Source organism: Perna viridis, chromosome 11, assembly GCF_037379345.1.
Source record: "Perna viridis isolate PV_CMFRI_1.1 ecotype Kerala chromosome 11, ASM3737934v1, whole genome shotgun sequence".
NCBI lineage: Eukaryota > Metazoa > Mollusca > Bivalvia > Mytilida > Mytilidae > Perna > Perna viridis.
In genome coordinates, this window is record NC_142455.1 from 36360004 (window position 1) to 36411361 (window position 51358).

Below are 51358 nucleotides of genomic sequence, written 5' to 3' on the forward strand. Positions count from 1 at the left end.
CGTGGTGCATGTACTGTACCAAAACAACATTCCACCAAAATGTTCTGCAACTGATGGATTGATAGGTATTTTTGACATCTCAAAATTTTGCAAAATACTTAACAACGCACTTGTATAGCAATTCAATGCAAACAGACAGTTTAACAGCCAAAGTAGAAAAAAAAGAAGGATATGATGAAACGTAACAAATGTACCAGCCTTAATACAAAATTGGGTAAGTTATTTCAGAGCTTGATCACCAAAAGTTTTTCAACAAGTGCCATGAAAGGCCCCGACATCTAAAGTGATAAAATTCACCATGTTTATAACAGAACGATGGCAATTCTTCAAAATAAAACTAAAAGGTAATACTGACTGTCTTGACTGTGGACAGGCGCATGTAATCAACGGTTGGGTTGAACTAGTTTTATAAGACATTAACCACACCTCTTTGATGTAAGATCAAAAATGAACTGAAACAACAAATATACCACAGGCACTTGTTCCTATCAACGGCCGGCTACTATCAAATATGAATGTAGTGAAACATGAAGATTATGTTCAATACTCATATTTGATATAACCGGCCATTGATTGAAACAAGTGCATGTGAAACGGTACCATAATTTTGCTTAATACATTCAATACCTCAACATACACCATATAGACAAAATGAGATATCCACTTAAAGGTTAAAAAAAGCACTATTTCTGAAAGGAAGAAACGGAGACGAGCTATAAAAATCAAAACCAAAACATTTGTTCAATAAACTTTCTGTACAATACTAGAAATAGTAAAAAAAGGTAGGAGACAAAAGAAAGGGGTAGGAGAAACGAGAAATGGGGCGGAAAAAAGAAGAAAAGTCCGCCCCTCATAAAAGCTATTGGGTATCTCGGACAACAAATATACTAGAAATAAAAAACATACATGTATGATACAATGTTAAAGCATAGTATCAGTAAATGTATATTATATAGTCCCCGGTTGAGTGTATTTAGAATCGTAGTAATTTCTTTTCACCGTGTTGTTTTACACGTTTTTTTTTTCTTCTTGTGAAGTCTTATTAGCCAGACGATCGTAGAATTCATGTGACATTGAACACCAAACAATATGTATCCTTTTACAATTTAAGTCTTATTAAAAACTAAGGATCCGTATCAGATTCTTTTGATTAAGAAAAGTACAGAAAATACTACTGCTTTGTATAGTAATGACATTTGCTGAACTCAAGTTTGAACAAAATCAGGACAAGCTGTAATTAAATATAATTACCGTGATTCATCACCAGAAAGTTACCAATGTGGAGATTTATAGTAATATGTCAAACATTGTGTAATAGATATAGTTGACATATAAAACATGTAAATTATGCTGTTAAAACGTAACTTACAGAAAATACATATACTACTATCGAGCTAGTTTCAGGTCTTCTATTAATGTGCAATGGTTGAGCACAAGTTTAACAGAAAGGTTTGCTTTTGCATTGAAATGAACAAAATATCATGCAAAAATTTGGGTAGCTATTGTTGCGTTTTAAGGAGGACTGTGATATGACCTGTTATGCATTGAAGTTGTACAAATTGGCGAATACAATGGAAAATTCAGAGTTGAACTTGAGAACGAAGTCTAACTTGTTTTGGAGAGTAGATTTTGTTCCTCTGAAAGCAGGTTTTTATTGCACGGGCTGTCACTGGTATGATATTTTACAGACTTCCAGTTTATTGTGAGCTTATTGCGTTGTACATTTGTACTGCTATATGTACTTACAATATCCCATCTTTATTCTCCAAAATTCCAACAGAGTACCCGAAATAGCTTCCACTGGTGCCTTCATACAACACAGCACTTTTAGGGTCCAGATTAAAGGCACCAGAAAACCCTAAAATTAATAGCATGCACAAGTTAGCTCCCATCACTGAGTTCACTAAGTTTCCTGACATTTTGAATATGTACGCACGTTTCGTTGTAAAATCATTGTAACACGGAGTTCTCCTGTCATTTTGACGGGTAATTATCCATATAAGGGCTATATTGATCACTTTCTAGGTCACAGGCTTGGTTTTACCACAATTTCATATTACTCTCTACATTTGTGGGTTTTTTTTCTAAACGTCGATTTCAAGCATCAAAATGACAAATTGGTCAAATCGTCGCAAATTTGACGTTTGAACTGAATTAATATCCCCTTTATCCATTACATATCATGATGAATAATACTGTATAGTTTTGTTTTAAGGATATCAACAGCTATCAAAGCTGTGGTTAACGATAAGAAAACACGCTGTGTATTTGGTGAACTCTTGAAATTTCTTTTAAATGCGACCTATCATTATATGTTATTTAATCAGAAACTTTTAGGACATTTAAATCTATTTGACAATAACTTTAGGTAGACGGTGTGAGACAATTACAGCCTATGCATACTATGTATGCGTAATCCGTTATCTTTGATTTTCCCATTCATGATTGTGTGTATTTTTCTTTCCCCTTTTCATTTGCTGTTACAGTGTTGCGACATAAAAAAAACTACTAGATTTTATCTTGCAAGGCACGCACACAAGGGAATTTAAATCCAAGATCCAAGCATACGGGTTGAAAAGAAGCATTCATATTCATACCTTAAAAAGAAGAAAATAGGCTTTAGAAATTGTACTCAACGATGAGCATGAAGATCTAAGGGATCTAAAGTTGAAAGTATTTTATAATGCCAATGATTGGCCAAAAGGGCACTAATAGCAATATATATACTTTAATACACACATACAAACATACAATGATATATTCTTATATTCGTACATCTCTAGTTCTGTGGTAGGGGATAAGCTGAAGAGTAATCAAGGGAACCAAGATTCTAGCGGAAATCGAAAGGATGTAATCCAGGGACAAAGACAGACATGGAAAACAGACATACACAACAAACAACATAAAGTAACCAAACTGATACATACAAAGAAACAAAAGTAAATGAATAACTCATACTTTATTAAAAACTGGGAGCATGGACCAGGTGCATCGGTAGGGTAAATATCCTCTGCTTTTCTATGTATAGAAACACCCACAGAATTGATCATAAAAAGTCAAGTTCAGGGTAGACAAAAGAGGAAGGGAAAACTATGACACTTTGCAACAAATCAGTTTTCATGGTGCAGATGGATACGCCGCAACGATCCACGATTTCAGGATGATGAAGATAAAACTTCTGTAGTAATTACACGTACTTCATTCTTGTAGCAACATAACCCTATTTCAGAAGCCTAATTGTAAAAAAAGTCTAGCGCGGTACAAAAAGTCTGCGTAGTTACGGCAAGCTCTGGCATAACGTATGATTTGTGAAATGAAAACTCTATACGCAGGTGCTGAAGAGGGATGTTGCTACAGATGAAAGGAAAGTTGACAACACAGTCGAAAGTTTCAGTCATACATTGCTGCCTCTTTGTCATATTCACCATTTCCATTCTCGTTATATTTTAAAACTATTATCAAGACGCACAGCTTCGATACAAACATAGTATTATATAGTGTATCATAGGAAAATGACATCATTTTCATTGCACCCACCTAACATACACCTGTTATCATATATCAATCGAAATCAAACTTTCGAAAATGTCCATCGTAAGAAAGAAATTTGTAGGATTAATATGGGCTTTTCTTTTAAAATTTCAATGATATTTTTGTCTGTCGTTACATATACAAAATAATCAGCTGCTTGTTCGGTAGAATTTTAGCTTCGCTCGTATTGAACATTTTCGCAGCTCATATTAGCAACTTATATGATACATAGTATTTGCTGGATGTCAAAATATTTGCACCGCACAACACAAAATTATATAAACATATCAAACGGAAATAATTGGTTCAAAGTAATATTAGTCCATCCGAAGGCCGTTAAGAGTATTACATAACATTTCATGTTACACACAAATAAAGAAAGAGAGAACATCAAAATAGTCTTGACAGATTTAATGAAACTTATTCAAGCACATTCATCTGAGACATTAATAGTAAAAAAAAACATCTGGAATATCGGAGAAGCGGAAAACAAGGGAGAGCAACGAGGAGATTGTACACCAGCGCCGAGAGTCATTGCAGTTACTATTAGATATAGTGTATTTATGATAAATTATTATCTATTTACCTAAATCAGATAAAATAAAGACTTGTGAATTGCTGATTTTCATAAAGTAAACATTTTACTACGTCAGGTTTGAGTTAAATCTAAGAAGAAGAAACATTTGGCATAACAGGCATATCATCAGACATTCATTCGATGGTATATCACTGGTGTGGTATGAGGGTTATTATAACATAAAAGTGTGACAATAATTACACATGTAATTGAATTAAGTTCATAAAACAGAAAATAATACAACTAATATTCTTAACGTTTTTAACACAATTTCTTTTTTTTTTTAATATAAACATTTAACTGGAATAATTCAGCGCCCTCTATCCACTATTTTTCTCGAGGTTAATGGAGTAATTGTAATATAACAACTTTATTATTCGGGTTCATAAACATTGCGCAGGGACAGTGGCTGATCCAGAGAGGTGCAGGGGTTGGCACCCTCATTTTTTCTTGGAAAATTTCTCATTTTCATGTGTAAAATTTGTAAAAAATAGAAAATAATGCTCTAGCACCGACTTTTTTTTAGGAATACCGACTTACACCCCTCCTTTTCAAACTACATGTATCTGGAACCACCCCTGTATTATATATAGTATAAAGCCTCTGCATTGCGGTAATAAACTCAAAAACCTAGATAACATTTCATTAGGCAGCAGGTATTTGATTTCCTACCCCGATGCACCTGATTCACGCTCCCAATTTTGGTGGAGTCCGAGTTGCTCATTTACTTCAGTTTCATTGTACGTTATTTTTGTTATTTTATGTGTTATGTGTGTCTGTTTTCCCTGTGTAGTTTCCGCTTGAATCTTTACCCCCTTCATTACTCTTATCTGGAGCAGACTATGATATATATTTAAAAAAAAAATGTTTCCAAATATATTTTCAGAAAAAAACTATTTGTTCCACTTGGGCAAATAAAATTGTCCAATCCACACTTTTGGAGCCTCATTGTATTACCTCCCTTAGATACGGTTTTCTGCAAAGAAGTAAATTACCAACAATTACGATTTTATACGACTTCCTGTGTAAACAATTTGTCTTTCCACGATGTTATCATTTTTGTTTTGATTCTTTTTTACCTCAGTAAAACTGTATCATTTGGTAGCATGAAATTGGAAGCGTAACATATAAGGACAAGGGTGTGAAGTATCGTTGGCCATCATCTTGTCATAAGAAGTATACAAACTAACAAAGGAGAAAGATGGATCTGAAGAACTTGAATGAGTTACAGCAACTAGAATATCTTTCTTTGGTATCTAAAGTATGCACAGAATTAGATAACCATCTTGGTCTTAATGATAAGGATTTAGGTAAGAATCCCTAGGTTTTTTAAGGTCAAAAAACGAGTTAAGTGTAAATAATTGGGATTTTTTTAGTCATTACATATTGTTTATTTGCAACATGAGTCATGATGTTTATTCTTTATTTTGCACAATTTTATGTACCACACTTCAAGTGCTAAAATTTCCGCCCTTTGCAGTTCCATTTAGGGTTTTCTATGGTTCAGACATTTAAATATGGCAGTGGTTCCTTGTCCACACATTCGTGGACATGAAGCCTCTTCAGGCTAATTGTCTACATATCCAGTTTGCATTAATAACATACGTAATTGTGACGGAAATGCCTGATTTGTTACAGAAATATTGTCGAACTTATCCGCAAAATGTACGACTATTAATGGATTCGCGAACTGTGATCACATTTAATAACTGGCTAAATTCGAAGACTGAATATATTTGACATTGCAACTCTTTTCTTGTTTGATTTGTTGGAGGCAGAACAATGTGCCATTCAAAAAAGATTAAGTTTTTTCATACCAAATCTACTTCAGTGTTTTCACTAGGTTTTTGAATAGCTGGAAATTAAAAATGAATTGGAGGAAACCAAATTTACGGCGAGGGGTCTGGGTCCAGGGCAGCGCAAACGACACAATGATTGACATTCAAACTCATCGGTTATTACCCTCCACACCAGACAAAATGGCCAAGATGCACGACTGATTAAATACCGATCCGTATCTGGATTCAAATTCCGTTTTTATTAACATTGACCAAAAAATTTTTTGATCGAAAATTTCATAGCTGGAAAAAACTCAGCGATAGGCGGTTGATTTTACCCGCTGCCGGCTACTATTGAAAACACTGTACTTGGTTATAATTCCAGATTCAATTGCCTGTATTTCTTCTTTGCCTTTTTTAAATAGATAAAAAAAAATCGTTTTTATATTAAGTTTAAAGACACATATTTTGATTTGGAAATGACATACATATACGATTTTGTTTTATTTGTCATAAGTTGTATATAGATATTAAGTTACATCTGTATTCAGGGATGATTTTGACAATTTTCAAATGGGTCCCCCATCATGACAGTTGGGAATTTTTTAAATGAGTTGGAAATTTTCAAAACTGTAGGAATCAATACTAACTAATTCTGTTTTGATGTGATAAATCATTGCAATGACCACTTCCCCAAGACATACTAAATTACACACCAAAATAATTTATCCACAAGAAAATATATTTCTTAAATCTGCCGCAATGAACTTTTCACATAACTTCTTAGGGAAAATACCATGAGATTAAAAGTTGGAATTCCCACGCAAGTAGGCTCGACTCCATTTCTGCCTCAGTCAAAATTGTGATGAGAAGTTCAATCAAAAACATGGGCTATGCACATTTGACATAAAACTATACTTAGAATAAGAAAAATAACACAGTCATATTTGTTTGCAAATGATTTTCTCTATCTGTCTATCTATCTCTCTGTCTCATTGATTCATTTCAACTTTCACTTTCAAAATACAATGTGCTTGATGATCGATGTAAACTCCCGGTTTCAGTATAATGCGGATGGGATCAGGGTAGGAATTGTTGTTACAAGTTACCAAAGGAATCATTTTGAAATTTTTTCAGCTGAATTTGTCATCTCCCTTGCTGTAAAGAATGACACCTTTGAAAACTTCAAAAAAGTATTGATGGAAAATGGTGCTGAATTTTCTGTAAGTATTATTTTTTTCTTTCAGTCATGAGTCATCATTTAGTCTTGGCCAAAGATGATGTTATATATTTTCCTGGCCAAGGTTACATTTTGCTTTATATAGCTTATATGTGTACATTTCTCAAATGAATTCTTTTATCTTTATACTGTTACATTAATTCTAATCATTTCAATATCTCTTTGTCACACATTGTGTCAGATATTTTCAAATCCAATGCTTAGCAGTAAAAAAATATAATCAACTGCACACAGTTAGATTCTATTTCTCCAATTAAATGTACAAACATTTGAGTAATACATTTTTTAAGATTTTTTATTTTCATGTGTATTCTTGCAGGTCATGCATTGTGTACATTATGTAAGGTACATATATTTTCTATGCCACAATGATCTTCCACCAATCAAAATCCAAGAAATTATAAAGGTATTTTCTCCAATGTATAGGAAATACATTAACTTCTTGTAAATTAATTTTTTTCTGTTTAACATGATATAGAAAAAGAAAAACTAAATTAATAATCTATGTTTTATATAGGACTCCCTGATAGCCAACTTACTCAGGTTGATCAACAGAATGAAACCCAAAACACAGGAAACAGGTCTGAAAAATGATGAAACAAAAGAAAATATTCCACAGTCTGACAAAGAATTACAAAAGAAATTGTTCCCAGGACTAGCAATTCCGAATGATCCAAATGTCAGGGTAAGTTGTTTTCAGAAATGTCAGGATTAGTGGCTCCCTGGACTGGAAAAAAAACTAACAGTACTAATGTCAGGTTAAGTTGTACCTAGACCTAGTAATGATAAATGATGTAAATTTCAAGTCAAATTGTTCTCAGGACTAACAATACCAAGTGATCCACTGGATGAGTTGTTCCTAGGGTAAACAATGCCATATGTTTTTGTATGATACATGTATATAAAACTAAAGTAATCTGCTCCTGAAGAAAAATGAATATGTATAACATTGAAGGATGTAGAAAGAATTCAATCTGATTTAATCCCTGTAAAAGTCATGTTTCATGCTTAAAGAAAAAGTATAAGAAATATACAAACATGAACAGTGTGTTAATTATACATATTTAATGCTTGATTTATACATATTTATTATAAGTACTGATCTTTGTAAGAATCATGCAAATTCTGTAATATGTGATACACCCCAAAAAAGGCTACATATTTTTATTTTTGTTATTAAGTTGCTTTATAAGTCTATATGATGAAATGTATAATTATTCATTCCAATCTGTCTGCTCTTAGGAGGTAATCCACATTGAAAATCCAACTGTTTCTATTTTTTTAGTGTCATTTACAGATTTATCTCCCTTAATTTTCAATTATATAGTATAATCTATATAATTTTTATTTCCTAAGAACATGGGTTATATGGAAAGCCACATGTTAATTCATGTTTACTATGACATTTTGAACAAAATATCAAAAATAAAAATATGTAGTCTTTTCAAACATAAATCACATTTTGTATGAATCTTACCTGTAGTGCTATTTAATCATATGAAAACCACAAGATGATTTATAAATGTAAAACATATGATTTACCGAATAATTCTCATATGTAAATATAGAATGATTCCCATATGTAAATATTGACTTGCTCATATATGATAATTATATGATTGAAAAACATGGTTATATGTAAATCATGTGAGAAGTATACATAAACTTAAACACATGACAATCATATGATGCTCAATTCATGTGGAAATCATATGTATCATTACCACTCTAGCACTGCATAAATATGATTCTCATGTGTGGTTCTTTAGGCTGCTGTATGTTTTTAGGTTTCTAGTCCTTCTGTTGCACATAAGACATTTCTTATGTCATTGCTTTAACTTTTAGGGTATGTTAAAAGATGAAGACCAGCCAGAAACGAAGTCTGAGGTCAAAACACAAATAACAGATGATAAAATGGTAGCGGATTCCATGTTGGGAGAACTTGAAGCTCTTATGACAAAACCACCACCTGATAGAAGGTATGATAGAAAGGTTAAATAATATATCTTAAGTATTAAGAGACTAGGTGAAGACTTTTACAGTTTTGTTGTAAATCATTTAAAGATAGAAGTAGGAGATACAATTTTTTAAAATTATTTTTTTTGTAGTCTACTAAGGCAAAGTATGATAATTTCTTGGTTGTCTTCCACATTTCTTTTAGCCAGACTCTCAGCTGAACCAAAAAAAATCTACAAAAAAGTACAGTAATTTCATTAAGAATACAGTGGTACATGTATGGACAAGAGTAGATGTTTGAAGAACACCCATTTGATAACTACCTATTCAGTTTTTCAATCATATATGTACACGTATAATGAAATGGAAATAGAGCTTAACTAAATTGCCGTTGTAAAAATGTGACTTGCCAATTTAAAAATCTTTCTAAAATGCCTGAAGGAATGGTTACTAACTAATGAAACAGCTGCCTTTGATGCCTTTGGCATACAATCAGTAAATTGATAATGTAAATGGTGGACTAAAGTTTTCATTAGGAGCACTCCTTGGGCATCTTGTGTTATTCGAGACAATTTACAGGTTATAATACAATTTCAATGTATAAACAAATGACTTAGACTCTTAGTGAGAGTGAAATCTTTATTGCTCAGTTATTAGAAGATGTATCTTTTTTACCTGTTTTAGAGTTGAAAAAGACAGAGAGAAAAGAAGAGACAGAAGTCGAAGTCAAGAAAGAGACAGGAAAAAGTAAGTTTATACCGTATTCTTCTGTGTATTAAGCGCCTTTGTGTATACAGCGCACCCCATTCTTGGCAAAGGAGATTGACGAGAAAAGTTAGTTTCTGTGTAAAACGGGCACTGGCATGCAAGGAAAAATCACCAGCAGAAGACAATATTGAGTTAAAAGGATTCCAGTAAATGCCTGAAATGTATATCCTTTCATCAATAATCTTTTCAATAAAAGTATTTTTTTATGTTTCCCAAGCCATTTATTGATTAAAATACAGTGATTTATTGGATCCATTCAACAAGTCAGCTAAAATATTTACATTTCCTGTTCGTATGCAAATCAGGTATTTCACTAAGACAATGGCATCATGTCCGACCGTATATAAAAAAGATGTTTTAATTTACCAAGCTTGAGTATTGACATTTGACATCTGGAAACTGTTCATCAAGGATTAAAGGATTAGTGACAATTGTTTCACCTTTGAAATTGATGTTTTGTCATTTGATAATTAAATGACAATGGGACTGAGGACAGGTTGGCACTCCCGTTATTGTGTATAATAAATGGATAAAACAACTATTAAATAGCAGTAAAACTTTATTTGTTTATTTCTAAAAGAAGCTGTTCTCAGAAATACAAAATGGCTCAATGTCTTGCGTTGACAACTTCGGTTCTGGCTCTCAAAAAATATGTTTCAAGAAAAAAAATATAGATACTCATTGTTTTGGTGTATACTGTACACCTATCTCCTGGAACAAAGAAAAAGTTGAAGAATACGTTACTCTCTAGCATTGTCATAAAATAAAGGAGTCAATTTATATTCTGGATTCAGTTGTCTGTTGAATTTTGATAGGCAGTCAAGATTCTGGATTTTAATTGAAATTGGCTGAAATCTGCAGGACTTATAGGCAATCAAATTTTAATGGTCATAAAGAAGTTATAGTGCTTTTTACAACCCAATCCTCTTATAAAGCTTAACATTTGAACTAAGAGTTTGAATTTGTTTGATTTTGAAATTTAATTCCCCCTAAATCTAATTGATAAAGTTATGAAATACTGACTGAACTCCATATTGAATCGATGCATCTATTATGAAAATGACCTGTTTAAGTTGAAAAGCAAAACATTTTTTATCAAAAGTAACAATTTTTTCAGGAAAAAGAAAAAATCAAGAAGCAGATCAAGAGAGAGACTTCGTAACAGAAGTAGGTCAAGGGACAGATTCAGAAGTAGAAGTAGGTCACGTGATAAAAAAAGAAGAAGAAGTAGATCTGACAGCCGTGACCGGAAATATAGAAGGTCACGTAGCAGAGACAGATATAAAGACAAGAAGAGAGACAGAAACAATAAATATGAAGAACTACCTCTAGAACCTGTGGTTGGAATGGTAAACAAGTCATATATATCATTATTATTTTTTTTAATCAATCAAAATTCATTGTAATTTAGTTATAGCTACTACACAGTATTTATTTTGTTTCCTTGTTTATCTCCAGAACCAAATCTGGGTGTCTTTCCTGATACAAACAATATTGTCATTAAGATTGTGTGGGTTTTACTATGACTTGTATTTCTGTTGTAGATATTTAATGGAAGAGTAACAACTCTAATGCAGTTTGGATGTTTTGTACAGTTAGAAGGACTAAGGAAGAGAGTGGAGGGTCTTGTACATATCTCACAGGTAACATCATAATTAGAAAAGGGGAAATACTGGAGTGCCAATGTAAAAGGGGGGCGGTAAAGAGTAGTAATGTAGTTCATTGATTATTATTATAAAGACAGATACAACTCTCATCTTGAATTGATTATTTTCTGGTGAAATAATGTCGGATACTCTGAATTTATTTTCTCATACTTTTTCCATCAATGAAGTGCAATAGAGTATTCCAAACATGAAATGTACATATCCTATTACATGTTTATGATCTGTATTATTGATTCTGATATCACCATGCTTAACAAAATTTCACATGGAAATGTACACATGCAAAAAACAAGCATTAAAAATTTCTTACAGGAATAAAATTGAAACCTAATCCATGAATGAAAATTATTTGTTCCTTGCATATCAATGAAGAAAATTTCATTTATCATTTTTTTAAAAGGCTGTTTTTTTTTATTTTACACAATTAGAATGTACACATAAGTTGTTCTTTTCACCAGTTAAGAAGAGAAGGGAGAGTGTCTCAAGTTAGTGATGTTGTCAGCAAAGGTCAAAGGGTAAAGGTCAAAGTCTTGTCATATACAGGAAACAAAACCAGTCTTTCTATGAAGGTAACTACCCTTTGTATTGTTGTCAAGTTTAAATTGCATGAAGTTTATATTTTTGTTTAAGTATTGTTTCTATTTAATCTGTTTATGTCAACAGAATTTGAATTGAAAAAAAGGAGATTTAATTAACTATTCGTTGACTCTAATGAATTGCTCTGATTGTGAGTGTGTAAGCATAACTTTTCTTTTTACAATAGGATGTTAATCAAGAAACAGGAGATGACCTCAACCCTAGTCAAACAAGATCACTCAAAGGTGAAGAGGTCAAAGATGAAACAGAGGCTCGTAACCCTGACAGACCCTCAGTGCAGGCACTGCTGGACATGCCGGAACTTGATGAGGTCAAGGATGTTAAGAAGGGTCGAAGAATGACATCACCTGAAAGATGGGAGATAAATCGTATGATTGCTGCAAATGTAATAGATAAATCAGAATATCCCGACTTCGATGAGGAAACTGGACTCCTTCCTAAAGAAGATGATTCAGGTGAGCAAAATAAAACCTGGTGAATCTCCTACTTACAAAATGTGTGATATATCATTTAAGCAGGTTTTTTTTTGTGGTAGGAAAATTTGCAAGTAATTGTAAGTCTGATCTAATAGGTTATATTAAGAAGTTACTTGCTGATGTTAACATCATCAGTATCATTTAAAACCATTGATTTATGGTCAGTTTTCAAGATCACATGGTAATATTTTCCATGGATAAGGGATACTAAAATTTTGTTCACCTTGTGTTCAGGTGAAAAGAAAAGTAAAAATAAATTTTATAGAAATGTATATTTTTTATGAAAAATATGAATTAGATACATGTACATGTGTGTATTGTAGATGAGGATGTGGAGATAGAACTAGTTGAGGAGGATGCACCATTCTTACAGGGAGTAGGGGGCAGAGGAGGTGTGGATCTGAGTCCTGTTAAAATTGTCAAGGTATTGTCAATATACAAGTAGTATTTACTATGATAATGTAATACAGGGATAGAAATATTCAGTAGTGACTTTTTACCATTTGTTTTGTTTGGCTATTTTGCCATTGAAATGCTTAAGTCATTTTGAATTTTTGTTATGAGGATGCACATCTTACAATAGTTAAAGTATGGAGATTGATTCTTCAACTATATAAATCCTCACCTCTCTCTGTAGATTAGTCATAATTAGAGACCCTTACATGCATTAAAATGGTTCAGTAAATTCCAAGATGATTGCATGCATTTATTATTGTCATTTTGTTATTTGATATACAGTTAAATGGAGGTGACTGGGACCCTGTAGAAAAGCTTCTTCTAAAAGTAAACTGATACTTTGCAGGCTGTATCTGCATTTATTGATAGGTAACTTCACAATAGAAAAAGTAATAATTCCACTTTGTTGCACTTCTTAAATAGTATCATTCTGTTTGTTGATTACAGAATCCTGATGGTTCTCTTTCCCAAGCTGCTATGATGCAGAATGCCTTGCAGAAAGAGAGACGAGAGGTGAAGCAAGCTCAGAGAGCTGCCGAGATGGAGGTACCAGCAGGTGTACAGAACAGCTGGACTGATCCAATGCCTGATAGTATGTGTTCTGTCACACCATGCATTCAATTTATCTTTAAGTTGTATCACACAGCACATTCAGGCTGAAAGAAATTTACACCAAAGTTATCAAGATTAGGTTGTTTCTAATTTTTAAATTAGATTCAATTCTTTAGATTCAAAGCAAGTATAGAATTTGATTCTCAGTACAATCCTTTTACAATCTTTTGTTGTACTAGTATGAGATTTCAAACTCAATGAATTAAGATAAAATTTACTGTATCTCATGCATCTAAGATGAAATACTACTAACCACTCTTGTAAATAAATGAAATAAGCATTTAATTTTGTACTGATCAGTTGTCTGAAGTAGTGGAAAGTAAATATATATGACCAATTGTATGGGATAAAAGTATCTCCACTGTCTGAAAAAGTTCTGTAACATATGTACTTAATGTTCCATTTTGTAGAGGAGTCAGTTTATTTACTGTATTTTAGGTTTATAAGTGTTCACATGTAGTTTCTGGAAGGTCTCTCTTGTATTCAGATTGCTTTGTATCTTGACTTTTAAGTTATATGATATGGCTTTAAAAAGTGATCAAGGAAACCAAGATTCTAGGGGAAATTAAAAGAATGCAATCCAAAGACAAAGACCAGACATGGAAAACAGACAAACACAACAAAGAACATAAAGTAACCAAAATAATACATACAAAGTAACAAAAGCAAATGAACAATTTTAAATTTAACTTTTGGTTTTTGTTTTCTTTTATTTCAATTTCAAATACAATTAATGAAACAATTGTTTTGACTGAATTTATCTTTCTCCGTACCTATAGGTACCCGCCAGCTAGCAGCCAATGCTAGGGGAGTAGGAATGACCCCACAGGATCTTCCTGAATGGAAGAGACATATAGCTGGTGGTAAGAAAGCCTCTTATGGAAAGAAGGAAAAGAAATCATTGTTAGAACAGCGACAGAGTTTACCAATATTTAAACTGAAAGATGAACTTCTTAAGGTATGGGGAAAAGTTAAATTATATGTTGTTTTAAAAAAAATAACTTGTATTTTATTAATTTTCCTAATTGGGGGAATGTTATTGGGATAATAGTTTATTGGATTGGACTGTTTTATTGGAAAGATTTGGTTTAATATATAATTTAATGATTTAAAGGAGTCTCAAAAACGTGATAATTGGAGAATATTTTCACATTGAAAGTAACTTTTAACTTTTTCGTTTATTAAAAATGTCATTTAACATTATTAGATTGAAACCAAAGATTTCTGTAGAATATTTGTAATTCTAATGATTGCATATTGAGGTTAATTCCTGCTTTCATGGCCAGTATGGGAAATCGTGATAATAGAAATCACAACTTTTTTATATTTTACTAAAGCAATAAGTTGATGAAAGTTAATAAAAGTATACATTATTTTCAGTTGTTTAACATTTTCAGAAACAATTCTTGTTAAAATCCAAGGAAAAAGTTTTAAGAATATTTTGAAATTAATACACATTCATTTTGCCTTAAAGATGGTATGTATCACTTAGTTCAACCCAGCATTTCAATATTATCAACCCAACATTTTTAGGCAGTGAATGACAACCAAGTTCTGATCGTCATTGGAGAGACTGGTTCCGGGAAAACTACCCAGATAACACAGTATTTGGCTGAAGCAGGTTATACTACTAAAGGAAAGATAGGCTGTACACAGCCAAGGAGAGTAGCTGCTATGTCTGTTGCTAAGAGAGTGTCAGAGGAGTTTGGGTGTAGGCTCGGTCAAGAGGTAAGTTTATTTTGCCCATAGGAGGTCGGGTGTAGGCTCAGTCAAGAGGTGAGTTTATTTTGCCCAGAGGAGTTTGGGTATAGGCTTGGTCAAGAGGTAAGTTTATTTTGCCCAGAGGAGTTCGGGTGTAGGCTTGGTCAAGAGGTAAGTTTATTTTGAACGTTGCAGACAAACAAGTTCATACACAAGTGGAGAGCTTTAGTTCACAGCATTACTGTCATATGCCATGAAATAAATGTTGATTGCTGGTCAGTTTTGGTTCATCTTTTAAGGCCCTGTCATACAAGAATTTGTCCATACATACACTGATTTACCTATTCTATTGTAATCCTGACACTTTGAGCCATACAGTAAGTTGGACTTTAACTAATGTTTGTATTGCATTTAAAATTCAGGAGTTATTGCTTTTACTCAGAAAATTTGGAATGCTGTTATATATGCGATCATCATATTTAACTTTCTCTTGTATGTATGACTTTCAGTGTGTACACACTGGCTGATCTACATGGTTTCAGGGTTGGAACCCCTCTTTTGTTTTTAATGTTAAGCAAAATATAGCTTGGATTACCTCCCTTTTATAAATTTCTGGACTTGTAGTATTAATTATAAATCATTATTGCAGGTTGGATACACAATCCGTTTTGAGGACTGTACAAGCCCTGAGACCAAGATAAAATACATGACAGATGGTATGATGTTACGAGAATGTCTTATTGACCCAGATCTCAGCCAGTATGCTATTATAATGTTGGACGAGGCTCATGAGCGAACCATTCATACTGATGTATTGTTTGGGCTGTTGAAGGAGGCGGTCAAGAAACGACCAGGGATGAAGTTGATTGTGACATCAGCTACTCTTGATGCTGTTAAATTCTCATCTTATTTCTTTGAAGCTGTAAGTTTGGTTAATATTAAAGTTTTTATCTCATTCATACCAATTTCAGCTTTGAAAGATGATAAATACCAATTTCAGCTTTGAAAGATGATAAATACCAATTTCAGCTTTCAAAGATGATAAGTACTAATTTCAGTAAATTGATTTTACAGCCAGAAAATTTGCAACTAAGTTATTACATTATATCATTTGAAAAAAAAAATTAAGGAAAACATTTGTACTTGATTAGAAATATAACACCATACATGAACATTTCTTCATGGCATAGACTATAGAGTAACAAATAGTATCCTGCTTTTTATGATTGGTACCCATATCACACCATGAAGACAAGATTCATGAATTTTCAACATAAAAAGGTTGGCACTCATTTTTGTGTTGTGTAATTTAAATTTTAATGACCAGTTAAAAATTTTCAGCCTATTTTCACCATCCCTGGGAGAACATATCCAGTAGAAGTCCTGTACACCAAGGAAGCAGAGACTGATTATCTTGATGCCTCCATGATCACTGTCATGCAGATTCACCTAATGGAACCTCCTGGGGATATTCTCTTGTTTTTGACTGGTCAGGAGGAGATTGACACTGCCTGTGAGATACTGTATGAGAGGATGAAAGCCTTGGGCCCTGAAGTACCTGAATTAATTATTCTACCTGTATATAGTGCCCTGCCTAGTGAAATGCAGACCAGGATTTTTGAGCCTGCTCCACCTGGTTCAAGAAAGGTTTGTTTCTATAAATATATTTTACTTGTGTGTTTTTTGATTAATTTTCAAATATTGTACTTACAAAGGTTGAAGTACATGTACAGGTGAAATTTGCCACTTTATTTTTGTGAAAAAAATTTATGTGTGATTTACAGCAATCTTGTTACTGAACTCAAGTGTTTAACTAAATAAAGTTTTTTGTCTAAACAGGTATTTTCTTAAATAGAGATTAAATTGTCCATTCCATGTAAATTACAAGTGTCTGCACCAATATAGTCCCATTTAATATCTTGATATTCTGAAGCATTTTTGTCTATTTATCATAAATCCTGAATATATGGTGGGTCTACATTGTTGCAGGTATCACAGATATGACAAAATGATTAATTTTGTACCAAAATGTAGCTTTTTTTTTGCTAATTCATTCGCCTTGTCATTACTCAACCAGAACTATCTAAAAAATTCTAAAGTGGTATTGTTGTTGTACTTCATTAAGTCTTTACAAAAATGCAGATTTGTAATAGTCTATTGCCATGTTTAGAAATTAAACCAAGTAAGGGGTCAAAAACACCCATAGGTGTACCTTGTCCTTTGATATAATAGTAAAAAAGTCATATTAGAAATGAACAAAGATTTTCTATAATGAGATATTGGTTAAAACCTATTGTACCCCTTGTTAACAAACAGCCCTCTAACCTTAATATAGAGTATTTATTATTAATGTGATTTTAGGCTTTATAAATGAAGGATGGAGCTACATGTATTAGTACTCAATTATCATTTGACTTTGGTTGATAATACACCATTATTTTGTTATATTTCTGATGTCTTAACAAACAGGAAGACTTCCTATAACACATGGAAAGTTCAAAGAAAAAACTTCCTAACTGCTGATGTCATGTCCTTAATTTATCATTTCCAACAGAATGAATTTGAGCCATTCATATTTCAGAACATCTACATATAGGACATTGCTTAGCTTTGTCCCTATTAAAAAAAGATTACTTTATCAATGTACTGGTATGTTAATTATCTCATTTGTATTGATCTCTTGTATTAAGAATTTGATTGGGTTTGTATACTGTTAGTAATATCATTATTATAAATTTTCAGGTAGTCATAGCCACCAACATTGCTGAAACCTCTCTGACTATTGATGGTATATTGTATGTAGTAGATCCAGGATTTGTAAAACAGAAAGTATACAATTCGAAAACTGGCATGGATCAGCTGATTGTTACACCTATTTCTCAGGTAAGTCTTCTTAGGGCTTTCAATAGGTACAGTTATTCTTTCTGAAGGTCTGTAGTATGTCTTATTTTCAGAATTCTTATTTTATTCATTTCTGTACCAACTACAAAGTTTAAGGGCATATAGTTATCAACTTGTCTGCCCTTATATCTTGTAAGCACAACTCCTGCTAAAATGCTTACAATGACTATTTTTTATGCCTGCAAAGGAAGTTACTCCAGGTTATGAGTTTTAAATTTTAAATTGTAAGTGCAACTTCTAAACTGCTTAGTAGATTTAATGTGATCTATTGGACAGTTAGACATTGGAGGCAGTTTTGCGATGGGATAATAACAGTGTAATTAATTGAAAGAGTAATCAAGGGAACCAAGGTTATAGCGGTAATCAAAAGAATGTAATCAAGGGACAAAGACCAGACATGGAAAACAGACATATACAACAAAGAACATAAAGTAACTAAAATCATACATACAAAGTAACAAAAGCAAATGAGCAACTCGGACCCCACTAAAAACTGGGAGCATGGACCAGGTGCACCGGTAGAGTAAGCGTCCTCTGCTTTTCTAGAAACACCCACTGAGTTGCTCATAAAAAATGAAGTCCGGGGTAGACAAACGAGGAAAGGAAAACTATGACCTGTAGAATAAATCAGTTTTCATGGTGCAGATGGATACACCATAACGATCCACAAGTTCATGATGACGACCATAAAAGAAAGAGTGAATAACCAAAATATCATGATTGCTGATAAACACCTAGATTTAAGGAGTGTGTGCAACTTGTTCCATGCACGAGTTAAATCTTACTGAGTTCTTGGCATGAATGATCATATTTTGGATATTCATGATAACTAATTGATTATTTTATTTATTATATAAATTTCCTCCATTATACATTGGTTTTTTAAATATAAATTTTAAATTTTGTGAATAGTGGATTGATATTCATGTTATGATGTTTTGGGAGGAGAAATTTAAAGTGTGATAGAGAAACTACCAAAATTATTTCAGTTTGAATTATGGAAATTTTTTTAACTGGGAGCATTTAATAAAACACTGCTATCTATGCAATAATCACTGTTTAATTATTGCAAATGGAGATTTCCCTACTTAAGGTTTTAACATGACTGAAGTCTGTTTGTATTTTTGACACATACATCTTATTTCTTCACACTTTTTATAGCTTTTGTTCTTATCTCAAAAAAATAATTACTTCAATTCAGATTTTTGAATTATTTGCCTTTTTACTTTAGGCCCAGGCAAAACAAAGATCAGGTCGAGCAGGAAGAACAGGCCCAGGCAAGTGTTACAGACTGTACACCGAGAGGGCCTATAGGGATGAAATGTTGCCGACCAATGTACCAGAAATACAGAGAACAAATCTGGCCAGTACTGTCTTATCTCTGAAGGCTATGGGCATTAATGATCTGCTGTCTTTTGATTTTATGGATGCCCCACCTATGCAGACCCTCATTTCAGCAATGGAACAGTTACATGCTCTCAGTGCTTTAGATGACGAAGGATTACTTACCAGGCTTGGAAGAAGGGTAAGTTTAAAGGACATAATACTTATGTAAAGGGACTGTTAATGACATTAATGAAATTCTACAATACATACATATGTAACACACACAAATTCCTTTCTTTGTCTTTGTAGCTCTGTTTTGTGTAAAAAAGTAAAGAAATCTTGTACAGTTATATACATGTAGTTACAAATAAAAGATGTTAATTTTAAAATTTTTAAAATTTTTAATTCTTTCTGAGCTCCAGTCACCTTAACCTGATAATGATTTAAGTGTTGATCATGGTAAGAACCTTTGGGCAATAATACCTACAATGATTACGATATAAGATATTAGGCATTATTTTTTTCATGATTTCATGTAAGAATAACCACAATATGTACAATTATTGGTTACCTTAAGTATTTTAAATCATATCAATATATCAGGATAATGGATGTATCACACTATAGCTGCAAAATTAAAAATTTGGACATTTTTTATCCAGGTGGGGTTGTTGTCCTGTGACATATTCACCATATCCATTCTCATTATAAGATTAAAAGGATTTGCTGAAATTATCATTAGACACTCCACTTATTGTTTGCTTATAATATAGATCCATTTAACCATAACCCATTTTGAAATTGCAATGTGTAATGTCAACATAAGCCTAATTATGTTTCAATTAAGTGTCAGTGGTCCTTTTCACAAAAAATCTGAAGTGTAAAATTAGTGTTAAGTTATGTCGTCATAGTAGATCACAGTATTGTTACATCTTAACATTCAACTAATTTTGCTCTTACGATTTTTGTGAAAAAGGACCACTGATTCTATTCTAATTTAAAAACATTTTTGTTTCTGTGTATTACAGATGGCAGAATTCCCTCTAGAGCCCATGTTGTCTAAGATGCTGATTATGTCAGTACATCTTGGTTGCAGTGATGAGATTCTAACCATCGTATCAATGTTGTCTGTACAGAATGTATTCTATAGACCAAAGGTATGAAATCAGTACACTACTGACAACATGGATATCAATTTTACACTTTATAGAGTGGAACAAATGGTGGCTCTGCTGTGATTCAATCATGTCTTCACAAAAGGATATTTGGTTAAAATTTGAAATTTGAAGTTATGCCCCACTCGTAGGTGTTAAGTCTCTTGCTTTATATTAACCAGAAGCCTCGCAATATTTCATGAGAAATTCAACTATCTCTTGCTAACATGCTGTGTTGAAGTGGGATATTTCACAGCAATTGGAAATTTCTCCCACCTTATTTTAATTTTCTCTTAAAAAATTACTCAGCTCTTGTTAAAACAAACTGATCTCAAACTTGTGATAAAGACAATTTACCATCATTGCAATATAGGCAAAAATCAAATGTCATATTTCAGGAGAGAGGATGTCACAAGAAATAGGGTATGTAAGTCTCGTCATGTGACCCCGTGATTTCATGAGAATGGGTCCTAGTCTACCATTCAAAAGCATGAAGATTTGTTATTTAGAGAGTGTTGAGTTCAGTGTTAAGGGCAAAACATCTTTTTGTATAAAATACCGGTAAAAAATGACAAATGTCTATTTCTACATGATAAAGGTATTAAGAAAAAACATAAACTAGAAGATTTTACATTATAATACAGTGTTTCGAGTACCCGGAAGTAAACAATAAAATGCAGATCGGTCTTCGGTTTTCAATACGTTCTACGTCGGAAATTCCGGTAAAGAAAATGAAACTAGAACGAGACTTGCATACCCTATTGTCATAGTAAAATTGAAAATAAGTTGAAATATTGTCTGTTGCTTTACACAAAACATGTCCCGAAAACAAAACTTTGGCAGATATCACACCTACACCCCCACATATCAAATGGTTGGTAATTGGAGTCACCCTGTTTGTCCTTTTTTCATGTTTACCTTGACTCGCTAAAGGTGGATGAACGTAGGTTTGATATTTGGCTTTATAGATTAGGTATTTGTTGTGAGTCATTTTTGGATTTATAGATTAGGTATTTGTTGTGAGTCATTTTTGGCATTATTGATTGGTATTTGTTGTTAGTCATTTTTGGCTTTATAGATTGGGTATATGTTGTAAGTCATTTTTGACTTTATAGATTGGGTATATGTTGTAAGTCATTTTTGGCTTTATTGATTGGGTACATGTTGTAAGTCATTTTTGGCTATATAGATTGTGTATTTGTTGTAAGTCATTTTTGTTGCTATGTGATATTGACTTCCAGTATGAGTGAGGAGCATGACTAAGTGTACAACTTCATTTTTTTAAATTATGTTATCTACGATATGAAAAGTTGAAATCTTTAATATTTCATATGATGATATTTTAGCAAGTTGTCTACTGATGAATGTATAGATATTTTAAGTGACAAGTATTCTTAACTCCACCTTTACCATTCTTAACTCCACCCTGACTTTTCTTAACTCCACCTTTACCATTCTTAACTCCACCCTGACTATTCTTAACTCCACCTTTACCATTCTTAACTCCACTGTGACTATTCTTAACTCCACCTTTACCATTCTTAACTCCACCCTGACTATTCTTAACTCCACCCTGACTATTCTTAACTCCACCTATACCATTCTTAACTCTACCTTTAATATTCTTAACTCCACCTTTACCATGTTAAAACTGATGGAAATATAGAGTTGGCAACATCAGGCTGTAAATTTGTTTATTGCTCGTTGCTCAGAAGTTTCCTTTTCATTATCAAATTCTTTACCATTATCTACCATGACAATTTATCTTACATGTATATACATGTACATTCAAACCACCTGTATTCGTCAATTGTTAGAAGACTATAGTTAGAATATCCCTATATAGTGTATAGATGAAGCTCTATATAAAGACTGCCTATTTTATGTAATCATGATTTTGCTCTCCTTTGGAAGTTCATTTAATACAAGTTTGACATTATAGTAAGTATGATATGATTAAATACAATTTTAGTGAAAGTAATAATTTATTTTCAAAAATCAAGTATCATGATATAAATTCCTTTCCTGGATAAAATTATTTTAGGACAAACAGTCGATAGCTGATCAGAAGAAAGCCAAGTTCCACCAGACAGAAGGAGACCATCTATCTTTATTGGCTGTCTATAACTCATGGAGAAACAATAAATTCTCTAGTCCATGGTGTTATGAAAACTTTGTACAAATACGGACATTAAAGAGAGCTCAGGATGTCAGGAAACAGATGTTGGGTATTATGGACAGGTATGCCCTTTGTTTTAGTAGATACATTATTTGTCTGTCTGTCTGTCTGTCTGTCTGTCTGTCTGTTTGTCCCTCTATCTCTAACACAGGAAACTACATAAAATAACTAAGTCATAAAGTGCTACAATGTCATAAGCAATGTTTACGTCAACGTCTGCAGACGGTTACAATTTCACATTAAACAGACATTTTTCGGAAATGCTTTCTAGATATATTGGAAGAAGAAAGAAAATAAATAAAATGTTTCGATCATCTCTTCGACTTTGATCTTGCTTTTAATATTTTCATTTCATTAAATGTTCTTGCCGTGATATGGCCCTAGTCGTCGAAATGGCATTAAAACACAACAATCAATCAATCAATCGATCATCTCTTCAGTTACAGCTTAAATATTCGTTAGAAGTTTGCTTATTTCACATTTCTTACGATTCTAGTAGGTGCGGCTTATTTTCCATGGATGGAAAATGGCATTGTTCACAAGCTTGAACATCTCACGGCACCCCCCTTTTAGTACAATTATTGACTCAGTGTTTCATTTGAATATTACTCACATGATCATAATAGTCTATACATTTACAACATTAGAACATCCATAAAATTATGAACGCAGGCGTGTAAATGCAATAAAATGCATCTCCTAAACAACTCATATCAGTGCTATATACTGTTTATATAGAACATCATGCACACTTGTATTACAAAATTAAAGCATTCACTGTGATATAGTGGATAAGGTACGAATGTGCACGGTTATAGTAAAGCACATAAGTGAAAGAAACATCGGATATCTTAATCGTATAACCCACTGTGTCACTTAATCTTGAATCTAAAAATAGATCATTTGAGCGTTTGTAAACAAAAGAGAAACAAAAGTTGGACACGTACCATGTCAGTTTTTCATCTCACCCGACCTGTTCCACTCAACCAAATTTCTTGTGTCATACATCAATCGAACCGGAATGAAATAAGGAATCTATCTGTATCTGGCAAAAAATCATGAGGGATAGTGAAACAAAATAATCTTTCGCCGACTTCGACAGATTAACAAATACATGTATCACCGCACAACATATTTCCAATGTGATTTTCTTGACTAATCGGACGATTCATTTCTTTTTCCTGCAAAATTCAGGACAAATACATCAATACAAATTATCTTGCCAAATTTTAACTAATTTGGTTGCGATTAACAGGTCGGCAAACGTATTTTGTAGTTGAGTTAAAGGATGTCAGGAAATGATCATGTGATTCACAAGGGAAAATCCCAATAAATCGAAAGTAGAAAAATTGCATATTTTAAAACCTGTTTTATCAGACAAAACCTCAAAGAAAACGTTTAATAGCAATTTTAGTCATTTTAAAATACCTTTACTGCAGAATGATATTTTAAAGAATTTTTTTTTTATTAATTTTACTTAAAACTGCCTTAACCGTCCTGCGAAGATTGTGCTCCCAAATCTCCCATGCCATGTTTTAGAATTCTGGTTTTCTTTTTACTATCATTTTTAAATGTACAATATATTTAAGTGTTTCTCCTTGGAAAAAAAGGGGTTAATCATATATTGTTTTATCAAAACCAAAATGCTGATAAAATTTCAAAACAATGTGAAATGTACCAAGTAGCTTGACTGAAAAAAATAAAGATGAAGTAATGAATGTGATAAGTTATTTTAAAATATATTTGGAATATAAATCATTTCTTTTTAAAATGATACAATGAAAATTATCCATTTGATCAATTCCTGACCCAAACCCTACTGATTTCAATTTTATGGTATGTATTTACTTGAAATCACTGGCAGTCAGTGACTGAATTGAATTATACAAGGAAGAAATAATGGAACTCTGGTCATGTTCAAACATCTTTTTTTTCTGTTTTAACATAAAACTTATTATAGTGTTAATTCTATTGCCTCTCTTCTATTTACAGGCATAAGTTAGATGTAGTAAGTTGTGCTAAGAACACTGCCAGAGTACAGAAGGCTATATGTAGTGGGTTCTTTAGGAATGCAGCTAAGAAGGATCCACAGGAAGGATACAGGACTTTGGTGGACAGTCAGGTGGTCTATATACATCCATCTAGTGCTCTGTTTAACAGACAACCAGACTGGTAGGTTATAGTAGTGTTAGAAATAGTCATAGGTTGCAGATCTTCTATGCTGAAACAGATACTGATTATTGTCCCCCGCTGCAACGCGGAGCAGGGGCGTAGAAATGCTGGTGTCCGTCCGTCCACCTGTGCGTCAGAAGCTTGTGAACGCAACTCCTCAGAAACAGCTGAACGGAATTTGTAGGATTGTTTGTCACCATATGTAGTTCACCATACTTAACCGCTATCTTGATTCAACAATTTTTATGGGAGTTATGGGACTCTGTTCATTTTTCACATTATTCGCAATAGAAACACATTGTGGATGCAACTTATCAGAAACCGCTGAACGGAATTTGACCAAATTTTGTGGGATTGTTTGTCACCATATTTAGTTCATTATACTCATGCCATTTTGATTCGTTAATTTTTATGGGAGTTATGGGACTTTGTTCATTTTTCACGTTTTTTGTTGTATGAAGATTGTATCTTTCACATTCTTAACCTAACTTAATTTGATTCATTAAGATACATTAACTTTGAATCACCACATGGACTTATGAAAGCACATAAGTTTTGAATCTGCTATTTATACAAATGTCAAACATTTGTAATTCAACTCTTTCTACAGCGGCGGGGGACATATGGCTACGTGTAGCATTTTTGTTTAAGTAAAATTGAATAAATATAAGCGTGTAAGGGAAAACTTTATTTGCAAAACAAATCCTGAAAAATTCTGTGGTATTATTTACAGAACAAAGCATGAAAGTGACCCTGATTTTACCAAAATGATGCTCCACAGCATTCAATTCTATGTAAGCAATGGATTTTTTTAAAATTAACACAGTTTTAACACAACTACACAAAGTTTTTAAGAGTTAATACCATAAGTATTAAAAAGATGCACCAGAAAGAGTAATGAAAGGGAGATCATTCTGTTTTTCAGAATCAAATTTTTTTCCTAATTAGATAATTCGTTTTGACCTTTATATACATCTGTCTGTCTAGACAGGATATAATATGGTATACTTGTGTCACTCGTCATTTATGGTATACCTGTGTTGCTAGACATTTATGGCATACCTGTGTTGCTAGACATTTATGGTATACCCATGTCGCTCATCATTTATGGTATACCTGTGTCGCTCGACATTTAAACTTTATACAATAACCCAAAATGTAGCCATTAATTTGTATTAATCTTTGATAAATGTTCATGTTTAATCACTATCAAATTCAAAGCTGTATCAAGCCTTAATTTTGTGTCCATATGTGCTCCATCTGTTCAGGGTTTTACATCTTCCAGCATATCTAGATCAATCCACAAGACATTTTATTTTATATTGGAACACATTGAGTTTTTTTTTTAAATTGTTTTACTTATACTATTTTTTTGTTCAGTCAGTAGTGTAGATTTTAGTAGAATCATAGTTACAATGATATGCACCTTGCAATTTAAATTTAAACTTTATATATAGCACCTAAGTGATATTCTATATACATTTATATATAGTACCTGAGTGATATTCTATATATATTTATATATAGTACCTAAGTGATATTCTATATATATTTATATATAGTACCTAAGTGATATTGTATATATATATATATTTATATATAGTACCTAAGTGATATTGTATATATATATATATTTATATATAGTACCTAAGTGATATTCTATATATAGTACCTAAGTTATATTCTATATATAGTACCTAATTGATATTCTATTTATAGGGTAGTGTATCATGAACTTGTACTAACCACCAAGGAATATATGAGAGAGGTCACTACTATTGACCCCAAATGGCTCGTTGAATTTGCTCCCAAATTTTTCCGTCACAGCGATCCAACTAAACTGAGTAAGCAGAAGAAACAACAGAAGATCGAGCCATTATATAACAAATATGAAGATCCCAACTCCTGGCGTATATCTCGGGCATTCAAGAAGGTCCACACTAAAGTTACTTTCTGATTTACTTTGTTTATAGTTTGTCACACTTAAATAATCAATGGTTTCACTGTGAATAAGATCTTCTCTGGATTATGAGATGAGGTGTAATGACAGGATGAGAGTCTCATTTGATCTTTTTTCATTGAAGTCGGAAATTCACAGTCTATCTCTTAAAGAGTCTTTGATGAGGTAGTTTTATACTTTTTAAGACAGAGATCAGATTTTATCATATTTATTTTTTTAAGCAACTGTAATGTACTGAATGGTATGTTTGTAGAACATTTTAAATCACCTGTTTGTATTTGAATTATAAGTGAGCGTGTTTTGTAATAAATTGATATAAATGTGTTACTACTGTATGGTTAAGGATATTGATAACTACAAAATGTCACTTCATATTTGAAATGTTTCAGTTTTTCATCTCATTTCAAAATATTTCCTTGTTGATTACAGAATGTTCAGACATACTCCTCTTTTTGAAAAATAAGACTGTTTTAATTCTATGACAATCAATGAATTGTTACCTGAGTTTATGACAGAATGCCCTATTGTGAAAATAGTAAACAACCATTTCTCTGATATACTAGTGTATATAATAACAGTTTATTAGATGTGTTCAAAAATACTTCATGTGTTGCATTATTGAGATATATGTTTACCAATGAGTGATTATGTACAGGTCATCCCATCAGTCTTAATGAGATTTTTTAAAAAAAATTGTATATGCAAAAGAAGAGAGTGAAATGCTATGAATTCTACTATTTTAAAACAAATTATGTATCCATCCATATATCATCTTCATTCCCATTTACAATAGTTTTATCATTGACCATGTAATAAGCAAAGGCAGCCTTTGAGAATTTCTATTTCTACTTAATTCTTGCAATGGTAAGTCAAAGCTAATTATTAGCATTGCCTTGGAAAGTGAAAAGTTAAATTTAAAAGATACATACTCTGGTAGATAACCTGGAATTAGCTATCTGACTTTGTTATTCACAATAAACAATTTTAAAATGCCTTAGGCAGAGTGCCCATTTTTATCCCGAGGGGGGCCTGGGATTTGTTGTGCGATAAGATGTTTTTTTGCACCAGTACAAGTTTTATTTAACAGCAACAGAAATCAATATTTTTATTTTAAAATTTGCCTTGTTAAGTAGTGGGGAAAATGTTATTATTTTTATTTTTTCAATGGATGAGTAAAAAAATTGTTCTCCAAAATTTGGATCATTTGGTTTTTTTTCTCAATAAGAACCCAGCCCTTCCTCTTGCTAATAAAATGGTAGATACCTTAGAATACTGACTGAGCATGCTATGCAAATATTAACAACAGATCAAGGTCAATAGAAGATTTAGGAAAGCTGTGTCACATCCTGTTCATTTTCATGAATTGTATTTGAAGTTTCATCTTTTTTTTATGAAAGATTCAGTTTGGCTCAAATTTTCAGATATTAAAATTAACATGTTTGTGTCTGTCTTAAAAGGAATAAAAGAATATGTTAAAACAATGATCATTTTGTCTTTATTAAATTCCTACTGTAAAACATCTCAATCTAATTAAAGTTATACAATGTACCAATCAACTATTCCATTCAGTCACTGAATCTAACAACACCCCATTCTACTTTCTGTTCAGATGACCTTTTCAGAATCCTTGGGTTTTTCCCATTGGATAATGCTTTCAAAATCATGAAAGATGAAATCTAATTGGCAGATCAGAAAGGTCATTAGAACAGAGAGTAGAATGGAGTGTTGATAGATCCCACCGGCAATGACTGAATAGAACAATTGATAGGTCTAAATTTTAATTTGATTAATGACATCTTGATTTCCTTTTGCTACAAACAGTCAAAAATATATACAGTATTCAAGACTCATATCTTAACAAATATTGTCAACTTCATTTAAAGTAATTCAATCGAATATTTATAGATATATAGATAAGTACAGAAAACAAACTGCCAATATCCCCATATCTCCAGTATTATACATTTCAAAGTTGATCAGTTATTGTCATGTGATTTGTTCACTGACTTTTTAGCTCACCTGGCGTCCGTTGACGTCAACAATTATACAAAACTCTTCTCCTCTGAAACTACTTGACCAATTAGAATCAAATTTGGTGTGAATGTTCCTTGGGGTATACTGCATAGAATTGATGTGGAGATTTTTTGATTCATTGGAAAATATGGCCGCTGTACTAAAATAGAACATAGGGGTAAGACAGTATTTTTTTACATATATCTCCAAAACTGTTAGGTTAAACTAAATTCTGACAGAGTGTAAAAATGTTCAGCATGATTAGATGTCTGTAATCAAATTTTGGTTTTAATCCGTTGAGCCATGTTGGAGTTATTGCCCCTTTTCAACTATTTCTGTTATTTTTTGTTATTTCTTTCAAAAATCTCCTCCTCTGACACTACTTGACCATTTGAAACCAAACTTGGTATTTAATGTTCCTTGGGGTATCCTGCATAGAACTGATGTGGAAATTTTTTCTGTCGGAAAACATGGCTGCTATTACTAAAAATAGAACATAAGGGCCAGGCAGTAGTTTTTCGCATATATCTTCAAAATCGTTAGGTTTAGCTAAATTCTAACGTGTTAAAAGTGTTTAGCATGATGAGATCTATCTGTGATCAAATATTCGTTTTAATCCATTAAGCCATGTTGGAATTATTGCCCTTTTTTAAGTTTTTTTTTTTTTTTTTTTTTTGCTGTTTTTAATGTTATTTCTTTCAAAAATCTTTTCCTCATTTGACATTATTTGATCAATTAGAACCAAACGGGATATGAATGTGCCTTGGTGTATCCTGTATAGAACTGATGTGGGGATTTTGGATCTGTCGAAAAACATTGCCACTGTTACTAAAAATAGAACATGGGAGTTAGACAGTAGTTTTTCGTATTATATCTCCAAAACCGTTAGGTTTAGCCAAATTTTTTCAATCGGTGAAATAATCCTTATTATTAGGACTACAAAAGTCTTCAGGGATAAAAGTTGTCAGACGACTCCTCGTAAGAGTTATTACCCTTGAAAGGGGTAAATGACATTTGTTTTTACATTTTTCAGTCAATATCTTGAAAACTATGATAGATTAAAAGAAACTTTCAATTGTTGAAATGGTCCTTATGATAAGTCCTACCAAAAACTTCTTGAGTCAAAATTGTTGGACAACTTCTTCCTTTGAAAGGCAAATTTCTTGTTTAGTAGATGGGGAAACTAATTAAACTTCAAAGACGGGTATGTTCGGCATATTGTTGATATTATCGCTACACATTTTATGGTCGTCATCACAATTTGATTGACTGATACACAGTCAGTTTCTCTCTCACAGAATAAACAAGATAATTCATCTATTTGAATTGTCAACCTGTCCAAAATTGACGCTAAATTAAAATTATTCACAAAATGACGTGTGATGCTGGTGGAGCAGGAAATGTTCACCCTTCCAGAGCACCTGATGTCACTGGTTTTTTTTTGTGGGAGTTAATATTGGAAGTGCTTTAGTTTTATGGTTGCTATCTTGTTTATGCGGCCGCAAAAAAATATAGTCGTTTATTGGTATGGCCCTGTTGTCGTCATTCATAGACACTTGGTTTTCGTGCAATTACTTGAGTGTTAGTTGGCTGATCTTCATGAAATTTTATCCCAAGGTTCCAAACGACAAGAAGAAGTTTGGTATTGATTTTGGGGGTTACAGCCCAACCGTTTTAGAATTAGGGGCCTTCAACGAGCACTTAATAGAATTTAACTATATAACTCCAGTAAAAGCGTAGGAATGTCTATTATATTGTTTCACAAGATGGTACACCTAGATACAAATATATAGTTCTTGGTAAAGATTCCTCATACTTTGTAAGAAATAATTCCAAATCATCTTCCAAATATGCAGAGGAAGATGTTTACAGAATGCTGGAATTTTTAATCTAAAACATATTTGTCCAGTGTGGTGGACGTGTTTTTCAACAAACGGTCGGCATTCCAATGGGAACAAATTGTGCTCCTTTACTTGCTGATCTTTTCCGTCACTCTTTTGAGGCTGACTTTATACCTGATCTGGTCCGAAAGAAAGAATATCGTTTAGCTAGATCCTTTAATCTCAGTTTCCGCGATATAGATGACGTGTTATCTTTAAACAATCCTAATTTCGGGGATTTGATACATCGAGTTGCTCATAAAAAGTCAAGTCCGGGGTTGACAAACGAGGAAAGGAAAACTATAACCCGTTGAATAAATCAGTTTTCATGGTGCAGATGGATACACCATAACGATCCATGAGTTCATGATGACGACCATAAAACTTCTGTAGTGATGACTTCAATCTTGTAGCAACATAACCCTGTTCCAGAAGCCTATTTGTTAGAGTTCTAGTGCGATACAAAAAGTCTGCATAGTTTCGGCAAGCTCTGGCCTAACTTATGAGTTGTGATATGAACACTCCATACGCAGTTGCTGATTGGATGTTGCCACATATGAAAGGAAAGTTGACAATTCTGAATGAAAAGTCATCATGTTTGTCGTAAAGCTTGGTCAATTATTTTCCTTACCATCGATTTCTAAGTTTAGGTTAAGATATGAGGCTGACTTCACAGTGGCTGTAGTATCCTTGATCTCAAGTTCTTTTGGGTAGATGTGATGTGTTCCCATTTCGCCTTAGCTGTGAATTACGGGTGAAAAAACGGTAAAAAAGTACTAAGGCGAAATGGGAATTTATATATTTTTCTGTTATAAAAGTTCAATAGTTTTTCAAAGTCTCACCACATACATTCATATAAAACATGATAACAATAAGATATAAAACATACAAATTAAAATGCATGAGCCATTCTAAAAAGAATTAGGAGGGACTATTGAGAACAAAGTAATATATACATCTAAAATACAGTTCAAAAAGGTATGATTTATAAAAAGTATCAGATTAATGATATAAAATACCATTTCTTCTCAGTAAAATACTATGACAGGTTTTGGCAACTAAGCTACATACATTTTCATTGTTAAATAAAAATATAAATTTATCATCATCAGACAATGAAAAAAAACATTTTCATTATAACTAATAATATCTGAAAATAGTGACTGTCTTAGATCATCATACAATGGGCATGTTAATAATACATGGTTTTCATCCTCCATATCATTACAACTGAGACTTAATCTTTCGTTTAATGCTAACCTTTCATAACGACCAGTTTCAATCTTAAAAGGTGCTACACCACATCTAAATTTTGCAAATGCACTACGAAACCGTAAAGGTATATTTTGCAACAAATATTGTTCAGTGAAATATGAAAATTTAAACAATTCACATGTTCTTAATTTATTACCTTGGCCATACTGACTCATTCTGTTACACCAGTCAGTTTTATATTTATTAAACATGTTTTCCTCTAATTGACATATGGTGCTCTTATCAAGTATATTTACTTCTATATTACAAAATTGTTCCTTATCATAAAATTTTAACATTTCCATAACTTGGTAACTCCAGTTTTTAATTCTATAACTGCCTTTTCTAATAGACCACTTAAAAACTTTATAATTAATTCTATCTACATCCATTTTACTACATCTAGACCATTGTCTAAAATGTTACCCCATTGTTGAACGTATGAGGGTTTCCAACCCATATCACCAGCTACTGCATCATTAGGGGTGTATTTTCCAACCCCCATATAAAATTTCATGGCTCGGTTCTGAACTGCTGAAATACAGGAGAACTCTTTCGTGAAAGTGAGGTGTTGTTACCATGATTAAGACAAAACAATTAAAAAATCAATTTTTATCATTTTTTTTCTTCTTAAGCTATAATTTAAAGTCTTTGAATACTTTTCAATGAAAAAAATACTTTTAAAATATATGTAATTTTTCGTGTATGAGTACACATACAATTCAGGGACCAATAAAGAAACAAAAAAAAAATAGAGTTAAAAAATGAAATATGATATTTTAAAAATAAATTTAATGAGTGTATGTGCATATGATTGGATTAAACTAATAAAGTTATTATCAAAGTACTTATTACGAATATGTAAAAATCCTATAATAATTCTAACCATTGAAGTACATGTATGCTAGTGTCACAACCAGATATTGTCGCCATCTCCAGCCTCATTACTGTAGTGAGAAGAACTACATTTACTTTGGAGATGTAGCTTCACCATCTCGAAGCTTCATTGATTATTATATATGGCCCATTCTCAAAACAATTACAAAAAAAAACAAATTCCGCTTCATCATTCACAGAATAAATAAAAAATGAAATAACTACAAAATACCAACAAACAATATAAAGATCTACATATCCGTTCTTGTAATATGTGTACATAAAGTTTAATTGCTACATAAACACAAAGCAGCACTTAATTACATGTTTACACAAGTTCCCATTTCGCCTTAGTTCACTCAAAATTTTACTAAGGCGTAATGGGGAAAAATATATACCAAATTGGACAGCTAAGGCGAAATGGAAACAAGCCAAAGAGACAACAACCCCACCTGGATGAAAATGTCAGCCCATGGCCACCCATTTGTCTTCAGTGAACGACGAGGAAAGCCTCACACCACAGTTCAGGCTGTAGCTAGCCCCCAAGAATATATATATACATCACGAGTAAATAAGATGATGACAGTGTTTATAGTTTTGTTTTTGTTTTTGTTTTTGGTTTGCTTAATTTTCCCCCGAAATCCTGTAGGGGGGTCACAAAAGAACAATGGAAGAAAAACACAGCGCACAACACAATGGGACTAAACAGACAGTAATTACAGAAAAAACAAAACGTACAGCACAAATCATTGTTATTATGTAAATCTATCAGTTGTGCGATTTATCCTAGAATTAACATCATTTTAAGCCTGTGAATGAATGTCGAAGGCTCAGACAGTAATCCATATGTACAGAGTAACATAGCATAAATAACAATGTCATTTAAACTTATCGTTGTAATAATACTACTCATCAAAACAAACAGGTCGGGATAACTTCATCTCTAAGATACTTCTAACATGGAAATCTTAGCCGATAGTCGTGTCATCCGGAACAGGACACTCCTATTAATTGGTACTGGTATTTTCTGTGCATTTCTTATTTTATTCATCGTCATCGGTGTATTGGCGAACAAATCTAACCAGGTTGAATATAGAGATTCTCCGACAGGGACGCAAGAGACAGGAGAGGCTGCAGTTTCCGGTTCACGTGTTGTTAGTAGATCGAGTGGGTCATGTCAAAAATGTAGGAAGAATCCAACATCAATGAACCCAAATCTAGAATATGCTAAATGTATACTGGAGCATTATCCATTGGTTGACGGGTAAGATTCTACAAGCTTATTCAATACGACTTATGATTTTGTCATTCCATTAAGCGACTGACACATTGTCGTATACAACTTTTTTTTATTTGTTTCCTTTATTCATATGTAAAATAATCATGTATGGTCCTTTTTGTATCATTTAGCCGAGACCTCAGTGGGCACTTTGATTGGCGAACAAAACAGCAAAGCTTGAGAATGGGAAAGAAATTACTGAAGAATGTAACTCGCTTTTTTTTTTCAGGCATAATGATCTTGCTATGGAGTTTCACGACAACGTGAAAAATAAAGTGTACTCCGTTGATTTTAGCCAAGACCTGAGAGTTCAATACGGTAACTTGACTGTATATACCCATACTGACATACCACGTATCCGGGCAGGCAAGCTATCTGCACAGGTACTAAACATATTCTAACATCTTCTATTATCTTGTTTATTTATCTTAATGATAATTTATGTCGCTGGTATCTTTGTATACAATCTTCGAAACAGAGGTTGGTAGCTCCTTCGTCCCTGTACTGTTTCGGAGATTGCTTTATAAATTACATTTTGATTCCTCTGTAGGATCGTCTTTATTCACTTCGAGGTTGAAGAGGTGCTTATATTAAAAAAGAGAACAAAAATTATGCAAAAACCTATACTTTTTCAAAATAAAGACAGGATAGAAAATATCATCCTAGATTCCAATAAAAACTAAATGGTTGCTCGTTCAGCATGTTTGACTACATTCTTCCTTATCTTTACAATAGAAATAGTATCTGATGGAACAGGATTACAGCTAATTCTTTGTATTTCTCGTTTCAGTTTTGGTCTATTTACGTTTCATGTAGAACACAGCATAAAAATGCTGTACAGAGAACGTTAGAACAAGTGGACGTGATCAAGAAATTAATTAACAAATATCCAAGCTTCCTCAAATACGTGGACAGTGCCGATGGTTAGTCTTTAGGCCCGTTTACGCGATCAAAATCTTTGTCAAAGTTTCCTTTAACAAAGTTTGACTATGTAAACGCATATCAAAAACATTGACAAAAACTTTGATGAACTTTGACAAACTTTAATGGAATAGAACTCCATACTGTTTTTAATTGACTTTGACGGACTTTGATGGAAAATGACCAATCAAAACGAGTTTTCGGAATGACAATAAAAACAAACAAAACAGGTGCTTGACTTCTTTCCAGTATGACGGATTTCAATTACTAAACTTTGATCGTGTAAACAGACAACTATAACAAAATTTTCATTGACCAAAGATTTCATCAAAAACTTTTGAAAAATGATGATGACCAACATTGATCGTGTAAACGTGCCTTTACAGATAGTCATTGCTTAGGATTACATTGTCATTGTTTTGTATTATATGACGACTTACAGGTATTGTTGATATGCGACAAATGAAACAAAAATGTAAGTTTCACATATGGCTTACAGGATGTCGCTAACAACAGCAGTACATCGAGACATTTGGTACCAGGAAAAATAAATTATTAGTCCAATTTTACCCCAACAGAATGCACGTAATTAATGAATTTATTTTCCAAACCCAGAACCCCGTTGTTCCACAACTGCAAACAATAACAATTTTCATTGAAGAAATATGGAGACTACTGAAAGAAGTTCGTGTTTCATCTCATATATATTCTGCCCAATGAACTCTACAAGCTTTAAAATGCTTCCGATATTTATCTATAAACAAATAAAAACTTTCTTTAGAAATAAAAAGAGCATTTGATGAAGGGAAATTTGCTAGTTTGATGGGTGTTGAAGGCGGCCATTCCATAAACAGCAGTCTGGCGACTCTGAGAATGTTCTATGATCTTGGAGTACGTTATATGACATTGACTCACAACTGTAATCCTCCATGGTAAGTTTTGTGGTAAATATGTAAAAGCGAGATACATTAAACATATTTGAAAATATAAGAGCCTAATTAGAAAGGTAAGCTTATCTGTCCATGCTGTAAAATCTGAAGCGGATTTTCATATTCTTCTATGAAATGAACATATTAGTTGCTAGTACAGAACATCGATAAACTAATGTGTCCTTTGGAATTGATATCACCTTCCAAATTGATAAAGCCCTCGCCTGTGGCTCGAGGCTATGTCAACGTTTTAGTCAAAAACACTGTCACTTAGACAGTCAATTTATCATGATAATGCCATTTACATAAGAAACTACTGTTTAATTATTTAACTAGAAAGAAAAAAAATATTTTGGAGGAGAGAGTTATTCAACTCGACTAGCATCAATACTTAATTATTATTTGTAGTGTATAGTAGCAATCGACCCAATCCTGTAAAATGACAGAAAACTATCAAACAAGGTTTTGATGTACTTATCAATGTGTGTCAATGTCAAGAGGGTATTGTCACATAATGCCCGGGGCATTACAACACGTCAATGACCCCTTCCTATTTCCATATTTTAGGTTATGAGTACTTCTCTGATCTAATTCATGTTTGAATATAGATCTTCCTATTAGTCTTATTTTTATACTGCTGATGAAAAGTTACTCCTAGAAACACGTGTACGGCTTACCGAAAACTGCAATATTAATATGATAATTAGTACATTTGTATTTAACATCATGTAACATGAGGTAAAAACCCATTTACTTTTTACTATGTTGCTACAAGATTGAAGTCATCACTACAGAAGTTTTATGGTCGTCATCATGAACTTGTGGATCGTTATGGTGTATCCATCAGCACCATGAAAACTGATTTATTCAACGGGTCATAGTTTTCCTTTCCTCGTTTGTCTACCCGGACTTGAAGTTTTATGAGCAACTCGGCGGGTGTTTCTAGAAAAGCAGAGGACACTTACCCTACCGGTGCACCTGGTCCATGCTCCCAGGTTTTAGTGGAGTCCGAGTTGCTCATTTACTTTTGTTACTTTGTATGTATGATTTTAGTTACTTTAAGTTCTTTGTTGTGTATGTCTGTTTTCCATGTCTGGTCTTTGTCCCTGGATTACATTCGTTTGATTACCGCTATAACCTTGGTTCCCTTGATTGCTCTTTTTAATAGGGTAGACAGCCATAAGGTTGATGGAAACTCTTCTTGGCCAAGACACAATGGACTTACGAAATTTGGAAAGGTATGTGAATCAATAATCGAAACAACCATACAATTTATCGTACTATATGGTGAGTCCATTTCTAACATTGTTAACATTGTTAACTTATAGCTTTTGTAAGGTTTAATATGGCGGTGCTGTTAATTTATTGAATGATGGTTTTGAATGATCGATGATCGTCATTCTACCACCACAAAGTGAAATTAAGAATTAATAAATACTAACTCTTTTAAGTTTTTTTGCATACATTAAGTATGTAAATAAACAATGCTCATACATTGTTGTCCAGAAATTTTCATTTTGGTTTTAAAATTATTGTTTAATGATGCAGAAAGAACAAGCAGATGAATAAACTTTATTGTAGTTGACTTTGACACTATGCAATTCATCGCTTATATTGGGTTCTGTTTTCATCTAATTTATTTTTCTTAATATTGTAAACTAACAAACATCTTAGGTTTTGCTTTCCAGATTGTTGTGAAAGAAATGAACCGCCTTGGAATGTTGGTAGATCTATCCCATGTCTCTAAGAAAACCATGATTGATGCCATAGCTGTATCACGGGCACCTGTTATATTCAGTCATAGTTCGGCTTACCATTTGTGTAACTCAACAAGAAATGTACAAGATGAAGTTTTACTTATGGTTGTAAGTATAATAGTGTCTTACTCAAAATTTCTTTTTACTAAAAGGAACAATACTTTAATAATGGATGATTACCCTACCGGTGCACCTGATCCATGCTCCCAGATTTTAGCGGAGTCCGAGTTGCTCATTTACTTTTGTTGCTTTGTATATATTATGTTTGTTATCTAATGTTCTTTGTTGTGTCTTTGTCCCTGGATTACATTGTTTTGTTTGTTGGTTACATTGATTACTCTTTTATACATTCACGAGGAACAACCGCTTAAGACAATAAATTTATTACCATTTGCATTATTTCTTGAAAACATTCTTGCTAAAAAAAACAACCAACTTATTCGGTTGAGTATGTATATCATCTCTATAACCTATTTTCTGACCTTGTACTTAGACTTTGATGTCTATGAATTGCCCGTTTGTTTTGATGCTGTAGTATTTTAATGTTTATCAGTACTTACTTTTACTCATTTTTTCTTAAGATAATATGCACATCTACATTTATTGTTCTTGTTTTCTCTTTGTGTCACAGAAAAAGAATGGCGGAATAGTAATGGTAAATTTCTATCCATATTTTGTTACATGTTCATTAAACGCCACCATCACAGATGTAGCAAGTAAGTCATAATTAATAACGTGTTAGGATATTTTATTATAGATATGTTTTTGGTGAAAGATGAATTGTTTGTATTGACTAAGAAACTTGCCATTTCCCTATACACAAAAATATTAAATGACAGCAAGATGATCAATATACAAATATACAAAAAAAATTATCGTTACACTAAAATATAGCATATGTAGTTTTCGACACCATGAGTCATCTATTATAATGGACAGTTTCTCAATTTTATATGGACTGGTACTTAAAAGCTGAATCATATGGTGCTTGGAATTATAATTTGTCATGTGATATATTTTATAAATCTTGCACTCTTTCTAGTCCCTTTCTTCTTTTGTTCTCTTTTCTTCTCTTCTCTTCACTTCTCTTCTCTTCTCTTTTCCTTTTCTTTTCTTTTCTTTTCTTTTTATTCTTTTTCTTTTTTATTCTGTTAAATTTTTATTCAAATATATGACGATATAATTTCAGATCATATTGAATATATAAAGAACAAGATTGGAATTGAACATGTTGGTATCGGAGGCGACTATGATGGAATAGAAGTGTAAGATTTAACCTATTCGGTTTTTTAAAGAAAAGTGCAAATCACACCTGTGTGTTTCTACACAGGTAAATATTGTTCACATGTAATTCTTGTGAGTTAAGCTTTATGTGAAATTCACGTGAGATTAAAATGGAAATTAACGTGAAAATCAAATTATTTTTACGTGAAATTCTCTGAATATAAGTTTCATGTGGAATGTTCACATGACATTCTCGTGAAGACTCGATTCACACATGAACTTTGTCTCAAATATTTGTTGAACTCAGGTGAAAATCATGTGTACATAATTTTTGCTATGTGGAATATTCCATTTTATTTTAAAACGGAGTGCGTTAAGTATCATTCTCTGTAAGAATCAGGCAGAGAGTGAAACATAGTATAAAAAACCCATCATTTTGATAGTGTAATTTGACTATTTGGGCCATCAGAATCAAGGAAAATATACAAGATTTTCCACATCATGATGTGTTCTTTTCAAATAGAGGAAGTATCCTTGAATGATATTACATTGTCTATATCAGTGACATGCATGTTTCTGATTTTTCCCATTTTGCCTGATTTTTACAAACACTTCCATTTAACTCTTACTATAGATAGCGATTTGTTGTTGTTATTTTGTGGAGGGCTATAATATCTGAGTCATGTTTGTTTTATCTCTTTGCTTTTTATTGTTCGTGTATCAGATAAATGACTTCTCTAATATTGGCCTTACTTGGTCTTGCTATTAGGATGATAAAGTTTTGAATTATACATAGAAACGTCACTATAAATAATTTAACTTACAACATATTGCATGACCAAATGATATGTGCATAACTGCAGAGAACTTCAAATCCACCATTCAAATATTTTGGCCATATTTTTTTTCAGCCAAGCAATCTATGGCAGTATTCTGTATAGATATAAATGTAATTAGTTTTTCTGTACAGATATTATTGTTTTATAGAGTACCAAAAGGTTTAGAGGATGTGTCCAAATATCCATCTCTGTTTGCTGAGCTAGTTAGAAGAAATTGGACGGAGGAAGACTTAGGAAAACTTGCTGGACAAAACATAATTAAAGTTTTAAAAAGAGCGGAAGAAGTTTGTATTATATACTAGTTATAGTACTACATAACTAAATTTTTTGAAATCGTTGAATATTGGCAAAAAGTACAGAAGCTTCAATGTTATGACAATTCAGATGCATCGAAATCCAAGTACTTTTCTTAAACGTGGAAACAGAGATGATTAACATACACAATGTAGTAATATAAACCCCCACAAAATTGGGAGTGACATCAGGTATTTGAAAGGTAAGCATGTCTTGTGGACCAAAAGTAAGTAAACTAACCAGACTTCGTACAATGAGAAGATGGATAAACAAACCAGAACTCATACAATGAAAAGAAGAACTGTACAATAATGGGATGACGATGTTGTACAACAAACAAAAAACTAAGTCAAATTTGTTTGCTAGTCATATTGTTAATATTCATTTCTTCACTTAGGTCAGGGATAACCTCAAATTCGAAAAACCATATGAAGATATCTTAGAAGAAACAGATGTTTAGATGGACTTGGAGTTCGAACAGTGCAATTTCGGCGATGTATATTTTTTCATCATACTATTACAATGTAACTGTTTAGGATCATAGCCTACTCCTTGAATATGAGTGAACTTTCCAGTAAACACAGCACATGACAATTTTATATTATATACACTTATATTTGTCGCCTATTGGAGAGTTTAAATAGATAATAAACATATTATACGAAATTAAAAGAAAGTGAATACAGTATCATATTTACATGGTAATAAGTATTATAGATTCCATCTTAAGTGTCAGTTCAGTTCATTTTGTTTTCTTATGTTAGGAGAAATTTAATTATCAAATTAAACACGGAGAAATCTGTCTGTTTGAGATGCATTTTATTGTTGTGTTTTTGTTTTCTTTTTGAAGGAAATAATTCATTTATAAGGAATGATTCATTCATTTAAGAAGGTGAACAATTTTTTGGATTGTAACTGTTTGTAAATAAGTATTCAAACTTTTTTGTTTTGTTTTGTTTTTTTTTGTTGGGGGGGGGGGGTAGTGGGGTGGGGTTTGACATGCATGAATCACAAACTGACATTTTTTTTTATAAATACAGATACTTAAAAGGCGGACAATAGTATTAACTTTGAAGATAGATATTGACATCGAATGTCAATGCCGTATCGACCCAGAAATAGTCCCACACTTCAATACCAACCGAAAGTATTGGTCCGATATGATATGATAGCGTGTTTATAAAAAAATCTGTTTCATGGAATGAAAAAGATACACTGAAAAAAAAACAAAAACAAACTCGTTTGATTGTATTTTCATTGTACTCATATCCCAACACTAAACAGTGTTTTCAACAGATTATTTGTTTACTGTAGATAAGAATGGGGTATTTTTGTATGCTTGGTGCTTTAAAAACTATTTTTACTAGAGAGGTTGTGAGATATTAATAACCATTCCTTATTACACAGAGCTAGATCTCATTTGAAATGGAACTAAGAGATAGAACAAACAAGGAATTTTCTTTTTTAATTACTTAACAGATTTCGTCTTGTTTCGTTTCTTGGATTACCGACACCCTTTACAAATACACAATTCGATTATATCGATATAATAAAATCGAGATCTGGATATAATTATATCGTGATAAATGTATTTCGAAACCAGTAACGATATATGTTTTGGAATGTCCTGGCCTGGGCTTGCATGGACATGCTTTATGTATTGTAAGAAATTTTTTAAACTTACATGTAGCTCAAGTTCATGGTGTTATATGATCAGAAACTTCCTTCGTTAATGTTTGTCAAATATAGTCAATTGATCTGTTCTGGGAGATGGCGAGCTATTTTAATATAAAATATAAAGAGGGTGTTGTGATTAATTCGATTACTGATAGTTTTAGTGTCAAAAAGTAATCTAGAAAACCAAGATTCGAACGGAGGTCAAAAGAATTCATTCCTATGGTTAAAGACCAGACAGGGAAAACATACAACAGAGAACACGATATAACTAAAATAATAAGTATAAAGAAATAAAAGTAAATGAACAACCCGGACTACACAAAAAACCAAAAAAACAAAAAAACAAAACAAAAAATAAAACAAAAAACAAAAACAAACAAAAACAAAAAAAACAAAGAAACAAAAAAACAAAAAAAACATGGATCATGGACTGGGTATACCGGTAAGGTAAGCGTCCTCTGCTTTTCTACAAACACTTGCTGAGTTGCATGCTTATAAAATGGCATGGTGAACAAATCGGTTCTCATTGTTTAGATGGATACACCATTATGGTCCACGAGTTCATGATGACGACCATAAAGACAAGAGTATACCAAAAACTTAGTGGTGTAGAACTTTCAGACATTACTTTTAATATTCGTAGACATGTGTGTACATCGTAAAAACATATAAAAAAAATGATAATTTAAAATGCTTCAGAAAAGGTAGTTCATTTCCTTAAATTGAATTACCAACCCTCGGTTATTTTAAATTCGGCATTATCTTGTTAGATTATTTAACCCCAAAAAGACATTCTTCGTATTGATATAATGCAGTACATTTCTATTTATCATCGTGTTTATTACACATTGATCTAAACAAACAGATCGGGATAACTTCATCTCCAAGACACAACAAACATGGAGATCTTACCAAACAGTCGTGTAATCCGGAACAGGACACTCCTATTTATAGTTGCTGGACTTTTCTGTGCGTTCATCATTTTGTTTATTGTTATTGGTGTCCTGGCAAATAAACCGAAGGAAATTGTGTACAGGGACTCGCCTTCAGATGGAAATTCTGCTGCATCTAAACCGGACGCACCGTTCCAAAGATGTGTGAAAAATCCTAGAGCTGCAGATCCTAACTTGGACTTTTCAAAATGTATTTTGGATCACTATCCTTTAGTTGATGGGTGAGTGTCATATTTTTTCAGTTCATAAACTGAAATTGAAAAGACGTCTAGAGTCGCGTTAGGTATTTTATTTCTTTTCTTCATTTCAAAAACGTGTGATAAACTAAAATAACTGTATCGACAAGAGAGAAAAAATGTCCAATAAATGTTAGACTTATTCAATTCCAAGCTGTAAAAGACATAATTTATCTGTTCATTCTGGTCACTTTCTTTGGGGTTTATACCAAATGAACGTAAAAGTGTGGAAAAATGTTAGTACTTTTCAAACAAATGATTAGATATTCAACTAATCAAAGATTTATAATCAGTGTGATGTTAACTTTGAAGACTAATGCCACAAATAAATATCATGTTTTATGGGGGATACTAGCATGTGTATTCTTTCAGTAATTTATCTTTAAATATTGGCAAATACAGGGCCTCGATTGGTCATAGACTGGCTATGAACACTTTTAAAATCATACTTTGTAATTGTCATCAGCATTTAAAATTTATTTCAGACATAATGATCTACCATATGAATTTTACGCCAACGTTGGAAATAAAGTATACTCGGTTGACTTCAGTCAAGACCTCAGAGACCAGTACAACAAAAATCAGACAACGTATACCCACACTGATATACCCCGAATTAGGGAGGGTAAACTATCAGGGCAGGTAATGTACAGAAATAAATTTCAGGCCTTCACTAAATTAAAATACAAAAATAAGACTTTTAATACTGTGTATGAAAGGCTTTATCATTATTTTACGATTTTCAACCGGGTATTAAAGGAATCTTTCGTAACTAAGTTTTTTTTTAATTTTTTTTATTATTCAGCAAAAAGTTCTGTTTTGAAATGGTTTACCACGAGGCCATACGAATTATTTCTGTTATATGAAGTGATAATTTATATGTAGCTGTCAAATGAATAAACTTCCATGTCCCTCTATAATGATCGAACTCATAAACTAAGATAAAAATAAAATTTATAATTCAATATCATTCGAAATGTTTCTCAGGTAAAGCATAGTAAGTACAGTCTGTGTTATTTTCAATTCTGGTCTATTTACGTCTCCTGTGAAATTCAACACGTGAAGACTGTTCAGAGGACATTAGAGCAGATAGATGTAGTCAAAAAGTTAGTCTACAATTACCCAACATTCCTAGTTGATAGATGTAGTCTACAAATACCCAACATTCCTAACATTCCTAACATTCCTAGTTGATAGCGTTAGCGGTTAGTAAACATGTATATTAAACTCACTGGTAACATGAGGGATGCCGCAGGCAGAGCAGTACATGCTTACCCGCCCGGTAACATGAGGGATGCCGCAGGCAGAGCAGTACATGCTTACCCGCCCGGTAACATGAGGGATGCCGCAGGCAGGGCAGTACATGCTTACCCGCCCGGTAACATGAGGGATGCCGCAGGCAGGGCAGTACATGCTTACCCGCCCGGTAACATGAGGGATGCCGCAGGCAGGGCAGTACATGCTTACCCGCCCGGTAACATGAGGGATGCCGCAGGCAGGGCAGTACATGCTTACCCGCCCGGAACTCCCGATGCCACTACTATCTTTTTTGTATTTCATACTACTTGTGCTTTAGTTTTTTTTTAAGTGATGTCTTGTTTTCCATTTCTCATTTTTATGTAATTGTATTTAGTTTTGTCTTTGCAGTCTCTACGTTCAGGTCACATGCACTTGGAATTTGTCCCCTTACTGTTACTATGCACACGCACAAAAGTTTTCTCTAGTCAACGCTTACATAGTAAACATTTGGTGTAGTGTGGAATATAAGATTCACAAATATAAGTACATTATATACTGCTGACGGTTGGTAAATTTTGGTTTATATGGCATGGCCATAAATATCAAGTTTTAAAAGTACTTACGTTTTATAAGTTAGTTCATAAATACCTAAGTTTTTTTCTACGTAAAATGGTGTAATTAACGTGATCAAAGTAAGACCAATACCTATTGTCAACAGCAAACGTGTCGATATAACTAGTTTGGACAATCCATCTGGTGAAGGTGTGATAAATTAACCTACGCTAGGGGTTAAAAAAATAAGCATTAATTTGATATTCAGTATAACAACAGGCGTACATATCTAGAATATACACAATTGTAATGAAGAATATAGAAAAACAAAAAAATATAAACAAAATACAGAAGACCTATAGTATTTTCTTTTTTTTTAATTCTTTGTATATGTATCCGTTCGTCGTCCCTCGACTTTCAATGTTCTTATACTTTAAAGTTTTAACAATTATATATGCAATACACTAAAGAGTTTGAAAATCGTGGATTTTGAATACTGTTTCAGGAATTCAGGAAACTTTTAATGAAAGAAAGTTTGCTAGTTTGATGGGTGTTGAAGGTGGTCATGCCATAAACAGCAGCCTGGCGACTCTAAGAATGTTCTATGATCTAGGTGTACGGTACATGACACTAACCCATAACTGTAATACTCCCTGGTAAATTGAATTTTATAAGAGTGGTGTTGGGAATGATACAGAAATTCTCTATTTGTGATTTATTATTGTCATACAGATTCTGCAATTTACATCGACATTTTATACTGTGTTATTCTGAGAGAATTAGTGTCAATCAAAACGAAACAATCCTTTTTTCTCAATTCGAACAAACTGTGTAACATACTTACCCTTTATTTTCTTTCCACTGTAAAACCAGAAATACATTTTAATGTTATACATCAACCGATATTCCAGAGAAACTACATGTATGAAAAGATGAATGATAATCATGGGTAGTGCTTCTTCAACAACTCTAAAAATAACAATGAAATGATGTTTTCCTGGAATTATTCAGTGATTACTTGTATGTATTTGTACGAAGTCAAGAAACCATTCAACTTTCCACTTTTTAAAATACAAAAATCCATCTCCTTTATGCTTAACTGATGAACCACACAGGCAAAATTATTTATTACCTGAATTACCTGAATTAAGCAAATAATATTTGCGACTGAGTTTACGTAAAGATCAGTTAATTCATGTGAATTTCACGAAAACAATATTTGCTTTTTGTATAAAAATACTTACTTAAACGGCCATGATCTTGGCCTATACTCTCTAAGTAAATGTGATTTTTACAGGGCAGACAATAATATGGTAGATGGTAACTCCTCATTGCCAAGACACAATGGACTGACAACATTTGGGAAGGTTTATAAATGAAATAATTCTCGAAAATATTGTTACTAGGTTATTTCGAAATATTGGGCGATACATTAATGTACATTAACACACTTGTGTTTGTCCGGGGTAATAATATAATAATTAATTGGAAAGAATAACCTAATATAATCGCGAGTGCCGAAGAACGCCTAGATTTAAAGAGTGTACGGAACTTGTTCCGCGCACGAATTAAATCTTCATGCGTACTTGCACGAGTGGTCATGTTTCGGTTATTATCCTGTTTTTTATATAGATTTCCTCCATTGGTCATTGCTTTTTTTATCACGAATTTTCAATTTTGTGAGCAGCGGATTGATATTCGTGTTGTGACGTTTTGTCGGGAGAAAGTCAAAGAGTGAAATTACCGAATTTATTTCACTGTGTGAATTACCGACATTTATTACACTGGGAACATTGGATAAACCACTGCTATCTATATAATAAATCTGCACTATCAATACTGATGATTATTGTCAGAAGTAAAACTTAAAATTGTGAACGACAAAATTTAAATCATGGTTTTATTTTAAACATTTACTGAGTAGCCATAACCAGACAAAGCAGTATGTCTGACATACCTTATTCGATGGAATGTTCTTGGATAAGTTAACTAATCGTTCTAGAGGGCAAATACTAATTAAAAGGAAAAGCTTTTCACAAGTTAGTGTCTACCAATCAATCAATCAATCAATCAACCAAGAACCAAATAAACACAATTTATTTTCTGAACAAATTGTTATTTACAGAATTGTTTTATACTTCATGTCAAGTTCTTGATATGTCAAAATTTACCCTTTGTTTTTCAATCAGAAATTTGGTACATGTTAAAATACGTGAAAATAAGGTTTTGCTTTCCAGATAGTTGTCAAAGAAATGAACCGCCTTGGAATGTTGGTAGATCTATCCCATGTCTCTAAGAAAACCATGATTGATGCCATAGCTGTATCACGGGCACCTGTTATATTCAGTCACAGTTCTGTATATAGCTTATGTCATGTTACTAGAAATGTACAAGATGATGTTTTAGATCTAATTGTGAGTTTTACGTTAGTGGGCCATTTTCTCGACAAAATATTTACGGTCTAATTCAATATTTACATTTTGCACAACACTCGAACTGTGAGAAATTATCTGTCTACCTTTTTTTCTGATCACTTCGTGGCTAGTGAGAACAAAGCTAAGATGTATTATTAACCATTTATGAGTGTTTACACGATATTTCTGCTTCCAAGAACCACTTACGTGTACTCGAGGGAATATATATTCGAATTTGCTGGATACACTCAAATAAAAAAACCTTATTTTTATACCACACACACACTAGGTATATTGCTATAAAATTTGTTATGATTCCATCTACGTAATTTACAGAAAAAGAATGGTGGGATCGTCATGGTTAATTTGTATCCAGGTTTTATAACTTGCACAGACAAAGCTACGGAGAAAGACGTTGCAGGTATGTAACACGTGTAAAAGAACGGTCTCTATGATATATCGTTACGGATTAACTTTCTTAAGAATTATCTCCAGTGGCCTGTTTACCAAAGTAAGTATCCTAGGAACAAAAGTCAGCAAAAGACACGTGGTATTGTTCATGAAACAAGAGCGTATCGTTTATCCTGTATCGTGAAGGAGTCATCAAGGGAACCAAGATTCTAGTGAAAATCAAAAGAATGTAATCCAGGGACAAAGACCAGATATAGACAACAGACACACACAAAAAAGAACACACAAAAATATCAAAACAATATATGCAAAGTAGCAAAAGTAAATGAGTACCTCGGACTTCACTACAAACTGGGAATATGAACCAGGTGCACCGGTGGAGTAAGCGTCCCCTGCTTTTCTAGAAACACCCACCAAGTTGCTCATAAAAAGTCAAGTTCAAGGTAGAGGAAAGGGGAAAGGCAAACTATGACACGTTGAACAAATATGTTTTCATGGTTCTAAAGGATACGATCCGCGATGACGACCATAGAACTTTTGTAGTGATGACTTCAATCTTGTAGCAACATAACCCTTTTCCAGAAGCTTTATTGTAAAAAGTCTAATTGGATACAAAAAGTCTGGGTAGTTACGGCAAGTTCTGGCATAACGTATGAAGAACTAACATAGATCTAGAATAGCTAACCGTTATTAAATAGTCAACCACCATTTATTTACAATGAATTAAAAAAGAAACAACTATAAAAGAAACAAAACAAAACAAACAAACAAACAAACAAACAAACAAAAAACAACAAACAACAAACAAACAAACGAACAAACAGAATCCTGATTTAACATCAGACCAAAATGTTAACGCCTACAAAGTAAGAGACCTTTGTTCTTCCATAGGATGACACCAAGTCAGAAAGTAGCTCATCAGACCTCCCGTAGAATGCTGGAGTAAAATAAAAGTTGAGATGACAAACATTACAGTAGTTCATTTCAGATCATGTTGAGTATATAAAGAACAGGATTGGTGTTGACCATGTTGGCGTTGGAAGTGATTTCAATGGAATACCAGTGTAAGGAGTTTTTAAGCATCAAACAGGGAAAGTTTACATAAAATATGTCTATTTTTAAGTGCTTTCATACATTCTGGTATTGCAAATTTTAGGGCTAATACTTAATTCACCAACAGTCTTTAATGATACTAGAATGGTTGGACTAATCTGGATATTTTCTACATTTAAATCCACATGGGCAAATAATGTCTTGAAAAATATTACCATTTCTTTGTGTTTTACTTGCACATTGGAAAGATGGACTGACAACACTTAGAATGGCGCCCCTCCCATTTATAAATCAACCAGTTTCTATTGAAAGAATATCAACCGATGGATGGCCAACATAAACACTGCTTAACCTTTTACTTAAAACGAATAATTATATTCCCGTTGTCCAGTGGTTGCCGTTGTTTTTATGTACATTGTTATTCGTTTTACGTTTTTTCTATAGTCCAGGTCGATTTTCGTCTTTTATGAACAGTTTGACATCATTTATTTTGGGGCCTTTTACAGCTTGCTTTATGAACGGTTTTGCCTATCATTGGAAATCGTGTAATGACCTGCAGAAGTTGATATTGTTCGTTGCTTCGAATTTGGTGGATGACTATCTCTTTGACAATCATACCACATCTCTTATTCTTATATCTGTATGGTGTTGGAATATAGTACAAAGGAATAAGGAAGGCATATACCTAAATATATTTACTGAATTCTTCTATTCCACCTTATATGAACAAAATCTAAATATGTAAATTGTATTTGAACAGAGTACCAAAAGGTTTAGAGGATGTATCAAAATTTCCAAATCTGTTTAGAGAACTTGTGAGTAGAAATTGGATGGAGGAAGACCTGAGCAAGGTGGCAGGGCAAAATATCATTCGAGTTCTTAAAAGGGCAGAAAAGGTTATTATATTAATGTAAAAATTTGCAATCACAAAAATGTTACAAAAAACATTCACCAATAGGAACAGTGAATGATTTACAAAAAACAAAACTTAAATTTATTTCACCAAGTTTCTGTGATAGCTTTTCTAATTTACATTACCTCTTCACCAGGTTTCTGTGATAGCTTTCTATCATGTTTACTACATACCATAATCATTACAAGACACAAATTAGTATGAGAACTAACACAATCAAAGTTCTAAGGATTACGAATTTGTTGCAAAATTCTTTAATTTCTTCTATCTCTCTAAGGGCTTTTACAGGACCCTCTGATTTCTTCTATTTCACTACGGGCTATTACAGGATCCTCCGATTTCTTCTATTTCCCTACGGCTTATTTAAGGACCCACTGATTTCTTCTATTTTCCTAAGGGCTATTACAGGACCCTCCGATTTCTTCTATTTCCATAAGGGCTATTACAGGACTCCTTGATTTCTTCTATTTCTCTAAGGGCTATTACAGGACCTTCTCATTTTTTTAATGTTTTGTTGTTTTATTTTCAGGTCAGAGATGAATTAACATATGAAAAACCGTATGAAGACATATTGGAAGAAACATACATTTAAAATTCATTCATATAAAGAAACTGTTGACCAAGATCTGGAAATTGGACAAGGATCTTTCCAATCTGAATTGTTAGCCTCTGTGTACCCATGGCAATATGCAATCAATACCCCGCTAATGGATTTTTAATTTCTTAGTTCATATGTCATTCAAACAATTACAGAATGTAATATTTTTTCTACTTTTAAAAATATGTGAATAAGCTTTTGATCAAAGTAATGAAACTTAATGACTTTTGAAAGTTCTATGGTGGTGTTGGCATCTTGAACTTGGTCCAATCCCCAGCAAAACGATTTAAATTGATAGTCACTGCTTCCCACTCAAGCACACGTCATATTTGGGTCCGAATGATGACTAGTTGGAGTCAGAAAATGTATCCACTGAGATGACATTGTCTACCTGTGGACTGTTGCTTCTATGCGCTATCACATTAAAAATCCACTTCAGCATGTTGGACTACACAGACAAATATTTTTCACGTGAAATTCATGTTAATTGAGCTTCACATGAAATTCATGTGAAATTCACTAAACACGAATTTCATGTGAATTTCACGCGAAGGCTCCTTTCAACCGAATTTCACGTGAACTCTGTCACTTAGTTTATTTGCTCAATTCAGGTGAAAATCATGTGAAATTCGTGTGAAAATCACGTGAAATAATTTTGCCTGTGTAGTACTCAACAGGGTATGTTTGTTTGATCAAACATTCTCGTCTTATATAATATAAAATATCTGCCATAGGACGTTAAACCACAATCTATCTATTTCATTTCCTGCATTTATTATTACTACAGTTGATCATTATCTTTTTTGGATTTATATCTCGAATTTGACAACAGTGGTAACCTCGGCACTAAGATTCATGATAAAAGAGACAACCTTAATTTTATTATAATAAATTTTCCTTACCAGTGCAGCAATACACCTTCATCTCCTGTATATTGTGTTCATATTTCACAATTGATTCTATACGCTAGAGCAAATACTAACTACTCTGATTTC

The 51358-nt window shown here is 32.8% G+C and overlaps 4 protein-coding genes, 1 long non-coding RNA gene and 1 pseudogene across 9 annotated transcripts in view; 3 read left to right on the forward strand and 3 right to left on the reverse strand.

The window, feature by feature from the left end:
• Positions 1-2068, reverse strand: part of LOC148603934 (integrin alpha-4-like) — a 25800-nt gene extending 23732 nt beyond the window's left edge. The window contains exon 1 of the mRNA XM_088551750.1: positions 1747-2068. Within this exon, the coding sequence (XP_088407876.1) occupies positions 1747-1919 (173 nt within the window). The 5' untranslated portion in view covers positions 1920-2068. The remainder of the gene's footprint in view (positions 1-1746) is intronic.
• A 3043-nt stretch (positions 2069-5111) lies between these two features.
• On the forward strand, positions 5112-28532 carry LOC148603936 (ATP-dependent RNA helicase DHX8-like). 3 transcript variants are annotated; one of them, XR_015916420.1, is made up of 22 exons: positions 5174-5418; positions 7024-7109; positions 7644-7811; positions 8972-9105; positions 9767-9829; positions 10968-11199; positions 11395-11493; positions 11946-12086; positions 12281-12569; positions 12914-13014; positions 13494-13638; positions 14438-14616; positions 15192-15386; positions 16009-16281; positions 16701-17006; positions 18102-18242; positions 19492-19785; positions 20615-20743; positions 22785-22981; positions 24912-25091; positions 25825-25885; positions 26811-26949. XR_015916420.1 is itself a non-coding variant. In XM_088551992.1 (21 exons), exons 1-21 carry the CDS (start codon positions 5310-5312, stop codon positions 27046-27048), a joined length of 3669 nt encoding a protein of 1222 aa, XP_088408118.1. In that variant the 5' UTR covers positions 5112-5309; the 3' UTR covers positions 27049-28532. The 3 variants fall into 3 exon arrangements, 2 of the variants coding, with proteins under 2 accessions (XP_088408118.1, XP_088408117.1); XM_088551992.1 differs by lacking the exon at positions 25825-25885 and having other exon boundaries at positions 5112-5418; positions 11976-12086; positions 26811-28532; XM_088551991.1 differs by lacking the exon at positions 25825-25885 and having other exon boundaries at positions 26811-28532.
• A 3315-nt stretch (positions 28533-31847) lies between these two features.
• On the reverse strand, positions 31848-32760 carry LOC148603937 (uncharacterized; annotated as a pseudogene).
• Positions 32761-33971: 1211 nt separating this feature from the next.
• LOC148603938 (dipeptidase 1-like) lies at positions 33972-41134 on the forward strand. The gene is made up of 10 exons (XM_088553694.1): positions 33972-34338; positions 34583-34736; positions 35144-35276; positions 36056-36206; positions 37372-37441; positions 37892-38068; positions 38592-38676; positions 39150-39225; positions 40172-40307; positions 40715-41134. The coding sequence occupies exons 1-10, from the start codon at positions 34034-34036 to the stop codon at positions 40775-40777; spliced, it is 1350 nt and encodes a 449-aa protein (XP_088409820.1). The 5' UTR covers positions 33972-34033; the 3' UTR covers positions 40778-41134.
• On the reverse strand, positions 38690-45309 carry LOC148603939 (uncharacterized). The gene is made up of 5 exons (XR_015916866.1): positions 45046-45309; positions 42907-43197; positions 42002-42095; positions 40009-40117; positions 38690-39108 (listed from the first exon to the last, which is right to left on the reverse strand). It is a non-coding gene; the product is annotated as an uncharacterized LOC148603939 (long non-coding RNA).
• LOC148603940 (dipeptidase 1-like) lies at positions 42792-50596 on the forward strand. 3 transcript variants are annotated; one of them, XM_088553695.1, is made up of 11 exons: positions 42796-43168; positions 43669-43825; positions 44207-44271; positions 44321-44388; positions 45480-45630; positions 46254-46341; positions 47212-47388; positions 47725-47809; positions 48788-48863; positions 49613-49748; positions 50295-50596. In XM_088553695.1, the coding sequence occupies exons 1-11, from the start codon at positions 42894-42896 to the stop codon at positions 50355-50357; spliced, it is 1341 nt and encodes a 446-aa protein (XP_088409821.1). In that variant the 5' UTR covers positions 42796-42893; the 3' UTR covers positions 50358-50596. The 3 variants fall into 3 exon arrangements, 2 of the variants coding, with proteins under 2 accessions (XP_088409821.1, XP_088409822.1); XM_088553696.1 differs by having other exon boundaries at positions 42798-43168; positions 46272-46341; XR_015916865.1 differs by lacking the exon at positions 50295-50596 and having other exon boundaries at positions 42792-43168; positions 48691-48863; positions 49613-49685.
• The last annotated feature ends 762 nt before the right edge of the window (positions 50597-51358 follow it).

Bases quoted from the DNA above. Each gene is read 5' to 3' on its own strand.
- LOC148603936 (XM_088551991.1), top strand. From the start codon at position 5,310: ATGGATCTGAAGAACTTGAATGAGTTACAGCAACTAGAATATCTTTCT. The intron at 11,200-11,394 runs GTAAACAAGTCA...TTTCTGTTGTAG, and splicing joins TAGAACCTGTGGTTGGAATG to ATATTTAATGGAAGAGTAAC. The intron at 20,744-22,784 runs GTATGAAATCAG...AAATTATTTTAG, and splicing joins ATGTATTCTATAGACCAAAG to GACAAACAGTCGATAGCTGA.
- LOC148603938 (XM_088553694.1), top strand. From the start codon at position 34,034: ATGGAAATCTTAGCCGATAGTCGTGTCATCCGGAACAGGACACTCCTA. The intron at 34,737-35,143 runs GTACTAAACATA...TTCTCGTTTCAG, and splicing joins CAGGCAAGCTATCTGCACAG to TTTTGGTCTATTTACGTTTC. The intron at 37,442-37,891 runs GTATGTGAATCA...TTTGCTTTCCAG, and splicing joins GACTTACGAAATTTGGAAAG to ATTGTTGTGAAAGAAATGAA.
- LOC148603940 (XM_088553695.1), top strand. From the start codon at position 42,894: ATGGAGATCTTACCAAACAGTCGTGTAATCCGGAACAGGACACTCCTA. The intron at 44,389-45,479 runs GTTAGTAAACAT...ATACTGTTTCAG, and splicing joins CCTAGTTGATAGCGTTAGCG to GAATTCAGGAAACTTTTAAT. The intron at 48,864-49,612 runs GTAAGGAGTTTT...GTATTTGAACAG, and splicing joins GATTTCAATGGAATACCAGT to AGTACCAAAAGGTTTAGAGG.